This window comes from Pituophis catenifer, unplaced genomic scaffold (assembly GCF_029215685.1).
Source record: "Pituophis catenifer annectens isolate HBS135680 unplaced genomic scaffold, rPitCat1.0.hap2 SCAF_1, whole genome shotgun sequence".
Taxonomy (NCBI): domain Eukaryota; kingdom Metazoa; phylum Chordata; class Lepidosauria; order Squamata; family Colubridae; genus Pituophis; species Pituophis catenifer.
The window spans coordinates 97,496,836-97,568,924 of record NW_027256881.1 but is presented as its reverse complement, the minus strand read 5'-3'; the positions used below and the strand labels follow the sequence as shown (position 1 = coordinate 97,568,924).

At 42.5% G+C, this 72,089-nt stretch overlaps 2 protein-coding genes across 6 annotated transcripts; both read right to left on the bottom strand.

The window, feature by feature from the left end:
* Positions 1 to 10,542: 10,542 nt before the first annotated feature.
* Positions 10,543 to 27,307, bottom strand: LOC139308862 (amine sulfotransferase-like). Its single transcript, XM_070932790.1, has 7 exons — positions 27,302 to 27,307; positions 26,894 to 27,043; positions 23,559 to 23,767; positions 20,143 to 20,269; positions 17,406 to 17,500; positions 16,551 to 16,728; positions 10,543 to 11,246 (listed from the first exon to the last, which is right to left on the bottom strand). The coding sequence occupies exons 2-7, from the start codon at positions 27,033 to 27,035 to the stop codon at positions 11,086 to 11,088; spliced, it is 912 nt and encodes a 303-aa protein (XP_070788891.1). The 5' UTR covers positions 27,036 to 27,043; positions 27,302 to 27,307; the 3' UTR covers positions 10,543 to 11,085.
* A 5,926-nt stretch (positions 27,308 to 33,233) lies between these two features.
* Positions 33,234 to 70,635, bottom strand: LOC139308859 (amine sulfotransferase-like). 5 transcript variants are annotated; one of them, XM_070932788.1, is made up of 8 exons: positions 70,619 to 70,635; positions 70,209 to 70,358; positions 57,899 to 58,104; positions 56,314 to 56,440; positions 54,874 to 54,968; positions 54,035 to 54,215; positions 52,805 to 52,940; positions 47,016 to 49,698 (listed from the first exon to the last, which is right to left on the bottom strand). In XM_070932788.1, the coding sequence occupies exons 2-8, from the start codon at positions 70,348 to 70,350 to the stop codon at positions 49,515 to 49,517; spliced, it is 1,071 nt and encodes a 356-aa protein (XP_070788889.1). In that variant the 5' UTR covers positions 70,351 to 70,358; positions 70,619 to 70,635; the 3' UTR covers positions 47,016 to 49,514. The 5 variants fall into 5 exon arrangements, with proteins under 5 accessions (XP_070788890.1, XP_070788889.1, XP_070788887.1 ...); XM_070932786.1 differs by lacking the exon at positions 70,619 to 70,635 and adding an exon at positions 70,598 to 70,603; XM_070932787.1 differs by lacking the exon at positions 70,619 to 70,635 and adding an exon at positions 70,501 to 70,516.
* Between the last annotated feature and the right edge of the window lie 1,454 nt (positions 70,636 to 72,089).

The following is a 72,089-nucleotide window of genomic DNA, read 5'->3' as shown; positions in this document are numbered from 1 at the left end:
GAGGCTCCTCCACTTCGCTCTCTCCACTTGAAGGAGCCTCTGGAGGTTCTGAAGGCCCTAGCTGAGTCTCTGCCTCTGGCACTATATCCTCTTCAGCCTCCTTGCTGTCCGACGTGAGCGCCAGCTGTGCTGGCTGCTGGCACGACCCCACACCAGCCTCCTCGTCATCGGGATCAGCCACGATCCACAGAGGCTGCTGGTGGGCCACAACACTTAGCCACTGAGCCACCGTGTCCCTTTGTATTGGGATACATGAACTTATATTAACCATGACGTAGCTGTACTTTAAAGTCATGTTGCTCTCAAAATAAGTTGGATTACGCTCATCTCATACTATCTCATACTATCTCTATGAGGTAGGGTAGGATATATTCCAATGCCTAGTAGTAGGGTATAAAATACAGGCAGAAACAGCAAATACTGAACAGCACAACCAAGTAGCTGGCACTGTGTACAGAAACTTCTTCCTAGAATATGTCTTAGAAGTGATGGCTAATCTTTGGGTCATCATGTGCTGATGCAATGCATGCACAACGCCCCCCACATGGCCCACTCCCCATGAATGCGTGTGCAACATATCATACTTCTCCACCCTCCCATGCATGCTGCAACCTCCTGCACCCCATTTTGAGCCTAGTAGCCCATCCTGCAGTCTCCTGGGACCAAAAATGGGCCACGGGGGGTGGCTTCCATCCTCCCCGCTCTCTGCCCTATGTATGGGTGCACAAGCCCGCACCCCCTCGGCACATGCGCATGCATCCTGTCCACACGCATGCATGGCAGAGACACGAAAATCAGCTGGCCAGTGGGAGGTGCGCGCATAGGCAGAGTGGAGCAGAACTGGGACGAGGGCTCGTTTGCCCGCAGGGAGGGTTCACGTGCCCAGAGAGAGGGCTGTGCATGCCACCTGTGGCACCTGTGCCATAGGTTCACCATCACGGGACTAGACTGACCTATGTATGGAATTATGGGGTCCTACAAAAGCTACCTCATCTGAACAATTTCAGCCCCCCCTTTTTAAGAAGCATATTGGGAACTGACAAGAACATGTCAACAACCCCTGTGGTCAAACAGAACCAGGTATCTACTTCGTACAGAGTCAATCAATAATTAAGCGTAATTATGTCAACTGCCATATCTTGAGAAGCTCTGAATAGGTGATGCCCCAGCCATCAAAGGTATTGCTTGTGTTCTGTTTGATTATTAATTCTATGCACTCTGAGGCTTTGACATTAACATCTCTATTTGAAAGAACTGCACGTGGAGTCCCGAATGTCAAGCTTCCCTACTTCCTCCTGGGCTTTAAGGTACACAGCGTAAAGAGAAGGGCTAAGTTTATGGAGCAGGACCTTCAGCTAAGAACATGTTATATCAAACAGAACCAGGCAACAGGTAATGTAATTATTGGAATCAGTTCTTTTTATTTACCATTTATGTATTTTATTATTGTATTTTCTTTTACACATCTTATTTTGTAATTAAATCACACACTTTTACCTTTATTTTATTTTTTATTTGATATTTCTGTTGAGACTAATCAATTACATTAAGATTACCTTAATTAATTACATTAACAAACACATTAAGATCGAAATACCCAGAATCAAGAATGGAAAAGGGTTAACTTTCGAGTGTAGTTGATGGGGGAGCTAGAAGTAACCTCTTATCTGCGGAAAGAAACATCAAGTCTAATGTTTTGCATTAGACTTAATTCTTGTAAAGTTTCAGCAACCTAAGTGGACTTCCATCTTTATAATCAGAGGTCCCAGAAAGATCTTCATGACCCCAGGACACAGCAACTGTCATAAATGTGAATCAGTGGTCAAGTATCCAAATAGAAATCATGTGACCATGGGGATGCTGCAATGGTCGTAAGTATGAAAAATGGTCCTAACTCACTTTTTTTCAGTGCCGTTGTAACTTTCATTGGTCACTAAGCGAACAGTTGTTTAGTCGAAGACCATCTGTATTGCATTAAAAGTAAAGCACACATATGTGCTAGTCGTTCCCAACTCTAGGGGGCAGTGCTCAGCTCCATTTCAAAGCTGAAGAGCCAGCGCTGTCTGAAGACGTCTCCATGGTCATGTGGCTGGCATGACTAAACGCCAAAGGCGCACGGAATGCTGTTACCTTCCCACCAAAGGTGGTCCCTATTTTTCTACTTGCATTTTTTATGTGCTTTTGAACTGCTAGGTTGGCAGAAGCTGGGACAAGTAATGGGAGCTCACCCCATTACGCGGCACTAGGGATTCAAACAGCTGAACTGTCGACCTTTCGATTGACAAGCTCAGCGTCTTAGCCACAGAGCCACCGTGTCCCTTTGTATTGCGTTACATGAATTTATATTAATCATGACTTAGCTGTTCTTTAAAGTCATGTTGCTCTCAAGATAAGTTGGATTACTATCACATCCCATACTATCTCATACTATCTCTATGAGGTAGGGTAGGATATATTCCAATGCCTAGTAGCAGGGTATAAGATACAGACAGGAACAGCAAATACTGAATGGCACAACCAAGTAGCTGGCACTGTGTATGGAAAATTCTGCATAGAATATGGGCTAGACTGACCTACATATGGAATTATGGGGTCTTACAAAAGCTACCTCCTCTGAATAATTTCAGGCCCCCTTTTTAAGAAGCATATTGGGAACTGACAAGAACATGCCAACTCCTATGGTCGAACAGAAACAGGTATCTACTTCGTACAGAGCCAATCAATAATTAAGTGTAATTATGTAATCTGCCATATCATGAGAGGCTCTGTATAGGTCCGTGATGATGGCACATGTAGCCATATCGGTGGGCACGTGAGCTCAGCTAGCCAGCTGATTTTCGGGCCTTCTGGGCCCACCACAAGTAGGGAAACAGGCTGCTTCCTGCCTCCGGAGGGCCTCGGGTGGGGGGGAGGCCCATTTTTCTCTCTCCCCAGCTCCAGAGCCTTTTTAGGAGTCTGGGGAGGGTGAAAAAGGCCTTCCCCACCACCCCCAGAGCCCCTCCGGAGGCTACAAATGGCCTGTTTGCCAACTTCCGGTAGGACCAGAAGGCCCGTCGTTTACTCTCTCCAGGCTCCAGAGTCTTTCTAGAAGTTTGGGGAGGGTGAAAAAACCCTTCCCCACCGACCCCGAAGCCAAAAAAGGCCCGTTGGTCAACTTCCAGTCCCACCAGAAGTTGGCAAACGGGCCATTTTCCGCCTCCGGATGGCCTCCGGTGGGGGGTTGGGACAGCTATTTTCACCCTCCCCAGACTCCTAGAAAGGCTCTGGAGCCTGAGGAGAGAAAAAATGGGGCCTAGGGCCATTGCGTGCCAGGAGTGGGGGAGTGGGGAGGGGTCGTGCACACATGCACGGGGCGGGGCGCATAGAATTATGGGTGTTGGCACGCGGACGCACGACACCCCCCGCGCTCCCCCCTCTCCTGGCACGCGATGGCAAAAAGATTAGCCATTATTGCCCCAGCCATCAATAATATTGCTTGTGTTCTGTTTGATTATTAATTCTATGCACTCTGAGGCTTTGACATTAACATCTCTATTTGAAAGAACTGCACCTGGAGTCCCGAATGTCAGGCTGCCCTACTTCCTCCTGGGCTTTAAGGTACACAGCGTAAAGAGAAGTGCTAAGTTGATAGAGCAGGACCTTCAGCTAAGAACATGTTATATCAAACAGAACCGGGCAACAGGTAATGTAATTATCGGAATCAGTTCTTTTTCTTTACCATTTATGTATTTTATTATTGTATTTTCTTTTACACATCTTATTTTGTAATTAAATCACACACTTTTACCTTTATTTTATTTTTTATTTGATATTGCTGTTGAGACTAATCAATTACATTAAGATTACCTTAATTAATTACATTAACAAACACATTAAGATCGAAATACCCAGAATCAAGAATGGAAAAGGGTTAACTTTCGAGTGTAGTTGATGGGGGAGCTAGAAGTAACCTCTTATCTGCGGAAAGAAACATCAAGTCTAATGTTTTGCATTAGACTTAATTCTTGTAAAGTTTCAGCAACCTAAGTGGACTTCCATCTTTATAATCAGAGGTCCCAGAAAGATCTTCATGACCCCAGGACACAGCAACTGTCATAAATGTGAATCAGTGGTCAAGTATCCAAATAGAAATCATGTGACCATGGGGATGCTGCAATGGTCGTAAGTATGAAAAATGGTCCTAACTCACTTTTTTTCAGTGCCGTTGTAACTTTCATTGGTCACTAAGCGAACAGTTGTTTAGTCGAAGACCATCTGTATTGCATTAAAAGTAAAGCACACATATGTGCTAGTCGTTCCCAACTCTAGGGGGCAGTGCTCAGCTCCATTTCAAAGCTGAAGAGCCAGCGCTGTCTGAAGACGTCTCCATGGTCATGTGGCTGGCATGACTAAACGCCAAAGGCGCACGGAATGCTGTTACCTTCCCACCAAAGGTGGTCCCTATTTTTCTACTTGCATTTTTTATGTGCTTTTGAACTGCTAGGTTGGCAGAAGCTGGGACAAGTAATGGGAGCTCACCCCATTACGCGGCACTAGGGATTCAAACAGCTGAACTGTCGACCTTTCGATTGACAAGCTCAGCGTCTTAGCCACAGAGCCACCGTGTCCCTTTGTATTGCGTTACATGAATTTATATTAATCATGACTTAGCTGTTCTTTAAAGTCATGTTGCTCTCAAGATAAGTTGGATTACTATCACATCCCATACTATCTCATACTATCTCTATGAGGTAGGGTAGGATATATTCCAATGCCTAGTAGCAGGGTATAAGATACAGACAGGAACAGCAAATACTGAATGGCACAACCAAGTAGCTGGCACTGTGTATGGAAAATTCTGCATAGAATATGGGCTAGACTGACCTACATATGGAATTATGGGGTCTTACAAAAGCTACCTCCTCTGAATAATTTCAGGCCCCCTTTTTAAGAAGCATATTGGGAACTGACAAGAACATGCCAACTCCTATGGTCGAACAGAAACAGGTATCTACTTCGTACAGAGCCAATCAATAATTAAGTGTAATTATGTAATCTGCCATATCATGAGAGGCTCTGTATAGGTCCGTGATGATGGCACATGTAGCCATATCGGTGGGCACGTGAGCTCAGCTAGCCAGCTGATTTTCGGGCCTTCTGGGCCCACCACAAGTAGGGAAACAGGCTGCTTCCTGCCTCCGGAGGGCCTCGGGTGGGGGGGAGGCCCATTTTTCTCTCTCCCCAGCTCCAGAGCCTTTTTAGGAGTCTGGGGAGGGTGAAAAAGGCCTTCCCCACCACCCCCAGAGCCCCTCCGGAGGCTACAAATGGCCTGTTTGCCAACTTCCGGTAGGACCAGAAGGCCCGTCGTTTACTCTCTCCAGGCTCCAGAGTCTTTCTAGAAGTTTGGGGAGGGTGAAAAAACCCTTCCCCACCGACCCCGAAGCCAAAAAAGGCCCGTTGGTCAACTTCCAGTCCCACCAGAAGTTGGCAAACGGGCCATTTTCCGCCTCCGGATGGCCTCCGGTGGGGGGTTGGGACAGCTATTTTCACCCTCCCCAGACTCCTAGAAAGGCTCTGGAGCCTGAGGAGAGAAAAAATGGGGCCTAGGGCCATTGCGTGCCAGGAGTGGGGGAGTGGGGAGGGGTCGTGCACACATGCACGGGGCGGGGCGCATAGAATTATGGGTGTTGGCACGCGGACGCACGACACCCCCCGCGCTCCCCCCTCTCCTGGCACGCGATGGCAAAAAGATTAGCCATTATTGCCCCAGCCATCAATAATATTGCTTGTGTTCTGTTTGATTATTAATTCTATGCACTCTGAGGCTTTGACATTAACATCTCTATTTGAAAGAACTGCACCTGGAGTCCTGAATGTCAGGCTGCCCTACTTCCTCCTGGGCTTTAAGGTACACAGCGTAAAGAGAAGTGCTAAGTTGATAGAGCAGGACCTTCAGCTAAGAACATGTTATATCAAACAGAACCGGGCAACAGGTAATGTAATTATCGGAATCAGTTCTTTTTCTTTACCATTTATGTATTTTATTATTGTATTTTCTTTTACACATCTTATTTTGTAATTAAATCACACACTTTTACCTTTATTTTATTTTTTATTTGATATTGCTGTTGAGACTAATCAATTACATTAAGATTACCTTAATTAATTACATTAACAAACACATTAAGATCGAAATACCCAGAATCAAGAATGGAAAAGGGTTAACTTTAGAGTGTAGTTGATGGGGGAGCTAGAAGTAACCTCTTATCTGTGGAAAGAAACATCAAGTCTAATGTTTTGCATTAGACTTAATTCTTGTAAAGTTTCAGCAACCAAAGTGGACCTCCATCTTTATAATCAGAGGTCCCAAAAAGATCTTCATGACCCCAGGACACAGCAACTGTCATAAATGTGAATCAGTGGTCAAGCATCCAAATAGTAATCATGTGACCATGAGGATGCTGCAATGGTTGTAAGTATGAAAAATGGTCATAACTCACTTTTTTCAGTGCCGTTGTAACTTTCAATGGTCTCTAAGCGAACAGTTGTTTAGTCGAAGACCACCTGTATTGCATTAAAAGGTAAAGGTAAAGGTTCCCCTCGAACATATGTGCTAGTCATTCCCAATTCTAGGGGGCAGTGCTCAGCTCCATTTCAAAGCTGAAGAGCCAGCACTGTCTGAAGACGTCTCCATGGTCATGTGGCTGGCATGACTAAACGCCAAAGGCACACGGAATGCTGTTACCTTCCCACCAAAGGTGGTCCCTATTTTTTTACTTGCATTTTTTATGTGCTTTTGAACTGCTAGGTTGGCAGAAGCTGGGACAAGTAATGGGAGCTCACCCCATTACACGGCACTAGGGATTCAAACTGCTGAACAGTCGACCTTTTGATCGACAAGCTCAGCGTCTTAGCCACTGAGCCACCATGTCCCTTTGTATTGCGTTACATGAACTTATATTAATCATGACCTAGCTGTACTTTAAAGTTATGTTGCTCTCAAGCAATCCAAGTTGGATTACTATCACATCTCATCAGTGGTGGGATTCTTCCAGTTCTAGGCGGTTTGGCCGAATCCTTTGTTAAATTGCTGGCTCGCCCCGCCCCTTGCCCTGCCCCTCCGCACCCCTATTTATTGCCAATAAATAGGGGTGGGCTAGCCAGCAATTTAACAAACGGTTCAGTGATTTTTTGTAATTTTATTGGCTTGCGGAGTTTCAGCATAGGCTAATTAACCCATTGATTAGATCGGCCTCCCGACTCTCAGCTGATTTGCTCTCAGCTGTTTTGCTCAGGGGTCTGCTGCTTGCTTGCCAAGAGTGCTGGAACAGATTTTTTTCCCCTAGCTATGCTGAAAAACGAAACTGAACGTAAAGCAGGCTGTTGGCTTTGCTGTTTCTGCAATGTTGGAAAATTAGGCAGGCAGATTTCTTTTCTTTTTTCTCACCAAAAAAGGTAGGTGCAAACAATGGGAAATTTAGGGAAAAAGAGAGTTCAAGATTTTAAAACACAAAAGAAAAAAGCTCTATTTAACTAGGGAATTGTAATAATTGAGATACTATTAATTGTATATTGTGTTGAAAGCAGAAATGGTTAAGTTGTGGTTTGGAGGAATATAAGGGGAAAATTACTTGGTTTATTATTATTGGTAAATATAATTAATTGATTTGTAAGAAATTGGATTGCATGGAAATAATTGGAATATTCATGTTCATATTGATTAATATACAAAAAGATGGTTATATAACTAATTGATTTATATTAAAATGTTGAATTTATATTAAACAACTCTAATATTACATAATTAACCAATGTGAGGACGGATATAAAAATAGATGACAATGGGAAGGGGTATAATATAGAATAGAAGGGAAAAATTGAATTTGATTAAGATTAGAGATGAGGATGAAGGGTAATATTGGTTTTTTAAAAAAATAGATGAGGAATAAATATGGCAAAAAGGAAATATAGAAATTGTAAATTTAATTGAAATGACTAAACACTGTTTAAATTTGTGAACCGGCCAAATACTCTGTTCAAAGAAAATAAATTGTATGTTTATATGTGTGTTTCTAATTATTGCTATTTATTCATATTTGTTCTCTTTTATTCTTTAAAGTTTAACAATTCATTCTTTATCTTAATATCTTTCTATTTGTTTGGGGTTGGCTTTCTTCCCTTTCATCTTTTTTATTGTACAGCAATCTTTCTCCTCAAACCTACCACCTCTCTCTTTTCTTTCCTTCTTACTTTCTCCCCCCTCAGCTTCTTCTCTTCCCTACTTCCTCTTCCTTTCTCCTTCTCCTCCTCTCTTCCTCCCTCTCTTACCCTCGCTCGTACTCTAATTTTCCTTCCCTTCCTTCCTCTCTTCTCTTCCTTCCCTCTCTCTCCTTCTTTCTTCCATCTCTCTTCTCCTTCCTTCATCCCTCTCTATTGTTGTGTCCTTTTGTGCATATGGATTACTCAGAGGGCTGAAAAAGTTATTTTTGACTGGTCCTGACACTTTTGACCACTCCTCGAACTTATGACTGTCCTCACATTTTACGTTTTTCACCCTATCTTGTCACCATGGTGAAGAGAAGAGTTGTGAAATGAGTGACACGGTTGTTAAGAATTTTACAATGGGCATAAATGATGATCAATCATAAGGGTGAGGACCAGTCAAAAGTGCGAAGACCTGTCAGAAATCACTTTTTTCAGCCCTCTGGGTAGTCCTTTTGTTCATATGGACTACTCAGAGGGCTGAAAAAGTTATTTTTGACTGGTCCTCGCACTTTTGACCAGTCCTCGAACTTACGACTGTCCCCACATTTTACGTTTTGCGCCCTATCTTGTCACCGTGGTGAAGACAAGTAGTGGTGAAATGACTGACACAGTTGTTAAGAATGCCGCAACGGGCATAAATGTGAGGAAGGTCATAAGTGCGAGGACCGGTCAAAAATGTGAGGACCAGTCAGAAATGACTTTTTTCAGCCCTCTGAACAGTCCCTATGTGCATAAGGACTAGTCAGAAGGCTGAAAAAGTTATTTTTGGCCAGTCCTCGCAATTTTGACCAGTCCTTGAACTTACGACTGTCCTCACATTTTATGTTTTACACCCTATCTTGTCGCTGTGGTGAAGAGAAGTAGTGGTGAAATGACTGATATGGTGGTTAAGAATGCTGCAACGGACATAAATGTGAGGATGGTCATAAGTGCGAGGACCAGTCAGAAATGACTTTTTTTCAGCCCTCTGAGTAGACCCTATGCACATAGCCATGCCCAACCGGTCACATGACCAGCTAGCCACACCCACCCAGTCACATGACTACTGAGCCACACCCCCAACTAAGCCACGCCCACAAAACCGGTTGTTAAAAAAATTGAATCCCACCACTGCATCTCATACGATCTCATACTATCTCTATGAGGTAGGGTAGGATATATTCCAATGCCTACTAGCAGGGTATTAGATTCAGGCAGGAACAGCAAATACTGAATGGAACAACCAAGTAGCTGGCACTGTGTACAGAAAATTCTGCCTAGAATATGGGCTAGACTGACCTACATATGGAATTATGGGGTCTTACAAAAGCTACCTCCTCTGAACAATTTCAGGCCCCCTTTTTAAGAAGCATATTGGGAACTGACAAGAACATGCCAACCCCTGTGCTCAAACAGAAATAGGTATCTACTTCGTACAGTAGATACCTATTCAATAATACAGTAGATACCGTTCAATAATTAAGCATAATTATGTCATCTGCCATATCATAAGAGGCTCTGTATAGGTCCGTGATGATGGCACATGTAGCCATATCGGTGGGCACGTGAGCTCAGCTGGCCAGCTGATTTTCGGGCCTTCTGGGCCCACCACAAGTAGGGAAACAGGCTATTTCCTGCATCCGGAGGGCCTCGGGTGGAGAGGAGGCCCATTTTTCTCTCTCCCCAGCCTCCAGAGCCTTTCTAGGAGTCTGGGGAGGGTGAAAAAGGCCTCCGGTGGGGGGTTGGGACGGCCATTTTCACCCTCCCCAGACTCCTAGAAAGGCTCTGGAGCCTGGGGAGAGAAAAAAATGGGGCCATAGGGCCATTGCGTGCCAGGAGTGGGGGGAGCGGGGAGGGATCATGCACACATGCATGGGGTGGGGCATATAAAATTATGGGTGTTGGCACGCAGACGCACGACACCCCCCGCGCTCCCCCCTCTCCTGGCACGCGATGGCAAAAAGATTAGCCATTATTGCCCCAGCCATCAATAATATTGCTTGTGTTCTGTTTGATTATTAATTCTATGCACTCTGAGGCTTTGACATTAACATCTCTATTTGAAAGAACTGCACATGGAGTCCTGAATGTCAGGCTGCCCTACTTCCTCCTGGGCTTTAAGGTACACAGCGTAAAGAGAAGGGCTAAGTTTATGGAGCAGGACCTTCAGCTAAGAACATGTTATATCAAACAGAACCGGGCAACAGGTAATGTAATTATCGGAATCAGTTCTTTTTATTTACCATTTATGTATTTTATTATTGTATTTTCTTTTACACATCTTATTTTGTAATTAAATCACACACTTTTACCTTTATTTTATTTTTTATTTGATATTGCTGTGGAGACTAATCAATTAATCAATTACATTAAGAGTACATTAATTAATTACATTAACAAATACATTAAGATCGAAATACCCAGAATCAACCAGGGACAAGCCAAATGGGAGGCAATAGATACAGATAGGCATCAGCAATAAGGACAGCAAATTTTATACCAATATAGTTCCACTACTAACTAAAGGCAATAGAGAAAGGGCCTTAGCCATATGAGGAAATCTCATGCTGGGACTTAGCAAATTGTATATTTAAAAAAGTGTATATAGGAACTAGCTGGACAATGTCAAAACTTTAGTGCATCTGGCCTCATTTGTGGAATCAAAATACAAAAGATAGTAAGAATTTCAGAGAGATGTACTGTTAACAGTTTTCTGCAGTTTCTATTATATTTAATAATAGCTTAGAATTTAATGTTGCTTTGTTCTATGATCTCTGCAAAGTTGAGAATTAAATATTACAAAGTTACATAAAGACTCTTCTTGGAAGGTCATCTCTGATTCAAACCATTTGAAGGCATGTATCACATATTATTTTCCTCCACTGAGTTGGAAATAGGCTCAGGATCCTCCTGCATATCCCAGCAGAATCTGAAGGGCAGCTTTTCTATCCTCTCCTTAAAGACACGGTCAAATCTTTCACTCTGGGCAACAGTCATGTGGTTCTTCCAGTCCCCAACAATGCCTGGAAAGCAGTGGTTAAAAAAATGTCAACAGTATTTATGTTCAATTAAACTAGAGGCTATTTGTGTCATCCTATCACCAAAATGATGGGTGTCCATGTAGGAATGCAAGTATGTTTGTGTGTATCTGTATGTACAGACACACACACACACACACACACACACACACACACACACACACACACAGTATACGTATATCTATATCTTTAGAGTTTCAGGAGGGGCTATAGGGATGAAGGTCAAATGTCTTCCAGATATGTTTCTAGGCTCCAATTACCATGCCTGCCAGGGGTGGGTTCTATTTACCTTTACTACTGGTTCGCAACGGGATTGTTGCCGGGATAGTTTGCAAAACCTGGAACATTACACATTCCTCTGATATCAGAGGAACGTTTAGCTACCTTCCTGTCCATCAAACCGTATATACAAATCTGTATTTCTAATTTTTGGGCAAGAAGCTGATCCCCTTACCATTTTAACTAGAGCTGGACTACAGAGTGAAGGCTTGATAGAAGGGTAAAGATCTCTCGAACTAGAAGGGCTCAAGTGATTTCTCTGGCATAAGGATCTTGTTCTGGGAAGTCAGGGAACCAATGGTCTGCCAGTGAAGTTCTAAATGATCTGGAGTTCACCCTGCTGGAACCGGCCCCATGATTAATTTAAATGATTGATAGGGGGTTTTTTAGCATTGGCCATGTCCCTGCAGGCTTAAAGGAGGCAGCTCTAAGACTGGAGGACAGTGCCCAGGGTAGAGAGCAAAGAAGATGTGTCTCCAACAGGCTAAAGTGGCCAGTATAAGCTAGAACAGTGATGGCGAACTGTATGGCGTTGCGTGCCAAAAGTCCGAGCGCGTGAACCCTCGCACACTCTCGCATGCCAGCACCCATAATGCAGTGGGCGCCCCCATTTGCGCATGCGTACATGACCTCCACCATGCTCCTAATGCACATGCGACTCACTGCACATGCGCACATGCAACCCCCACTGCGCATGTGTGCGCCCGCTATGCATGCGCCCCCACTTTTTCCAAGAGGGCCGGTGCGCCTCTTACCAGAGGACAACCAGCTACCCTGGCGAGACAGCTGTTCCCAAGCTGGTGGCAGCGCTCTCGGCCCTGTCTGCCAACTTGCCAGTGCCCTATTCACCCATCCTAGCAGAGGCCTTTTCCCCACGCTGCTCCCCCAGTCAGAAGGGGGTGCGGGGAAACACGCAAGGCCGCGGTTGCTGCCAGCTGGGCCCGCCCACCTTCTCCGGTTGGCAGGTGGCTGAGGCTTGCAATGAATGGCACAAGCAGGACTGCAGCTCCCCCCCCCGGGCTGTAAATGTGCCTTGCAGGAGCATAGGCTCAGGAGAGTCAAACCCTCCTGCCTGCCTTACGACGGGCCTTTCCAAGGTAGGGGGCTTTCCAATCTTGGCAACTTTGAGAACTCTGGGAGTTCTCAAAGTCCACAAATCTTAAGGTTGCCAAAGTTGGAGAGCCCTGTTCCAAAGGGCGCCTGCAATCCGCAACTGAAGGAGCTGGCTGGCTGAGCCGGCCGTCCAGTCCCCCCCACCCCATTCAGCTCCCTTCCCCCCAGCCGCCCCCTCCCACCATCGGACTCGTTGCCTGCAATCGCCGCAGGTGGGAATCATCCGCACTGCTGGCGGATCCCAGGTTTCCTCCACGCTGTGCTCCGAGGGACCCAGCAAGGGAGCGCCAGGACCCCAGCTGCGCTGCACTCTCCCCCAAGGCGGCCCCAGCTGGACCACTGCCTGGCCCGGCGAGCAGAGACCGAAGGGGTGGCGTCTCCGGCCGGCCCGGCATGTGCTCTCTGCTTGGAGGACCCACTGCTGTCTGTGGAGAAGGAGGAGAAGGCCGCGTGGATCTGGAATGTGCATTTCCAGGGAGGAAAGCATTTTCAGGCAGCAGCGGGGAGGAGCCCAAGCAAGGGTTCAGGGTCGCAGAAGAACAAGCAGCCAAAGCCTGTCTCCACTGGCGCACCTGCCTCTCCCCCCCACCCCCCGTTCTTCTTGCCGGCCCTGAGCACCCAAGAGAAATGCCGGATGGCTATTTTGAAAGGGGCGGGAGTGGTTTATACAAGCTGCAGGATAAGTGCATTGCATTTCAGGTGGCGGCTGGTCCCAGCCCGTGCTGCCGCCTGAAAATTCTGTATCAGATCAATTGTTTAGTTTATTACCTTCTCCAGATTTTTTCATTCAATCTCCAGCTGCTGAAACCTCCCCAAAGGTCCCTCCGAGCAGCCCTCACAAACTCCCCCGTGCTCCCTCTGCCCCATGCCAGAGAGGCCAGGAGCCGCCATTGCCCAGGGCCCGAGCTTCCCAACCAGCAGGCGCAGCTGGGAACCGGAGCTCCACTTTCCCCAAAAGGCTGGCAAGCTTTGAGTCTAGCTTTGGGGCCGCCGCTTCACACTGGGTTGCCTCTCCCCACATGTTGCTGTGGGTTCCCCACAGAGAGGGCTGACTCCCTCAGTTGGAGGCCAAGAGCACAGTGCCAGTTTGCAGCCGCTCCTCCCAGGGCAGCTTGGCTCAACACTGTTCCTAAAGACAGCAGTGGGTCCTCCAAGCAGAGAGCAGGTGCCGGGCCGGCCGGAGACGCTGTCCCTTTGCTCTCTGCTTGCTGGGCTGGGCAGCGGTCCAACTGGGGCCACTTCAGGGGAGAATGCAGCGTGGCCGGGATCCTGGCGCTCCCTTGCTGGGTCCCTTGGAGCACAGCGAGGAGAAAACCCGGGATCCGCCAGCAGCGCAGATGATTCCCACCTGCAGCGATTGCAAGCGCCGAGCCCAATGGTGGGAGGGGGCAGCTGGAGGAAGGGAGCTGAATGAAGTGGGGGGGATGGGACGGCCGGCACAGCCACAACTCCAGCTCCTTCAGTCACGGGTTGCAGGCGCCCTTTGGAACAGGGGTCTCCAACCTTAAGATTTGTGTACCAGGCTGCTGGTCCACCGGTGGTCTGGACCGCCTGGGACCGCGTAAGTAGCTCACGCGGGCAGGGAGGGAGGGAATCCCTGGCTTACCTTGGTCTGCTCCCTTAGGAAGTGACTGCCGGGATTCCCTTTCTGCGTCTTTTGGCACGCACGCCAATTGCTGGTCTTTGTGTGCGCAGGCGCCAGAAACCAGACCAGCTGGCTGGTGCGCATGCGCACTCTGGAAACAGGAAGATCATTTTCCTGGAGTGCGCATGTGCAATTGGCGGCTGCTCGTCCAATTTCCGGCATGCCCATGCACATGAAAACCAGATGACCGGCGTACCGGAACCTGGAAGAACAACAGGCAATGGCTTCGCGTGCCCGGAGAAATGGCTCTGCGTGCCGTTTCCGGCACGCGTGCCATAGGTTCGCCAACACGGAGCTAGAACAATCTCATTCCTAAAGGATCATTAGACTGTGCAAGCAACAGACTAGACATTTTAATAGTCAGATAATATCCCTGGCAAAAAAAACTCTGTCAGGATAAAAAGAAGTCCACCAATTTAACACTGGTGCTGCTAAGAAAGCCTTATGGCTGCCTCAGACTAGTGCGACATCCTGAAGAGACAGCAGAAAGAGAAGTTGTTAGAAAATGTACATACCACTCTACAAAAAGTGACTTTTAGTTGAAGGTGGCAATCCTGGCATATTCATAAGCCTACCCCTAGAGCAGTGGTTCTCAACCTTCCTAATGCCGCGACCCTTTAATGCAGTTCCTCATGTTGTGGTGACCCCCAACCGTAAAATTATTTTTGTTGCTACTTCATAACTGTAATTTTGCTACTGTTTTGAATCGTAATGTAAATATCTGATATGCAGGATGTATTTTCATTGTTACAAATTGAACATAATTAAAGCATAGTGATTAATCACAAAAACAATATGTAATAAATGAGGAAGGTCAGCATGCATTGGTAGGACTGAGTTGCTCATAATTTTTCTTCTTACCTTATTTATATTGTCCCCATCCAGCCGAGAGACTCTGCTTTCCTTGGCAAAGCGCTTCATTATTGCAGGGCAGGGGACACGGGTGGGCACGGGGGATCCATGCAGCTTCTATCCCACCCTTCCTCAGCCTCAGTCATGCCGCGAGGCTCCAACTCAAGGAGAAGAAGACAGAGGAAGATGGGGGTGGGGGAAGTCATGGATCCCTCAGCGTCGCTGCTCTTGGAGCAGCCAGGAGAAAGAGAAGCTGCCAGGGGGAGGTGAGCCACCCCAGGAGGACCGGAGGAGAGCGCAGCTTCTCACTCATGGAGATCTACCGGTGGGGAAGTGGGCATGGTAAGAGGTGCGCTGGACAGGAAGCCGTCATGCTCCCTGGCAGGAGAGGGTTGCACAAACCTTTGCTGGAGTGAATGTGCAACCCTCTCCAGCCAAGAACATGACCGCTTCCTGGCTCGTGCATTTCTTACTGCTTTCCGCGACCACTTCCCTGCTGGTGAATCTCCATGAGTGAGGAGCTGCGATCTCCTCCAGTCCTCCTGGGGCAGCTCGCCTCCCCACTGGTGGCTTATCCTTCTCCTGCCTGCTCCAGGAGCAGCCTGTCTGTTACCTGGCAAGAACGGCCTGCCACCACAGCATGTCCCACCCTCTTTGCCCCGGCAGTTGCTCCTGGGGCTTTGGGAGAAGCGGCAGCATGAGAACCGCTCTTGCTGGGGGCAAGGGGGTGGCGGCGGCAGGAGCAGCAGGCCAGGGCTTCCTCCCTCCCTCCCTCCCTCCCTCCCTCCGGAGGCCTGGGGCTATGACAGAAGTCTCCTCGGGTGGAGAGACAAGGAAGCCCCGGACCGCCCATACTTGCCACTACTGCCGCTCGCCCTTGGCGGCAGCAGTTCTCGCACAGCCGCTTCCCTGACATGGCAGGAGCAACTGGCAGGGGTGAGGGGATGGTGGCAGGCTGCGGCAGCAGACAGTTTGAGCAGGCTAAGAGGCAACGTTCTTCCTCCTGCCAGTCTTGAACTCAGCTCCAGGCAGTGTCCAGCCAACCATACCTGGCCTCTCCCTGCAGCAGCCCACGTGGATCCCAGGCAGCGCAACTTCAGTGACTTTTCTCATGGTGGCAGTGATGAGGCAGGCAGCTGGGTGCACGGGAGTGACTGGCGGCAGCGCTCCTGGCTGGCAAAGGGTGGAGTCCCGGGGCTGCATGCAGGCAATGACAGCATTGCCAGTGCACAAGTGCACTAAGACGTTAAAGCCAGCTGATCTGAGACAGATAGAGGAGCGGTGTCTCGGATCCTAAGACCATCGAAAATTTTCCAATGATCTTAGGCGACCCCTGTAAAGGGGTCTCGACCCACAGGTTGAGAACCGCTGCCCAAGAGTATACATTTCTATGGAATTACCTTTACGAAGAAAGACCCCTTTGCTAGAATCTATTAAGGTATTCAGGGATGCATAGTTTGTTCTAGAATCCGCTTTCATGCTATCAAATGTAGCTTTATCCACCACATCATCCACCTCCTTTTCAGTTAGTTCTCTTCCTAGGAAGTGGCATATTTTCAGTACAGAACTTCTCAGATCCTGCAATTTGATACAGCTTTATATTAGTTCATCCATAACAATGGAGAAAAGAAGGAAAATGTTGCTGATAAATCATTTGTAGTTTTATTTTTTTAAAATGAACCGTATTCATTAAACACAGAAATCAATCCTTAGAACTGCTGCTATGGGTTTCCAAGAGACAAGTTGTTGAGAAACTTTTTTGGATCTTAATATTTTGATGATTCAGACTCTTACATCCTTAGCAATCTTGGCTGCAACAGAAGCTGTTCAGTTCTCCAACCAAGCTAAATAAATGCTTTGGTCTCTCTTGAAAATGCACTTGAGTTGAGTCAACCTTCTTTGAGCCAAAAGAGGAGAACATTATTTATTTTATTTTATTTTACTTTATTTTATTGATTAAATTCATATCCTGCCCATGTCACCAAGTGCTCACAAAAATGCCTTTTATTAATCTTTTTGATACCAAGATGACCATATTCTAGTTTCATGGATTCTTCTCCTTCCTGTTGAAAAGGGGGCTCTTATGCTTCTTCAGAGACCTCACTAGTCCTCCAGGAGTTCACCAAAATAACCAAGGTTCAGTGGTCACCTCTACTACTCCTTGTTGGAATAAATTATTCTCCACATTCCTCCCTTTCTAAAGCCTCCTGTGCTTGATGGTTGTTCATATTGCATTACACATTTACACATCTTACCTTTTTCATTTCTTCATAAGAAAGGAAGAGAATATTGAAATCACCCTTATGAGTGTACCAGCCTTCTACATGGTCTAGCCATAAACTACTGGGCACTGATAGGAGAGAAATGAATTTGGCATAAATATGAGTGCAATCTTCAAAGTCACTTGGTTTAATTGTTTAGCTGGGCACTGCAATGTTCCTGCTAACAATCCATCTCAGGGATACATTCTGAATGCTTGAATTTTTTCCATTTATCCTTATGACCGGATGGGCCTACGGCTCAAAGCTCAACTGAGTGGCCACCTTAATAATGCTGAATGCGGAGAGGAGAGAGAAGGAATGGGAGCCGTAACTAATGTGGTTGCATACTCTCACTTGTTAAGAGGAAAGTTTTGTCAAGATGCTGCTATATTGTTTTGTTTCTTTTGCTTTTCTTTATTTGGATTTTTGGGCAATCTGAATTAATGTTTTATACATTTGTAAATATCAGACTTACTCCCATTAGCTCTCTTCTGTGTCCAACCCTTAAATGCTCCCCATGTGATTTCATGCATTGCAGTCTCTTGACTAATATAACAATGATAATAATAACAATAACAATGGCAACAATAATACTACCCCCTGATTTTAAATCCAACAAATTATTCCCCTTCATTTTTCTCTATATTAAATGGATCCTTGTATTTCTTCTCACTCTTCCTTAATAAGCAGCCTTGTCTTGCCATTCCCATCCACTTTTGCATCATGAGTTATTTAAGGAATCCTGCATTCTTCTCCACTCATCCATCCCATTATAAACGGTTTGCATATAGTTTATGGAAATAATTGAATATCTAGGTATATGGCTGTCACCAAGAACATCCTCCATAAAAGAAAATAATTACGATAAACTAATAACACAGTTAAAAAAAGACTTGGATAATTGGAAAGGTTTGCAAATTTCATTTATGGGAAGAATCTCCACTATCAAAATGAATGTATTACCAAAACTGTTGTATTTATTTTAGGTGGCTCCAATTAATTTAGGGAAAAATTTCTTTGTGGGCTTAAACAAGATTATTTCCAAATTCATTTGGCAGGGAAAACGACCATGAATAAAATTAAAACTACTCCAAGATTCCAAGGAAAGAGGAGGAACAGCACTCCCGGATTGGGAACTTTACCACCAAGCAGCAGGACTAGTATGGATTAAAGAATGGATGGAACTGAGTAATAACAGAATACTATCCATTGAAGGTCACAATCTGCAAGCGGGCTGGCATTCCTTTTTATGGGATGAAAAATATAAGTCCCACACCTATTTTAAAAGGCATACACTTAGACATGTGTTATTATTAATTTGGTTAAAAACTAAAAAACAACAATACACAAAAATCCCGTTATGGTTCGCACCCTCAGAAGCCTTAAAACACCCAAATTTATCAGAATCCAAAAATATAATGAGATACAAAGAATTAATTGATCACCAAGGAAAGTTAAAATCCAAACAGCAACTGGAAGCAGAGTTAAATAAGGAAATTGATTGGTGGACCTTTTCACAGATATAATCCGAACACAAGGAATATATTAAAAAAGTATCAAATAAGTAGGAGAAACAGGAATTAGATACCATCATATTAGACTCTGGAGAGAAATTAATCAGTAAAATTTACAAACTTCTGTTAAGGTATAAGATGGAGGAGGAAATAGTCAAACACACAATGATTAAATGGATGCAGAATTTCAAATACTCAATAGAATTGGATAAATTCTGGCAAATGAATACAAAAGCAACTCTGGCGGTGGCATACAAGGAAAACCAGCTAAAGATGTTTTATAGGTGGCACATGTCACCAACAAGATTAGCTAAAATAAACCCAAAAAACAGTTCGGCGTGTTGGAAATGCAAGAATCCACAAGGCACTTTCTATCACCTATGGTGGACGTGTCCAGCGGCAAAGAAATTCTGGTCCATCATCAAGAAATGGTTAGAACAAATTACTAAATTACAAATAGATAAGAAACCTGAAACTTTTTTATTAGGAATCTTTACAAAGTCTTACCCCAAAGAAATAAAATATCTGCTAATACATATCTTAACGGCGGCAAGGATAATATATGCTAGTAATTGGAAATCGGAAAAAATTCAGGAGAAGATATAATAGATAAGATAACACAATGTGCAGAAATGGATAGGTTGACAAAAGAATTAAAGGAAAAAGAAGACACTGAATTTTATAAAGTTTGGAATAAATGGTATCATTGGCATAGGGTAGCTATGGAAGAAATATAATTAGAAACCAGATAGAATAAAAGCATAGTTGTGCATGTAACCACCTCCTGATGGGGGTTAAAATATTTAGAGAGAAACTCAGAAAGTGAAGGTAATATACAGAACAAAAAAAAAAAAGACTTAGAGAGCAGAAGAGAGGAGAGGGTAAAGAGGTAAAAAGGAATCAGTGAGTTAAGATTTATGGGAATATGTATAATTGTGTAATTGGATACATCACTACGAAACAGACGCTTCAAATGATTGTATATATATAATTGTTTTATTGTATAATGTACTTTTTTAGTTGTGCTTTGTTATATATGTTTTGTGCGTGTTTTATTTATTTGTTAATAAAGTTTATAAATTTTTTAAAAAAGAAAAAAACCATTCTTATCTTATTTTAAGGAGGGGAGGTGGATTGTTTGCCACTTGCAGGAAGTGGATTGAATTCATATCTCTTGTCCAAAGGAAAAACTAACTTGATTGTGATTAAGTTCATACCTTTGCCAGCCAAAAACTTCTCCAAGTAAGCATCAAACTCTTCTGATGTTTCCAACATGGTTAGAATTTTGTAAAAATGATAGCTAGAAACCAAGACATCCTTTGGATTTCTAAACACATAAATAATCTGTAGGAAGAAGAAAGTATCTAGTCAAAAATGATCTCAGAGACTCCAGTTAGAGTGAATATAGCAGGAAAAAAGTGGGCTTGGTTGAAAAACCTTGAGGCTTGATGGACCTTAGGGGACTTTCTGGAGGGCAGAACTCCATTTGTACTTTATTTCACAATACGTTAACTTCCCATGGATAAAAATATATCTACAATCTCTCTCTCTCCTCCCTCCCTCCCTCTCTACCTCTCTCTCTCTCTCCCTCCCTCCCTCCTTCATCTATATCTATCTATCTATCTATCTATCTATCTATCTATCTATCTATCTATCTATCTATCTATCTATCTATCTATAATTTTAATTATTTATTAATTAAATAAAATACATAAAAGCCCTGTGGTGAAATTCAATTTTTTTTTACCACTGGTTCTGTGGGCGTGGCTTGGTGAGTGTGGCATGGCTTGGTGGGCGTGGCTTGGTGGGCAAGGCATGGGAAGGATACTGCAAAATCCCCATTCCCTCCCCACCCTTCAGGTAAGGTTATTGCAAAATCTCCATTCCCACCCCACTCTGGGGCCAGCCAGAATCAAACAGATAGCCAATGTTGTTTCCAAAGCAGAAGTGCAATGTATGCAGTTCTTGGAGAACACACAAATGCCTACCTTCCTACATTTGTACCTACTGAAGTTTCTGAATACTTTCAGGGATGTTGTAAAAAACAGTTCCGCATTAAAGCTATTACAGACCTCCGGATGCACAGAAAGCATTTGATAATCATTAAATGGAATTCATTTTAAATCAACTAAAGTATATGGAATTTGGGGGAAAATTTATAAGGATGTGCAGAGCAATTTACTCTGAACAAGAAGCAAAAGTGGTAATTAATGGGGAAACAACAAAGAACTTTCAAATCCAGAAAAGTATGAGACAGGGCTGTCCACTATCACCCCTACTGTTTATTTTATCATTAGAAGCATTGAATAGAGTAATTTGAGAAGTTATCCAAATTAAAGGTTTGAAGATCAGAAATGAAATTTTAAAATTGCAAGCGTTCACAGACATCACAAGAAACCTGCCTTGGATCCAGCTATTTTGAATAACTTTCGTCCTGCTCCAACCTTCACTTTATTGCGAAGGTTATTGAGAGTGTGGTGGCATATCAGCTCCCATTGGCCCTGGGTGAAACACGATATCTGGACCTGTGCCAGTCGGGTTTCAGGCCCAGGTACAGCATGGAGACAGCATTGGTCGCACTGGTGGATGATCTCTGGAGGGCTCAGGACAAGGGATATTCCTCTGTCCTGGTCCTATTAGATCTCTCAGTGGCTTTTGATACCATCGACCATGGTATCCTACTGCGACGCCTTGAGGGGTTGGAAGTGGGAGGCATTGTTCTACGGTGGTTCTCCTCCTACCTCTCCGGGTGTTCCCAAGCGGTTTTGGCTGTGGGACAGAGGTCTGCCCCGAGGCCCCTCACTTGTGGGAAGCCCTACATGGCTTAGGCCAGGGGTATTGGGCGGACCATCTGCGGCCAGCGAGAGCTCCCCATCGCCGGGTGCATTTCCACAGGGAGGGCCTCCTTGGGGTGCCATCGGCCAGACAATGTCGGCTGGTGACCCCTAGGGAGCAGGCCTTCTCTGTGGGTGCACCTACTCTGTGGAATCAGCTCCCCCTGGGGCTCCAAGTGGCCCCTGACTTTCGCTCTTTCTGCCTTGACCTTAAAACATGGCTATTTCGCCTGGCTGGCTTGGACTGAAGGGGATTTAGAGGGGATTTTAATGGTTTTTATAGTTTTATTGGGTATTACTTTTTTAAAAAAATTGAACTTTGTGTGTTTTTGATTATTGTGAGCCGCCCTGAGTCCTTTCGGAGATAGGGTGGCATATAAGTCCAAATAATAAATAACTACAATAAATAAATAAATCTTGTCTTTATTATTGAAGAGCCAATGCATTTGGGTGTATGGCTAATGGAAGTATTGGAGGAATATGGGGGTAGCCGGCTTAAAGATAAATAAGAACAAAACGAAAATGTTAGTAAAAAACATGATGGAGGAGCAAAAAAAAAGATATAGAGGGAAAAATTGATATTCAGATAGTTAAAAAAATTAGATATCTAGGGATTCAATTGACATCAAGATGCGTGCTTCTTAAAGAGGAAAATTACGATAGACTAATTGAGCAAATTAAAATTGATTTAGGAAGATGGGGAAGATTACAGCTCTCCTTTATGGGGAGGGCTGCTACAATTAAGATGAACATGCTACCCAAAATTTTATATTTATTTCAATGTATACCAATCCGGCTCAAAAAAGATTTCTTTACAAATTTGAATAGAATCATAGCAAAATTTATATGGCAGGGCAAAAAGCTAAGAATTAAATTAAAATTATAACAAGATGCAAAAGAAAGAGGAGGATTTAGTCTTCCAAATTGGGAAAAATATCGGCAAGCTGCAGCCCTGGTTTAGGTAAGTGATTGGCTACACCTCAAAAATAGAAGACTGTTGACACTAGAAGGACATGAACTTCAAATAGGTTGGCACACTATGATCTGGGAAGAGAAGTATAAGGTTCACCAGTACTTCCAAAGGCATTATATTAGGAGGGCACTATTAGATATTTGGATTAAGACCAAGAGAAGTAACTATATAAACATCCCCAATTGGATATCGACAGTAGAAATGCTCACACATTCTAATCTTCTCAAAACGGGACAGGCTATTACATATAAAGAATTAATAAACATGAAAGGGGAATTAAAATCAAGGAAGAAGTTAAGGGAAGAAGGAATTGAATTAGAATGGTGGATATACCTACAAATAAACTCCAAATTTACAAAGGATAAAAAAGAGTGGGATATAAAATTAGAATCAAAGCTATTACAGTCCTGCATCCAGGAGGGCATGAGAGACTGAGAGTAGCAATTTTAAAAAGGATTTTATGGTGAAAGGGTAGGATTCCTCAACTTGACATCCTCCAGATATGTTAAGATAGAAACTGACTATGCCGCACAAAAAGTTCCAATCCATTTGGAAGTGTCATTTTGGAAAAAGTAACATGAAAGATTAAATATCTCTGTATGGATCTTCAGTTCAGTTCTATTTCGGCCAAGCGTGAGATTCTGGGGTCCCTGTTTTATTTGAGTTATTTTTACTCAGCCTGCAAATCACCAAACATAATGGAACAATGTAACATCTCTTCATTTGCATTTATTTCTCAATAAAACATTCAGATGCAGAGGTTAAAAAAAAAAAGAAGACAGACAGCTCCCCATTCCACCCCACAAGTTACCAAAATATGTCCTACCTTTGCTCTTTTATTTTGTAATCCTTTGGGTGCCAAATAGTAAGGCAGATGGGAACAAATGACACGAGGTGATGGGCGACTAGGTAAATCTACATAGTAAACATTATACTCTAGCCATGGTGCCCTGTCAATCAGGGTAATATTTTCAGTTCCATCTCGATGACCTTCATAAAGAATCAAGCTCACAATGTTCTGAGTCCACACTGTGCCTTTAAACAAGAAATAATTAAATTAATTCATCCAGGGCCGTCATTATTTGGAGAATGTTCAACACATAAAAAACAAGAAAAAATCAAGCAATCAGTCTACTTATCGGAGAAGATGGCAAAGAAGAAATGGGGAGTAGAGAGAAAGCAGAACTGCTTAATTCATACTTCACATCTATCTTCATACAAAAAAAGGAAAACACTACTGAAGGAACTGGCAGACATAATTTTAGAACCATTGAAACATATCTTTCAAAGTTCTTGGATCAGCGGCGAAATACCTGAAGACTGGAAAAGAGCTGGTGTGGCCCCTATCTTCCAAACAGGAAAAAAAGAAAAACTGATTCAGGAAATTTGAGACCAATCAGCCTGACATCAATACTTGGGAAGATCTTGGAAAAGATAATCAAGCAACAAATCTGTGAACAACCTAGAAGCAAACAGGGTTATAACCAGAAGCCAACATGGCTTCATTGAAAACAGATCATGCCAAATAAATCTTATTTCATTCTTCAACGAAGTGACCAAATTAGTATATGAGCGAAATGCTATGAACATAGTGTACTTAGATTTCAATAAAGCATTTTAGAAACTCGATCACAACCTACTTCTTGGCAAGCTAATAAAATGTGGGATAGATAGCCCTACAACTAGGTGGGTTTATAACTGACTGACAAACTGTACTCAACATGTAGTCTTCAACGGAACTACATCCACATGGAGGGAAGTACTCTTCAATATCTTCATAAATGATATAGATGATTTTCCAAAGAACAAAGGACATCATAGAGAAAGGATTTAAGGAGATTATGGAAACAATGGAAAATACTATACAAGAAGAGGTGGGTTTCAGCAGGTTCTGACCATTTCTGGAGTACTGGTAGTGGAAATTTTGAGTAGTTCGGAGAACCGGTAGTAAAAATTCTGACTGGCCCCACCCTCATCTATTCTCTGCCTCCTGAGTCCCAGCTGATCTGGAAGAAATGGGGACTTTGCAGTAACCTTTCCCTGGATTGGAAAGGGAATGGAGATTTTACAGTATCCTTCCCGTGCCACGCCCACCAAGCCACGCCCACCAAGCTGTGCCATGCCCACCACACCCATAGAACCAGTAGTAAAAAATTTTGAAACCCACCACTGTATACAAGGAATGATGAATAAAGATGAAGACGCCCAGAAAAGGGAGGAACTAGCAAAAGAAATGGAGGAAAAGATTGAACCGAAGAACCAGTGAACAAAACTGGAAGACAAGGCAGAGATAATAATAAAAATAACAGTGATTGGTGAATTAAATCAAGGGGGAAATATTTTAAGAGAGTTGAAAAGTGAATTGGAGAAGGGAAGATAGGGGCCTGGGCAGATATTTTGGAAGCTAGGCAATGGAAGAGGGTAAAGATTGGAGAAATACTTAGACTGAATATCCAAGAAATAGATGCAAACAGTGATCAAGATCCAAGAGAGGAATATGGGAGGCAAGTCAAAAAAAGCATAGCAAAGTATTGAAGCGGACAAGAGACGATGGATAGAAAGGAAAGAATTTCTCTTTTTTGTTGTTGTTCTGATTTGCTTTTCTTCTTTCTCTCCCTTCTTTTTTAGAATGGTGGCATGATTAGAAGTTAGGTAGGATAGAAAGAAAATGTCATTTAATAAAAGGGAGACAAGTTAGAATAGAGATAGAAATAAGAGAAAGGGGGAATATTAGTGTATACATTTTTACATAATAAAATAAAAGCAATAACAAGGGGGAAGCTTAGAAATTGAATAGCGGTATTAATATGTATGATTAAATAATATGAGTGGCGTTAGAGCAATATATTAAAACATGGAATAACTAAATAATGATAGACTATAATTTAATATAAATGTGTATTATTATTAGAAATATATATTTTGGTTGAATGTAAAAACTATGATCAATTTTACCAGTTCCATTTGTATTAGAATGCATGACACCCAGGTGCCACACTGTTCATGCATTGATATGTATATGTAAAATAAAATATAAAGCTCAAAAGAAAACAAAAAAAAAAGATCCAAAAAGATCTTGACAGATTTAAATACCGGACCTTATCTAACAAAACGAAATTAAACAGAGGTAAAAGTAAGATATTTCACTTAGGCAAGAAAAACCAACCACATAACTACAGACTAGGTGAAACATGGCTTAATCCCAGTAACTATGAGAGGGATCTTGGAGTCCTAGAGGAAAATAATTTAAATATGAGTCAACAATATGTGGCAACAGCAAAATACCAATGCGATCCTAGGCTGCATTAACAGAGGGATAGAATCAAGATCAAGTGAAGTTGTAGTACCACTTTACAAAGCCTTAATAGAACCACACTTGGAATATTGCATCCAGTTCTGGTCACCGCAATATAAAAAAGATTGAGAGTTGAGTTGAGACTCTGGAAAGAGTATAGAAAAGAACGGCACACATGGTTAGGGAGCTGTAGGCTAGAACATACCAAGAACAGCTACAGGAATTGGGTATGTCTAGTCTAATGAAAAGGAGGACTAGGGTTGACATGATACCACTGTTCCAATATTTGAGGGACTTCTACAAAGATGAGGGGGTCAAACCACTTTTCAAAGCACCCAAAGGCAAGACAAGAAACAATGGATGGAAACTAATCAAGAAGAGAAGCAACCTAGAACTAAGGGGAAAGTTCCTGACAGTGAGAGCAATCAACCAATGGAATAGTTGCCTTCAGAAATTGTGGAGGCTTTTAAGAAGTAACTAGAGACAGCCATTTCTCTCAAATGGTATAGGGTCTCCTGCTTAAGCAGGGGGTGGTCTAGAAGATCTCTGAGGTCCCTTCGAACTCTATTATTCTGTGTTCTAACTTAGTCAACCTTCCTATAGTAAACATTTCAGAGATGCATAAAGGCAACTGCTTGTTATAAACTATTTGATGGAAATATGAGAGAAAGTCAGCTTTCTAAAGTAAAATTAAAATGGTCAAAATACAGTTTTATAGCTTTATTTTACCTGCATTTCATCTTCTATGCCAAGTGTTAAAATCTGTTTATAGCTTGATGCAGTTGCAGCAACCAAAATACTGAAAAACTGAATAAAACCACTGGATACAAAACCAACTCTTCCTTGGAAGACATCTTTGAATTTACCTGATTTAGGATATGTGATTATAAATGTATCATCATCTCGGATTTCAAAACTTTCCAGTGAATCTATTTTTTCAGGTGAGGACAGCACTGGTAGAAAATAACATCCTTTGTGTAGATATGGGTCCTTCCCTGATGGCTCCATTGCCTCACCTGTTGATATAATAGAGAAATTGAAAATAGTTCCTGTATTCAATGTTGAATTAATTCAATTCTTTCAAAATCCTGATTCTTGGCAACATGAAGAAAAACACATTCAATTATTTTATCTAATTATTTAGTTAATTAGTGTCATGAGCTCAATTTTCACCCACGAAACTTTCCATTGCAAAGAGTAAATTTGCTACTCTTCTTGCCATCTAAGAGTTTTACGTAGAAGACAAAGTTTGAATCACAGTACTTAGAACATACTAGTTGCAATTCTTTTCTTACCTTACTTTGAGTACAACGTACTCTTATACATCTGGCAGTCACTCACGTCATGCCTAAAAGCCAACTTTATTTACAGTACTTTTTCAATGTTTTTCTATTCCTGTTCTTCAAATGTTTAAGGAAAACTGGTCTTTAGTCAAACATTGTATCAGCACTGAATCTCCATTTTAAAAAAAGAGCTAAAGAACATGGTAGAACATGATTAAGTAATAACCTAAGTAACAAGAATGGCAGAGATGGAGGAAACCTTCGCTATTTTACTAAGAAAAGCATTACTTGAAAACCATGATAGAAGACGCATTGTAAGCCGCCCTGAGTCTCCGGAGAAGGGCGGCATATAAATCAAATTAAAAAAGAAAAAAACAAACGGAGGTCTATATCCGTGATGGCACGTGTGCCTGAGGTTCCCGGCACGCGAGCTGTCATCCAACTCACCTGCAGCGGCACATGCGCACGTGCCCCAGCTGGTGTTTCAGCCTCCGGTGCGCATGCGTGCAATTCAGGGAACCCAGCTGGTCTTCGGGGCGTTCCTATGCATGCGTGCACATTTTCATATTCACACAAGAGTACTGGCACACAGTGCCTTCATGCATACATGGTGTTTGTGCATGTGCATTGCACACGTGAAAACCGTGCACATGTGCAGATGTTGTGATTGTGCATGTAGCGCATGGGGGAGCTGCATGAAACTTGCGCGCATGGTTAGATGGTGTGACTGCACGCTCAGTGCCTGGTGATGGAACTGCACAATGGGAGGAGCCACATGTTAGCACAGATAGCACATGCACATGCAAAGCGCATGAAGCACATATCTGCTTGGTACACGGTGAATAAAAGGTTCGCCACCACTGGTCTACGTCTAAGAGGCCCATCTGGGGATGACCATGGGATATAGAAAATTTCCGGGAATTGGATGTGAGCTTCATTTAGTGGTTGGATAGCCCCTCCTGCAAGCTCTCACAAGAGGGGCTGTTGTCGTTTCTCTAGTTCTGCAAATTTCCCTGGAGCTGTGGCTGGGTTGTCTTTCTCCTTTTTTCGGTGCTTTGGAAGGGCATTCCTTGACCATATGCCCAGATTCTCCACAGTAAAAGCAGAGAGCCAAATTTCTGGATCGCTACCTATCTTCCATGGTTGGGAATTACATAGGCTCTTCTCTTCCCTGATTGATGCAAGGGGGCCAAGAATTAGGGATGGAAGCGAAGGCAGCTTGGGATGATTGGATTGATTGCAATCCAGTCATTTAGACCATGCCTGAATTGTGCTATTGTGCTATTCGTGATGGCTGATTCCAACCTACATTTTCTGCAACCAATCTGAATTCTTCAATCTAGATCTTTACTCTCCAACTGCCTTGTTGAAGTTCTTCACGACTTCAGCAGCTGGATGGGCACTTCCTATGACTGAATGTAACAACCAAAGCACATATCACTATTTACAATAGCAATGCAGCTAGACTTCAATTAGTGTGGATAATGAATCCAATGGAGTGGTTGCATTACTTGAATTTGCACTCTTTGAAATTATGAGTATATGTAAAATATGGCAGCAGGTTCTGCCTATGTGGAAATAAACAAGGAAACGTTTGAAACATAAGCTTTTACACGTTTATTAACAAAATATTAGAGTACAGGAGAAGTGGAATGTACTGCACTTATAATGCAATGTTATTGTTAACAATAAGTTAACTTTAGAATGCAAAAAAAAAAACAAAAAAATTGTAGTATAGAGGTATCAGGCATTCTGATATCTCATCCTAATTTAGAGCTGCTATGACCGCATCTGTGCTGCAGAATCACATCAAATTTTTGCTGTAATAATAGTCCTCTAATAATGGTCCTTTGTGTGTGTGTGTGTGTGTGTTCTTGTAGTGTTTTTATTTGAAGGAATCTTTTGTCCATTGTGCACACAGGAAGATAAGCAACTGAAGAATGAAGCAGCAGCCTCTAAAACCTCATAGCAAGACAGTAATATCAACTGCACATGCCTTCAATTCAATTCTAGCTTTCAATTATCTGAGTTTTGGGTTGCATTAAATGCAAACTGGTACCATTGTGCCATTCACACCAAATCAAATACAGGTAGTCCTCAACTTACGATCACAATTGGGCCCAAAATTTATGTAGCTAAGTAAGGAATTTGTTAAGTGAATCGCTGCTGTTGCTAAATTAGTGACACGGTTGTTAAGTGAATCTGATCTCCCCATTGACTTTGCTTGCCAGAAGGTTGCAAAAGGAGATCACATGACCCCAGGACACTGCAACCGTCATAAATGTGAGTCAGCGGTCAAGCATCCAAGTGTAAACCATGTGACCATGGGGATGCTGCAATGGTCATAAGTATGAAAAATGGTCATCAGTCACTTTTTTTCAGTGCCGTTGTAACTTTGAACCATCACTAAGCGAACTGTTGTAAGTTGAAGACCACCTGTATTGGGTTACATGAACTTATATTAATCATAACATAGCTGTACTTTAAAGTCATGTTGCTCTCAAAATAAGTTGGATTACTATCACATCTCATACTATCTCATACTATCTCTATGAGGTAGGGTAGGATATATTCCAATGCCTAGTAGTAGGGTATAAAATACAGGCAGGAACAGCAAATACTGAATGGCACAATCAAGTAGCTGGCACTGTGTATGGAAAATTCTGCATAGAATATGTGTTAGACTAGTGATGGCTAACCTTTGGATCATCACGTGCTGATGCAATGCGTGCACAACGCCCCCCACATGGCCTACTCCCATGCATGCGTGTGCAACATATCATACTTCTCCACCCTCCCATGCATGCGTGCAACCTCCCACACACCATTTTGAGCCTAGTAGCCCATCCTGCAGTCTCCTGGGACCAAAAACGGGCCACGGGGGGCGCCTTCCATCCTCTCTGCTCTCTGCCCTGTGTATGTGTGCACAAGCCCGCACCCCCTCGGCACATGCACATGCATCCTGCCCACACGCATGCATGGCAGAGACCTGAAAATCAGCTGGCCAGTGGGAGGTGCGCGCATAGGCAGAGTGGAGCAGAGCTGGGGAGAGGGCTCGTTTGCCCGCAGAGAGGGCTCACATGCCCAGAGAGAGGGCTGTGCATGCCACCTGTGGCACCTGTTCCATAGGTTCACCATCACAGGGCTAGACTGACCTATGTATGGAATTATGGGGTCCTACAAAAGCTACCTCATCTGAACAATTTCAGCCCCCCCTTTTTAAGAAGCATATTGGGAACTGACAAGAACATGTCAACAACCCCTGTGGTCAAACAGAACCAGGTATCTACTTCGTACAGAGCCAATCAATAATTAAGCGTAATTATGTCAACTGCCATATCTTGAGAAGCTCTGAATAGGTGATGCCCCAGCCATCAAAGGTATTGCTTGTGTTCTGTTTGATTATTAATTCTGTGCAGCTCTTAGGCTTTGACATTAAGATCTCTGCTTGAAAGAACTGCACCTGGAGTCCCGAATGTCAAGTTTCCCTACTTCCTCCTGGGCTTTAAGGTACACAGTGTAAAGAGAACTGCTAAATTTATAGACCAGGATGTTCAGCCAAAAACATGTTATATCAAACAGAACCGGGCAACAGGTAATGTAATTATCGGAATTGATTTTTTTTACTTACCACTTATGTATTTCATTATTGTATTTTCTTTTACACAACTTATTTTGTAATTAAATCACACACTTTTACCTTTATTTTATTTTTTATTTGATATTTCTGTTGAGACTAATCAATTAATCAATTACATTAAGATTACCTTAATTAATTACATTAACAAACACATTAAGATCGAAATACCCAGAATCAAGAATGGAAAAGGGTTAACTTTAGAGTGTAGTTGATGGGGGAGCTAGAAGTAACCTCTTATCTGCGGAAAGAAACATCAAGTCTAATGTTTTGCATTAGACTTAATTCTTGTAAAGTTTCAGCAACCAAAGTGGACCTCCATCTTTATAATCAGAGGTCCCAGAAAGATCTTCATGACCCCAGGACACAGCAACTGTCATAAATGTGAATCAGTGGTCAAACATCCAAATAGAAATCATGTGACCATGGGGATGCTGCAATGGTCGTAAATATGAAAAATGGTCATAACTCACTTTTTTTCAGTGCCGTTGCAACCTTGAACGGTCACTAAGCGAACTGTTGTAAATTGAAGACCACCTGTATTGCGTTAAAAGGTAAAGTTAAAGGTTCCCCTCGCACATATGTGCTAGTCGTTCCCGACTCTAGGGGGCAGTGCTCAGCTCCGTTTCAAAACTGAAGAGCCAGCGCTGTCCAAAGACATCTCCAAGGTCATGCAGTCAGCATGACTAAACGCCAAAGGCACATGGAACGCTGTAACCTTCCCACCAAAGGCGGTCCCTATTTTTCTACTTCCTTTTTTATGTGCTTTTGAACTGCTAGTTGGCAGAAGCTGGGACAAGTAATGGGAGCTCACCCCATTACGCGGCACTAGGGATTCAAATAGCTGAACTGCCGACATTTTGATCGACAAGCTCAGCATCTTAGCCACAGAGCCACTGTGTCCCTTTGTATTGCGTTACATGAACTTATATTAATCATGACCTAGCTGTTCTTTAAAATCATGTTGCTCTCAAGATAAATTGGATTACTATCACATCCCATACTATCTCATGCGATCTCTATGAGGTAGGGAAGGATGTATTCCAACGCCTAGTAGCAGGGTATAAGATACAGGCAGGAACAGCAAATACTGAATGGCACAACCAAGTAGCTGGCACTGTGTATAGAAAATTCTGCCTAGAATATGAGCTAGACTGACCTACATATGGAATTATGGGGTCTTACAAAAACTCATCTGATAATTTCAGGACCCCTTTTTAAGAAGCATATAGGGAACTGACAAGAACATGCCAACCCCCGTGGTCAAACAGAAACAGGTATCTACTTCGTACTGAGCCAATCAATAATTAAGCGTAATTATGTCATCTGCCATATCATGAGAGGCTCTGTATAGGTCTGTGATGGTGGCACGCGTAGCCATATCGGTGGGCACGTGAGCTCAGCTGGCCAGCTGATTTTTGGGCCTACTGGGCCCACCACAAGTAGGGAAACAGGCTGCTTCCTGCCTCCGGAGGGCCTCGGGTGGGAGGGAGGCCCCTTTTTCTCTCTCCCCAGCTTCCAGAGCCTTTCTAGGAATCTGCATTGGGTGAAAAAGACCTTTCCCACCCCCGCAGAGGCCCTCCAAAATCAGCCTTCCCGACCGACTCGAGGCCAAAAACGGCCCGTTTGTCAACTTCCGATCCCACCAGAAGTTGGCAAATGGGTCATTTTCCACCTCTGGAGGGCCTCCGGTGGGGAGTTGGGATGGCTGTTTTCACCCTCCCCTGACTCCTAGAAAGGCTCTGGAGCCTGGGGAGAGAAAAAAATGGGGCCAGAGGGCAACTGAGTGCCAGGAGTGGGGGGAACGGGGGGATTGTGCACACATGCATGGGGTGGGGCACATATAATTATGGGTGTTGGCACGCACACGCATGACACCACCCCTCACTCCCCCTGCTCCTGGCACACGATGGCAATAAGTTTAGCCATTACTGCCCCTGCCACCAAAAGTATTGCTTGTGTTCTCTTTGATTATTAATTCTATGCACTCTGAGGCTTTGATTTAAGATCCCTATTTGAAAGAACTGCACATGGAGTCCTGAATGTCAGGCTTCCCTACTTCCTCCTGAGCTTTAAGGTACACAGAGTAAAGAGAAGTGCTAAGTTTATAGACCAGGACGTTCAGCTAAGAACATGTTATATCAAACAGAACCAGGCAACAGGTAATGTAATTATTGGAATCGGTTCTTTTTATTTACCACTTATGTATTTCATTGTTGTATTTTCTTTTACACATCTTATTTTGTAATTAAATCACACACTTTTACCTTTATTTTATTTTATTTTTTATTTGATATTGCTGTTGAGACTAACCAATTAATCAATTACATTAAGAGTACATTAATTAATTACATTAACAAATACATTAAGATCGAAATACCCAGAATCAACCAGGAACAAGCCAAATGGGAAGTAATAGATACAGATAGGCATCAGCAATAAGGACAGCAAATTTTATACCAATATAGTTCCACTACTAACTAAAGGCAATAGAGAAAGGGCCTTGGCCATATGAGGAAATCTCATGCTGGGACTTGGCAAATTGTATATTTAAAAAAGTGTAGGAACTAGCTGGACGATGTCAAAACTTTAGTGCATCTGGCCTCATTTGTGGAATCAAAATACAAAAGATAGTAAGAATTTCAGAGAGATGTACTGTTAACAGTTTTCTGCAGTTTCTATTATATTTAATAATAGCTTAGAATTTAATGTTGCTTTGTTCTATGATCTCTGCAAAGTTGAGAATTAAACATTAAACATTACAAAGTTACATAAAGACCCTTCTTGGAAGGTCATTTCTGATTCAAATCATTTGAAGGCACGTATCACACATTATTTTCCTCCCCTGAGCTGGAAATAGGCTCGGGATCCTCCTGCATATCCCAGCAGAACCTGAAGGGCAGCTTTTCCATCCTCTCCTTAAAGACACGGTCAAATCTTTCACTCTGGGCAACAGTCATGTGGTTCTTCCAGTCTTCAACAATGCCTGGAAAGCAGTGGTTAAAAAAATGTCAACAGTATTTCTGTTCAATTAAACTAGAGGCTATTTACTGGCCATGGGTCATTACCTCTCCTTGATGTCAGATGTATTTGGCGAACGAACTCCATGCTCTGCGAGATTCCCCCCTCTCGCAGTTTTGGCCCTCTTCGTTATCGAGGGCCTATCTTGGTGACGGGTTTTGGAACCCCGAGAGATGGCATGCAGCAAAGAAGAGACTGAGGGATTTTTAAGTGGGTTTTAATTAAAATTTTAAGGGGTTTGGGGGGGGACCAGGGTGGGTTTGGGGGGTAATCCACCAGGGTCAAGACCAGGCCCTGCGATGGGTTGCAGCATTAGGGACACAGGGTCAGAGGTTAGGGAGGGGGCTGGAGCTCAATTTAGGGAGGGCTGTCCTATTAATACTGTGAGTGGGAGGGGCAGATATGGCGGAAGCAGGGGGCCACATCATGTTCAGAGAGTACGCACTCATTATCTTCGAGCGATTGGGCACTCCAGTCTCCAATGCTCTTCTCGTTCCCCAGGTTGCTCAGATCCTCAGGGCCAGAGACTCTGGTTGATGTTGTGCAATGCCAGGTCCGTGGTAAATAAAGCTCCCCTCATTTACAATCTTATTCAGGAGGGGGGTGCGGACCTGGTGGGTATTACAGAGATCTGGCTGGGTCCAGAGGGGGGGGTGCCCCTTGTTGAAATGTGCCCGTCAGGTTTCCAGGCATTCCATTAACCGAGGGCTCAGGGTAGGGGCGGTGGGGGTGGGGGTTATTATTAATGAAAGCCTATGTCCGAGGGAGGCCACTGTTCCTCAGATAGCCGGATGTGAGTCCCTCCTTGTGAAGTGAGGTCAGGGGGTGCACGTGGGCCTGCTGATTGCATACCCGGCTCCCTGCTACGCAATAGCGGCCCTATCCGAGCTGCCTGATGTGATAGCCGGGGTGGCGGTTGATACCCCCAGGCTTATGGTTATGGGGGATTTCAACCTGCCATCGGTCGGTGAAACATCTATGGCGGCTCAGGAGTTCATGGCTTCCATGACTGCCTTGGACCTGACCCAGTTAGTTCATGGCCCCACACACATGGGGGGCACACACTCTGGATCTGATTTTTGTCTCTGGTCAGTGGCAGAATGATCTAGAAATAGGGTACTTAGTCACCAAGCCCTTGTCATGGTCTGATCATTCACTCCTCCAACTGGACTTTCAAACCGCTAACCCTCGCCACAGGGAGATGGAACCGGTTAGATGGTTCCGTCCCAGGCACCTGATGGACCCGGATAGGTTCCTGATGGAGCTTGGGCCATTCCCAGAGGCTCTGGCTAACGGCTCGACTGAAGAATTAGTGGCAGCCTGAGAGAGAGCAGCCGCTGGGGCTTTGGATCGCGTCGTGCCTTTGCGGCCTCTGACCCGGTGTCATTCTCAATTGGCTCCTTGGTTCTCTGAGGAGCTGAGAGAAATGAAGCACCGGAAAAGACGCCTGGAGAGCTGTTGGCGGGCCAGCCGTTCCGAATCTGACCGAACACTGGTAAGATCCTATATTAAGAACTATCTAGTGGTGATAAAAGCGGCAAAATGTAATTATTTCTCCGCTCTTATTGTGTCATCAGATAATCGCTCGGCTGCCCTGTTTAGGGTGACCCACTCCCTCCTCCATCTGGGAGCATGGAAAGACCCCTTGCAGGGCAGGGCTGAGGATTTTGTGCAATATTTGCATGACAAAATCACTCAAATTCGGGAGGGTCTGGACTCCGACTGGGTAGATCCAAATGGGGTGATGGAAGTGGGTCTTGAGAATGTTAGCTGGGAGGAGTTTGACCTTGTGACTCCCGAGTACGTGGACAGGGTTCTGGGTAGGTTGAACGCGGCCATATGTTTATTGGACCTGTGCCCCTCCTGGTTGGTGCTGGCTTCCCGGGAGGTGACATGAGGCTGGCTCCAGGGGATTGTTAACGCTTCTTTGAGTGAGGGTTTCTTTTCTGCCGCCTTGAAAGAGGCGTGATGAAGCCCCTCCTCAAGAAGCCTTCTCTGGACCCGGCTGTTTTATCAAACTATCGTCCAGTCTCCAACCTTCTCTTCGTGGCGAAGGTTGTTGAGACTGTGGTGGCGCGACAGCTTCCCCAGTACCTGGATGAAGCTGACTATCTAGATCCGTTCCAGTCGGGCTTCAGGCCTGGGTATAGCACTGAAACGGCATTGGTCGCATTGGTAGATGATCTCTGGAGGGCTCGGGACAGGCGTTGTTCCTCTGTCCTGGTCCTATTAGACCTCTCAGCGGCTTTTGATACCATCGACCATGGTATCATGCTGCGTCGGTTGGAGGGGTTAGGGGTGGAGGGCACCGTGTTACAGTGGTTCTCCTCCTTCCTTTCTGACCGTACGCAGTCTCTGTTGACAGGGGGCAGAGGTTGACCCCAAGGTGCCTAGTATGTGGGGTGCCGCAGGGGTCGGTCCTCTCGCCCCTCTTGTTCAACATTTATGTGAAGCCGCTAGGTGAGATCATCCGTGGCTTCAGGGTGGATTTCCATCAGTACCCTGATGACACTCAGCTGTACATTTCCACCCTGGGCCACCCCAATGATGCCCTTGAAGTGATGACCCAGGGCCTGGAGGCCGTGCGGATCTGGATGGGGAGAAACAAGCTCAGGCTCAACCCCTCCAAGACCGAGTGGCTGTGGCTTCCAGCGTCCCGTCATAGTCAGTTGGTTCTATCACTGGCTATAGGTAGTGAGACCTTGGCCCCCTCAGAGAAGGTTCGCAACTTGGGTGTCCTCCTGGATTCACAGCTGTCTTTAGAAGACCACCTGATGGCTGTGGCCAGGGAGGCTTTTTATCAGGTTCGCCTAATCCACCAGTTGCGTCCCTTTCTGGACCGGGATGCCTTGCGCACGGTCACTCATGCTCTCATCACTTCCTGTCTGGACTACTGTAACACTCTCTACATGGGGCTCCCCTTGAAGAGCACCCGGAGACTCCAGCTGGTCCAGAATGCGGCCGCACGGGTGATTATGGGGGCAACTCAATGCTCCCATGTAACACCATTCCTGTGCGAGCTGCACTGGCTCCCAGTGGTCTGATTCTGGGTGCGATTCAAGGTGTTGGTTGCCACCTTTAAAGCGCTCCATGGCATGGGACCTGGATATTTACGACACTGCCTTCTGCGTCCGATAGCCTCCCACCGACCAGTACACTCCCACAGAGGGGGTCTCCTCAGGGTACCGTCAGTTAGACAGTGTCCACTGGCGACCCCAAGGGGGAGAGCGTTCTTTGTGGGGGCACCTGCCCTCTGGAATGAGCTGCCCCTGGAGATTTGTCAGATTTCCGACCTCTGTACCTTCCACTGCCCCCTTAAAACGCTATTATTCCATCAAGCAGGGCTAGCCTAAAATATTATTTTAATGGGTTACTGTATTTCAGTTGATCGGCCAAACTATTTAATAATTTTAAATTGTTTTTAACTTTTGTATTGTTGGTTTTATCTTGGCTGTACACCACCCTTTGGGAGAAGGGCGGTATAAAAATGTAATAAAACTGAAACTGAAACTGAAACTATTTGTGTCATCCTATCACCAAAATGAATGGGTGTCCATGTAGGAATGCAAGTATGTTTGTATGTATGTGTATGTACAGACACAGACACAGACACACACAGAGAGACAGTATACGTATATCTATATCTTTAGAGTTTCAGGAGGGGCTGTAGGGATGAAGGTCAAATGTCTTCCAGATGTGGTTTCTAGTCTCCAATTACCATGCCTGCCAGGGGTGGGTTCTATTTACCTTTACTACCGGTTCGCAACGGGATTGTTGCCGGGACAGTTTGCAAAACCTGGAACATTACATATTCCTCTGATATCAGAGGAACGGTTAGCTACCTCCCTGTCCATCAAACAGTATATACAAATCTGTATTTCTAATTTTTGGGCAAGAAACTGATTCTGTACCATTTTAACTAGAGCAGGACTACAGAGTGAAGGCTTGATAGAAGGGTAAAGATCTCTCGAACTAGAAGGGCTCAAGTGATTTCTCTGACTAGTGCGACATCATGAAGAGACAGCAGAAAGAGAAGTTGTTAGAAAATGTACATACCACTCTACAAAAAGTGACTTTTAGTTGAAGGTGACAATCCTGGCATATTCATAAGCATACCCCTAGAGCAGTGGTTCTCAACCTTCCTAATGCCGCGACCCTTTAATACAGTTCTTCGTGTTGTGGTGACCCCCAACCATAAAATTATTTTCGTTGCTACTTCATAACTGTAATTTTGCTACTGTTATGAATCGTAATGTAAAATATCTGATATGCAGGATGTATTTTCATTGTTACAAATTTAACATAATTAAAGCATAGTGATTAATCACAAAAACAATATGTAATAAATGAGGAAGGTCAGCATGCATTGGTAGGACTGAGTTGCTCATAATGTTTCTTCTTACCTTATTTATATTGTCCCCCATTATTATCTGAAAGAACCTATTATTCAGCATGTTATTAGTCAATAGAGATTTTTGCAGGGGATAATATGGCACAGTTTGTACAACAACACATCCTTCTTGTGTCATCTACGAACACAGCTCTGGTTTTGAGGCCTTGCAAAGAATATAAATCCTTCCATTCCCCACTATCTCTAGTCGGAGCTTCTTGGTGGATGAGAAGCCAAAACGTCTTCAAAGAAAAAACAAGAAACTCCAGTTGCCTCTTGGGGAAAAAAGCAACTTTGGGACATGACTTAGCAGCTGCTAGAAAAGGGAGGTAACATATTTTCCGAAGCAGAAGTAAAACACGCATATAAGGCTGAGTGTGCCAAGAGAGGCCCAAGCCTCCGGGGGAAGGGATTGAAGCCCCAGTCTGCTGCTCCTTCCGTTGTATGGAAAGACCAATATACTGCTTGAATTATCCATTCCCTCCCTTCCCTCAATCCAGTTACGTGGCTTCCCAACTTCCTCATCCTCTGCTTTCTCGCTGTTTTCTCCAAGCAGCCAAGAGAGAATGGGCTTGCCCGGCTATCACAGTCGCCGATGCCTGCAATGCCAGACCTCGCCTCCCACCCAGCCGAGAGACTCTGCTTTCCTTGGCAAAGCACTTCATTATTGCAGGGCAATAACCAACTCAAGTAGGAGAAAACAGAGGAAGAGGGAGGCGAGGGAAGTCCAAACTACCTTGAGCAAGCATCAGTGCTATTACGCAGGGCTCCGAGTGGTTGGAGAAGAGGCAGAAACAGCAGCCAGGGCTGCGCTGGTAAGCAGGTAAGCAACACTGCTTTGGAGAGAGAGGGCAGGGGCAGGCTGTGGGAGCAGCCTGTCTCTTAGCTGGCAAGAATGGCCCCGCCTTCTCTCTCCAAAGTTCTTCGCTGCAGAGGCAGCATTGATTACCTGCTGAAAGTGCTGCCCTGGCTGCTGTTTCTGCCGCTTCTTCAATCACTCAGAGCCCTGCGTAATAGTGCTGCAGCTTGCTCAAGGTAGCTGCATTTGGACTCCCCCCTGCTTCCTCCGTCTTCTCCTCCTTGAGTTTGAGCTTCGCGGCGTGGCCAAGGCTGAGGAGGGGTGGGATAGTAGCTGCACGGATCCCCCGGTGCTGCAGATGTCCCCTGCACTGCAATGATGAATCGCTTTGCCAAGGAAAGTAGAGTCTCAGGCTGCTCTCAATCCCGTTTCATGGCTTCCCAACTTCCTCATCCTCTGCTTTCTCGCTGTTTTCTCCAAGCAGCCAAGAGAGAATGGGCTTGCCCAGCTGTCACAGTCTCCGATGCCTGCAATGCCAGACCTCGCCTCCCACCCAGCCGAGAGACTCTGCTTTCCTTGGCAAAGTGCTTCATTATTGCAGGGCAGGGGACACGGGTGGGCACAGGGGATCCATGCAGCTTCTATCCCACCCTTCCTCAGCCTCGGTCATGCCGTGAGGCTCCAACTCAAGGAGGAGAAGACAGAGGAAGATGGGGGTGGGGGAAGTCACGGATCCCTCAGCGTCGCTGCTCTTGGAGCAGCCAGGAGAAGGAGAAGCTGCCAGCAGGGAGGCGAGCCACCCCAGGAGGATCGGAGGAGAGCGCAGCTTCTCACTCATGGAGATCTACCGGTGGGGAAGTGGGCATGGTAAGAGGTGCGCTGGACAGGAAGCCGTCATGCTTCCTGGCTGGAGAGGATTGCACAAACCTTTGCTGGAGTGAATGTGCAAACCTCTCCAGCCAAGAAGCATGACAGCTTCCTGACTCGTGCATTTCTTAACGCTTTCCACGAACACTTCCCCACTGGTGAATCTCCATGAGTGAGGAGCTGCGATCTCCTCCAGTCCTCCTGAGGCAGTTCGCCTCCCCGCTGGTGGCTTCTCCTTCTCCTGCCTGTTCCAGGAGCGGCCTGTCTGTTACCCGGCGAGAATGGCCTGCCACCACAGCCTGCCCCTCCTTCTTTTCCCCAGCAGTTGCTCCTGGTGCTGCCAGAGAAGCGGCACCATGAGAACCACTCTTGCTGGAGGCAAGGGGGTGGCAGCGGCAAGAGCAGCAAGCGGGGGCTTCCCTCCCTCCCTCCCTCCGGAGGCCTGGGGCTATGCCAGAAGTCTCCTCAGGTGGAGAGACAAGGAAGCCCATACTTGCCACCACTGCCCCCTCGCCCTTGGCGGCAGCGATTCTTGCACAGCCGCTTCCCTGACAGTGGCAGGAGCAGCTGGCAGGGGTGAGGGGATGGTGGCAAGCTGCGGCAGCAGACAGTTCGAGCAGGCTAAGAGGCAATGTTCCTCCTCCTGCCAGCCTCGAACTCTGCTCCGAGTAGTGTCTAGCCAGCCATACCTGGCCTCTCCCTGCGGCAGCCCACGTGGATCCCAGGCAGCGCAACTTCAGTGACTTTTCTCATGGTGGCAATGATGAGGCAGGTAGGCAGCTGGGTGCATGGGAGTGACTGGTGGCAGCGCTCCTGGCTGGCAAAGGGCGGAGTCCCGGGGCTGCATGCGGGCAATGATGGCATGGCCGGTGCACACGCGCACTAAGATGTTAAGGCCAGCTGAACTGAGACAGATAGAGGAGCGGTGTCTCGGTTCCTAACACCATAGAAAATATGTGTTTTCCGATGGTCTTAGGTGACCCCTGTAAAGGGGTCATGACCCACAGGTTGAGAACCGCTGCCCTAGAGTATAAATTTCTATGGATTTACCTTTACGAAGAAAGTCCCCTTTGCTAGAATCTATTAAGTTATGATTCATGGATGCTTAGTTTGTTCTAGAATCTGCTTTCATGCTATCAAATGTAGCTTTATCCACTACATCATCCACCTCCTTTTCAGTTAGTTCTTTTCCTAGGAAGTGGCATATTTTCAGTACAGAACTTCTCAGATCCTGCAATTTGATACAGTTTTATATTAGTTCATCCATAACAATGGAGAAAAGAAGAAAAACGTTGCTGATAAATCATTTGTAGTTTTATTTTTTTAAAATGAACCATATTCATTAAACACAGAAATCCATCCTTAGAACTGCTGCTAAGGGTTTCCAAGAGACAAGTTGTTGAAAAACTTTTTTGGATCTTAATATTTTGATGATAGATAGATAGATAGATAGATAGATAGATAGATAGATAGATGATAGATAGATAGATAGATAGATAGATAGATAGATAGATAGATAGATAGATAGATAGATAGCACTACAACTAGGTGGGTTTATAACTGACTGACAAACTGTACTCAACATTATTTAATCTGTTTTTAATAGTTTTTTAACTTTTGTATGTCTTTGTATTTTATTTTGGCTGTTCACCGCCCTGAGTCCTTCGGGAGTAGGGCGGTATACAAATATGATAAAATAAAAATAATAATAAATAAATAACATGTAGTCTTCAACAGAACTACATCCACATTAGGGGTGGGTTCTAAATTTTTTTACTACCGGTTCTGTGGATGTGGCTTATTTTGTGGGTGTGGCTTGGAGTTCATGTGACTAGGTGGGCGTGGCTAGCTGGTCAGAGTCATTTCTGGAAGGTCCTTGCACTTACAACCAAGTCCTCGCACTTATGACCAGTCCTCGCACATGAACTTATATTAACCATGACGTAGCTGTACTTTAAAGTCATGTTGCTCTCAAGATAAATTGGATTACTATCTCATCTCATACTATCTCATACTATCTCTATGAGGTAGGGTAGGATATATTGCAACGCCTAGTAGCAGGGTAAAAGATACAGGCAGGAACAGCAAATACTGAACAGCACAATCAAGTAGCTTTTGTCTTTGATGGGACGGATAGCAGCAATTAAGACACATGTTTTGCCTAAATGGCTATTTTTATTTCAATCAGCTCCGGTGAGGCTAGATAAAAGGTTTTTTAAAAGTCTGGATCGAGTCATGCTGAAATTTATTTGGCAGGGGAGGAGGCCTAGGGTGAAGCTCAAAATGTTACAAGAGCATAGAGAGAGGGGGTCTCCCCTGCTGGGAACTATATTATCGAGCTTCACTGCTAGCCTGGATGAAGGATTGGGTGTAATTGAAGAGTAGGTCTTTATTAGATTTAGAAGGACACGACCTACAACACGGCTGGCATGCACTGCTATGGAGAGAGAAAGTTCAACAGTATAAGTATTTCAAGAGACATTATCTAAGGTGAATATTGCTGGAAACCTGGGACATAATTAGAGGAAAATTTTATACCAAGATCCCAACCTGGTTCTCAGCAATAGAAGCGATGACATACCCAACAACTCTTAAACAGGATAATATTTTTAGATATAAAGATCTTGTGGATGCCCAAAGGATATTAAGGTCTAGGGGAGTTTTGGTTGATAAAGGAATTAGGCTAGATTGGTGGACCTATGCTACAGTTCAATCTCGTTACAGGAGAGATAGAGATAATTATGGGATATATGTGATGGAACAGAGTTTTGATAAAATATTATTTGGTTAATACATAACCAAAATGCATGTACAATTGCTTGAGCGAATGATAGGAGAGGAGGTTGTAAAAGACACTATGATTGCCTGGGGGAGGAATTTTGGGTACTCGATCCCCCTAGAAAAATGGCAACAAATGTGGGAGGGGGGAATATTAAAATGACTATGGCAACATCTTTCAAGGAAAATGCATATAAAATGTTGTATAGGTGGCACCTCCCACCAGCAAGAATTGCTAAAATGTTTCCGGGTGCATCAGAGTTATGTTGGAAATGTGGGAAAACCAGAGGTATGTATTTCCATCCATGGTGGATTTGTATAATGGCAAAGAAGTATTGGAGAAGAATTAAGAATTGGATTAAGGAAATTACTAATGTGGACCTCCAATGGAAACCTGAGATATAATTACTAAGTATTTGCCCAGAGGGGCTGAGCAAGAAAAAATGGTATCTCACTCTACATACTTTAGTCGCAGCTAGAATAGGGTTCGCCCAATAGTGGAAAGGAAAAGAGATACCAGCTAGTGCCCAAATTATAAACAAAGTATTAGAGTGCGTGAGGCGGATAGAATGACGTATGTGTTGAAAGAAAAAGAGAATTCTGAATTTTTTCAAAGTTGGGACAGTTGGTATCAGTGGTTGAATAAAAGGATTGAGATGAAGTGAGGGCCTATGTTAATATGAAGAGAGATATACTTATTTAGATTGAAAGATAATTGTATGAAAATCATATTTGGGGATTATTTACCTTATTCTGTGTTGTGGACATAATTATTTACCAATGAGGGCAGGAACAATATCTGCCGGGATAGACGTGTTTTTTTATGTTTAGTGTTATGAATGGGGGAGGGAGGGAGGGGAATATATGGTTTTTGTTTGTATGTATAAACAATGTTTTTGTCTTGTGTTGATTATAATTTGAAAAAATTAATAAAATTTATTTTTTTAAAAAAAAAGTAGCTGGCACTGTGTACAGACACCTCTGCCTAGAATATGTGTTAGACTAGTGATGGCTAACCTTTGGGTCATCACGTGCTGATGTAATGCATGCACAATGCCCCACACACTGCACACTCCCCGTGCATGCGCGTGCAACAGCCCATACTCCCCCACACTCCCATGCACGTGGACAACCTCCCGCACCCCATTTTGAGCCTAGCAGGCCTTCCTGCAGCCTCCTGGGACCAAAAACGGGCCATAGGGGGCACCCTCCATCCCCCCGCTCTCCCCCCTGTGTATGTGTGCATAAGCCCGCACCCCCTGGCACATGTGCATGCATCCCGCCCACACACATGTGTGGCAGAGACCCGAAAATCAGCTGGCCAGTGGGAGGTGCGCGCATATGCAGAGTGGAGCAGAGCTGGGGCGAGGGCTCGTTTGCCCGCAGAGAGGGTTCACGTGCCCAGAGAGAGGGCTGTGCATGCCACCTGTGGCATGCGTGCCATAGGTTCGCCATCACGGGACTAGACTGACCTATGTATGGAATTATGGGGTCCTACAAAAGCTACCTCATCTGAACAATTTCAGCCCCCCACTTTTTAAGAAGCATATTGGGAACTGACAAGAACATGTCAACAACCCCTGTGGTCAAACAGAACCAGGTATCTACTTCGTACAGAGCCAATCAATAATTAAGTGTAATTATGTCAACTGCCATATCTTGAGAAGCTCTGAATAGGTGATGCCCCAGCCATCAAAGGTATTGCTTGTGTTCTGTTTGATTATTAATTCTGTGCAGCTCTTAGGCTTTGACATTAAGATCTCTACTTGAAAGAACTGCACGTGGAGTCCCGAATGTCAAGCTTCCCTACTTCCTCCTGGGCTTTAAGGTACACAGCGTGAAGAGAAGGGCTAACTTTATAGACCAGGACGTTCAGCCAAAAACATGTTATATCAAACAGAACCGGGCAACAGGTAATGTAATTATAGGAATCGATTCTTTTTATTTACCACTTATATATTTCATTATTGTATTTTCTTTTATACATCTTATTTTTGTAATTAAATCACACACTTTTACCTTTATTTTATTTTTTATTTGATATTTCTGTTGAGACTAATCAATTAATCAATTACATTAAGATTACGTTAATTAATTACATTAACAAACACATTAAGATCGAAATACCCAGAATCAAGAATGGAAAAGGGTTAACTTTAGAGTGTAGTTGATGGGGGAGCTAGAAGTAACCTCTTTTCTGTGGAAAGAAACATCAAGTCTAATGTTTTGCATTAGACTTAATCCTTGCAAAGTTTCAGCAACCAAAGTGGACCTCCATCTTTATAATCAGAGGTCCCAGAAAGATCATTTATATAATAAGTCGGTGTAAAAGGTGAAGTCTCTTAAAAACACCCAGGGAATTCCAGAATGGATGGACATGAATGGATCTGACATGATTGTCCAAGTTATAATATAAGATGTAAGAAGCATCAAGATCATGAGAAGTGATAAAAACTGCTTTATATTGTACTTGGGAGGCCACATTTGGAATATTGCATGCAGTATTGATCACCACAGTTTAAAAAATATGCTGAGATCCTATCATGGGCAGACATGATAAAGGGTCTGGAGGCTAAACTGTATGATGAACAGTTTAGGGAGCTAGGCACGTCTAGCCTATCGAAGAGAAGGATTAGGAGAGACCTGATAAATGTTTTTCCATACTTGAGAGGCTGTCACAGAGAAGAGGGGACTCACTTATCTCCAGAGAGTAGGACAAGAAGTAATGGGTAGAAAGTTCATTAATGAGCGATCCAATTTAGAAATAAGGAGAAACTATCCTCTGAAATAAGGAGAAATAGTCCACTGATTAATGGACTGTTAGAACAATTAATCAGTGGAATTGCTTGTCTCCTGGAGTTGTAGGTGTTTTTCCCTCATTGGAAGTTTTCAAAAATAGACTGAATGAACATTTGACCAAGATTATATAAGGTCTTTTGCCTCATGCAGGGAATTGGACTAAACTTCCTTTAAGGCCCCTTTCAACCCTATGATAGCATATTCTATTTTCTAAGGGAAATCAACATCTGCTTTAGACTGGGGCAGGAACAGCTCTCCCCTTTCCTCCATCATTATGCATTTTGTCTTTTACTTCTGTAGGCAGAAATAGCGGCGCATGATGGTCAGCTGATGCTGTAGTCCTGTACTTCCTTAGGTGAGGGGTTTTGAAAGAGAAAAGTGTGGGAGCCTGACTCTTTCAAAACCCCTGAACTTTATTCCTTCATTATACTTGTGGGTGAGCAGAGTTTTGAAAGACTGCCAGATCCTGCTCCAAAGATGTCTGAAAAAAAACAAACCCTGGGGAGTTGGCAAATAGATTGTAGTAAATCAGGAAAGCCTGATTTACCCCACTCATTGCATCGGCAAGCCCACAAACAGCTGTTCAGCAAAGCAGGTATGTTCACACAAATATTCTATCTCACTTTGTTGCTCAGGGTAGACAATGAAAGAGTTAGGGTTAACCTGAAAATTCAACACTTCCGCAAGATCCATTCTACATCACTGTCTTGACCTGCTCATGATATTCTGTGTTAGATCGGATGATGGAAGAGAAAGACACAGCTCTTTCAATAACAACATGGGGCTACCCTTGAAAAGTGTTCGGAGACTACAGTTGGTCCAGAATGCAGCCGCACGAGCTATCGTGGGTGCACCTAGATACACCCACATTACACCAATTCTCCACAATCTGCACTGGCTACCTATTGGTCTCCGGGCACAATTCAAGGTGTTGGTTATTACCTTTAAAGCCCTACATGGCTCAGGGCCAGGTTATCTTCAAGACCGCCTTCTACCACATAGCTCCCAGCGACTGGTAAAATCCCACAGAGTTGGCCTCCTTCAGGTCCCATCAGCTAAACAATGCCGGCTGGCGGGCCCATGGGGGAGGGCTTTCTCTGTGGCTGCCCCAGCTCTCTGGAACCAGTTACCTCCTGAGGTCCGGACCACCCCCACCCTATTCGCCTTCTGAAAAGCGGTGGAGACCTGGCTTTTCCGGCAGGCCTGGGGCCGTTGATCTTGCTGTTGCGATCTTGTGAGATCCGGCCATGAATGGGTTTTAATATTTTAATTTTTAAATGTTTATAATGTTTTTTTTTTATTAAAAAGTTTTAACAAGTATTACAACAATTTTTCCCATCCCTCCTCCCCCCCTTCCCTCCTCCACCCACCCCCCATCCCCCCTCTTCTTCCAACCCCCCTCCCCCCACCCACCCCGCCCGGACTTCCCAGAGCAAAAACAGGGTATAGCATAACAAACATAAGCTGTAGTCTCCAAACTACCTCTTGCTCTTTAACTCCCCTTTCAACTAACAAAACATAATTCAAGAAGAAAATATTAGTTTCATTCATAAGCTATTTGAAACTTTTTAGTCTGATATTTGTTTTGAATATAGTCAATCCATCTTCTCCATTCCGATATATATCTTTCATTTGAATGGTCCTTCAAATACACTGAAATTTTGGCCATCTCTGCTAAATTCACTACTTTTAGTGTCCATTCTTCAATAGTAGGCAAGTCTTCCTTCTTCCAATACTGCGCCACCAAGAGTCTGGCTGCCGTTATTAAATTTAAAATCAACTTAGTCTCTATAACAGTACAATCTGTAATTATACCTAACAAAAAGAACTGTGGAGTAAATTTTATCTTCTTTTTGATAATATTTTGGATAATCCACCATATTTTTATCCAAAATGCCTTAATTTTTTTACATGTCCACCATATATGATAATACATGGCATCATCACATTCGCATCTCCAACACTTAGGTTGCACACTTGGATACATACAGGCTAGCTTTTTAGGATCTAGATGCCATCTATAAAACATTTTATAAAAATTTTCTCTTAGGTTTTGGGCTTGCGTAAACTTTACATTTCTAACCCATATTTTTTCCCACGTTTCCATCATTATTGGCTCTTCAATATTTTGTGTCCACTTTATCATACAGTCCGTAACTAACTACATTTCTGAATCTATTTCTACCAGTGCATTATACAACCTTTTTATATGCATTTGACTTTGATCTCTAATCTATTTTACCAAATTCTCCTCATTCTGCAAAATCCCAATTTTCTGATCTTCTCTCCATCTAGCTTGCAACTGTATATATTGAAACCATGTTTGAATTATCCTTTCTTCTCGTAGTTGATTCAAAGATTTTAATTGTAGTATACCTCCTTCCTTATTTTTTTTATTAAAGAGTTTTACAAAACAAAACAAAAAACATTTTTACAAAAAAAAAATTCCCCTCTCCCTTTACCCTCTTCCCTGCCCAGACAAAATTATTAATACCCTTCTGCCATATCTTCAAATTCTCATCTTTCTTAAGTATTGGTATCATTTGAAAAAGAAACAAAAACTTAGGCAAAACATTCATTTTCACTGCTGCTATTCTTCCTAACAAGGATAATTGTAATTTTTTCCAGTTTTCCATCTCTCACTGTATTTTTTGCCACAACGGATCATAATTATGCTGAAATAATTTCACGTTTGATGTCATAATATAGACCCCTAAATACTTAACTTTTTTAACAATTTCAAATCCTGTTAGTCTTTCTAATTCATCTTTATGATTTATAGTCATATTTTTAGTTATTATCTTTGTTTTCCCTGCATTTATTTTAAATCCAGATACTTGTCCATATTGATTAATTATGTCCATTAAACCTACAACCGACTGTAATGGTTGGGTTAAAGTAACAACCAAGTCATCTGTGAATGCTCATAATCTGTAGTCATACTGCCTAATTTTAATTCCATTTATTTTATCAGACCCACGTATCTTACTTAACAGAAATTCCAAGGTCAAGATAAACAATAATGGAGACAAAGGACATCCTTGTCTTGTTCCTTTTCTATGTTAAAAGTATCTGTTAAACTACCATTAATTATTATTTGCGCTGTTTGTTTCTGATATATTGCATTAATAGATTGTGTAAAATATTATCCAAACTGCATCTTTTCTATTATTTTCAATAAGAATTGCCAGTTCAATCGATCAAATGCTTTCTCCGCATCAAGAAATATCAGCACTGCAGGGATTTGGTTCTTCTTCCCCAAATACTCCAATAAGTTAACAACTTGCCTTACATTACTCTTCATTTGTCTGCCATTTATAAAACCAGTTTGATTATTATGAATCATTTGTTGCATGAATGTCATTAACCTATTTGCTAGTATTTTAGCAAAAATCTTGTAATCTATATTTAAAAGTGATATAGACGTATACTTTTTTGGCTGAGTGTGGTCTTGCTCCTCCTTTGGAATCAGAGAAATAAAAGCTGTCCTCCAGGATGGGGGTACATCTCCTCCAGATTGTATATTAGTAAATAATTCTTTGAGTGGTCCCACCATTTCTGACTGCAAGTGTTTATAATAAGCAGCTGTCAAACCATCCGTCCCAGGAGCTTTACCCACTTTCAACTGCTTAATTGCAAACATAATCTCCTTGGAAGTTATTGGTTGATTTAAACCCTCCCTTTGCTCTTTTGTAATTGTAGGAATATTCTCTTTCTGTAAGTATCTATCTATATCTATACTTTGAATTTTATCACTAGTATACAACCTCACATAAAATTCTAAAAATGCTTTTTTAATCATATTTTGCTGATAAACCTCTTTACCTTTATACTGTGTTTATTATTCAAATATATCAAAATACCTCTCATATATGCTTTACTTGCATCCCAAACCATTTCCATAGATGTACCCTTATGCATATTTATAATGAAAAATTCTCTCATAAATTTTTTTACATTCTGTTACATTTTCCTCATATCTAAACAGATTTTCATTTAACCTCCAAGACCTCTTAGATCCCATTACATACTCTAATTCCATCCAAACTGGACTATGATCCGTTAAAACTCTTGGGCAGATCTTCGTCTTCTTCACCCTAGAAAAAAGATCATTAGCAATTAATATAAAATCAATCCCAGAGAAGGATTGATGTCTATCAGAAAAAAAGGTAAAGTCTTTTTCTTCGGGGTTCCTCTCTCACCAGATATCTCTCAACTCCATATCAAAAAACGATTTTGGCAATCTGGAACGTGTTGAGATATTCTGCAAGAGCCCCTTCTTGTCTTTTTTAGTGTCCAAAACTCCATTCCAATCGCCCAGTAAAATACATGATTTATAATCCCATTGTAATAACTTGGAATGTAAAATCTTATAAAATTTTTCCTGTTGTCAGTTCGGTGCATAGACTCCAATTAAAAGTATTTTTTCTCCTTTTATTAAAAGTTCAATTGCTATAAATCTTCCTGATCATCTGCTTCAATTAATTTGGCAATAAAATCTTTTTTTAGGTATATAACTATACCATTCTTCTTCTCGGTAGCAGATGCAACAAAATGTATACCTAACCTTGCATTTATTAAATATTTTTGATCTTTACTTCTTAATTCTTCCTGAGTAATCAAAGCTCCCTTTTGGGTCTGAGCCAACAATTCTTCCTTCTCCCCCTTTCTTGCCCCCTCTGCTTCCGTCTTCCTTCTAGCTTCTGGGGGCTGTGGCCATCCAGCCTTTAGTACATTGGTGTAAAAATCTCTTGCCTTCCACACTGAGTTAAGATGATATCTTTCTCCTGAATAGTTCACCACTAGTCCAGCTGGAACTTCCCATCTGTACTGTATCTGATGGTTTCTCAGTTCTTCCACCAGAAAGGCATAATCCCTTCTGGCTCTCAACATTTTGGGGGGGATTTCTTTCAGTATTAAAACCTCCTGCCCCTGCACTTCAAGTTTATTTTTAAAAGTGATTTGTAGGATTTCATTGCGTATTCTCCTTGTTGTAAAATAGACTACAATGTCTCTTGGTAAATGTTTCTGTCTGGCAACCCATGAATTGACATGATAAATTTTGTCAATTTGCCATTCAAGATTTGCTTTTTGATCTCCCATTATCTGTGCAAATGCTTCTGAAAAGATCTCTCTCAAATTCTCTTGCTTATTTTCTTTGAAGCCTCTTATTCTCAAAGCAAATTCCATATCTCTATATTGTATCATTATCACATCAGCCTCTGCTCTTTCCATCTTATCCTGGACCTCCACCATTTTATTTTCCAAGTTCTCATTAGACTGCTTAATTTCTTCCACTTTTTCATCTACTGCTTCAATATGGCCTGCCAGACCTTGAACTGCCATGATAATATCTTCTCTAATTTCTTGATTTCGCTTTTGAATAATCTCTTTAATTTGAACTATCTCCTCAGCAATATCTCCAATTTTATCCTCAAACACCGAAGCAATTTTTTTTTCCGTAACAGAGGCTTGTGTTTTAAGGGCTCCCTGCAACATTTCAAGTGTTAATATTGTTGGTTCCATTGGAACAGAGACCGATTGCAATTTAGACATTTGAGCTGGTGAGCTCTCAGCACTTTTAGGTACAATAGTCTTTATTTGTTTTGAAGCCATTTTTAGTTCCAGTTTGAATTTATACAGCAGCCAGAACAATAAATCCACCAAATCCAAAAATTCCCAGTCTTTAAATAATATAATAATATAATAAAAATATAATAATATAATATATAATATAATAATATAATAAAAAATATTAAATAATATTTTTTTAAAAAAAAGATCACTGCTGTAGTCTTTTTAGCCTTTAATCTTCTTTTTTTTTAAAAAAGCAGAAATCTCTAATTTTGAACAGGGGCTGCCAGCGCTAAACAAAGCTTTCCTTTTTAACTTTTGCTTTCACGCCCCATTAAAGTTCAATCACCATCTTGGTTTCACTTTCTCCCCTTAATGAGTCAGAAGGAAGTAATACACATTTGGAGTTAAAGTTCAGTACTTGCAAGTCTGATCTCTCCTGAATTTGCTCAGCCTGCTTCTGAATGATGTTTATTCCAAGCATTGTTTGCAGGGGTGGTTGCAGCGTCTTCTTCTGCTTAAAGCAGAAACGTCCCAGATCTGGAGCTCTGTCAGGCTTCCAGGGAGCTCTTACCCTTCGAGCCCCAGAATTGTTCCTGGGGCTCCTTGGAGAGCTCTACCTACCCCTGTCTGCTCTCTTCCTCCCCTTTTCCTGGGGAGAAAGTTTCCAAGCCGCTAGACAGCTGATTTGCGCTGTTCTAGCGGCTTTACGAGATTGCGGGGCTGGCACTCGCAAAAGGAGCGTCTTCGGTGCCTGCGGTGCCACCAGAAGTCCGGGTTTTTTTTAATGCATTGTAAGCTGCCCTGAGTCTCCGGAGAAAGGTGGCATATAAATTGAAATAATAATAATAATAATAATAATAATAACAACAACAACAACAACAACAACAACAACAACAACAACAACAACAACAACAGCTCTTTATTAGTAGACCAGTACAACCCAACAACCTGCTTGTCTGGCAGCATCCCTTTTATAGAGAGCTGTCAGAAGGCTTAACCAATGAGGTTTAAGTATTTTCCCGCCATTTTGGAGGACCTGAGTGAAGCCTATAGCTCACTCCTTATTTGGTACATAACATTCTGAAAGGAGAAGGGCAGCAAAACCAGAGAGTTTGACCTGTAATTTTGCTTAAGCACTTTAGAAATAAGGACATCACTAACCAGGGACAAGCCAAATGGAAGGTAATAGATACATTATAGGCATCAACAATAAGGACAGCAAATTTTATACCAATATAGTTTCACTACTAACTAAAGGCAATAGAGAAAGGGCCTTAGCCATATGAGGAAATCTCATGCTGGAACTTGACAAATTGTATATATAAAAAAAGTTTTTATAGGAACTAGCTGGACAATGTCAAAACTTTAATGCATCTGGCCTCATTTGGGGAATCAAAATACAAATGATAGTAAGAATTTCAAAGAGATGTACTGTTAACTGTTTTCTGCAGTTTCTATTACATTTAATAATAGCATAGAATTTAATGTTGCTTTGTTCTATGATCTCTGCAAAGTTGAGAATTAAACATTAAACATTACAAAGTCACATAAAGACCCTTCTTGGGAGGTCATCTCTGATTCAAACCATTTGAAGGCATGTATCACACATTATTTTCCTCCACTGACCTAGAAATAGGGTCAGGATCCTCCTGCATATCCCAGCAGAACCTGAAGGGCAGCTTTTCCATCCTCTCCTTAAAGACACGGTCAAATCTTTCACTCTGGGCAACAGTCATGTGGTTCTTCCAGTCCCCAACAATGCCTGGAAAGCAGTGGTTAAAAAAATGTCAAGAGTATTTCTATTCAATTAAACTAGAAGCTATTTGTGTCATCCTATCACCAAAATGAATGGGTGTCCATGTACAAACACACACACACACACACACACACACACACACACACACACACACACACACACAGTATACGTATATCTATATCTTTAGAGTTTCAGGAGGGGCTGTAGGGATGAAGGTCAAATGTCTTCCAGATGTGGTTTCTTGTCTCCAATTACCATGCCTGCCAGGGGTGGGTTCTACTTACCCTTACTACCGGTTCGCAACGGGATTGTTGCCAGGATAGTTTGCAAAACCTGGAACATTACACATTCCTCTGATATCAGAGGAACGTTTAGCTACCTCCCTGTCCATCAAACCGTATATACAAATCTGTATTTCTAATTTTTGGGCAAGAAGCTGATCCCCTTACCATTTTAACTAGAGCTGGACTACAGAGTGAAGGCTTGATAGAAGGGTAAAGATCTCTCGAACTAGAAGGGCTCAAGTGATTTCTCTGGCATAAGGATCTTGTTCTGGGAAGTCAGGGAACCAATGGTCTGCCAGTGAAGTTCTAAATGATCTGGAGTTCACCCTGCTGGAACCGGCCCCATGATTAATTGAAATGATTGATAGGTTTGGGTTTTTTTTAGCATTGGCTATGTCCCTGCAGGCTTAAAGGAGGCAGCTCTAAGACTGGAAGACAGTGCCCAGGGTAGAGAGCAAAGAAGATGTGTCTCCAACAGGCTAAAGTGGCCAGTATAAGATAGAACAATCTCATTCCTAAAGGATCATTAGACTGTGCAAGCAACAGACTAGACTATTAATTTTAATAGTCAGATAATATCCATGGCAAAAAAACCTCTGTCAGGATAAAAAGGAGTCCACCAATTTAACACTGGTGCAGCTAAGAAAGCCTTATGGCTGCCTCAGACTAGTGCAACATCCTGAAGAGACAGCAGAAAGAGAAGTTGTTAGAAAATGTACATACCACTCTACAAAAAGTGACTTTTAGTTGAAGGTGGCAATCCTGGCATATTCATAAACCTACCCCTAGACAGAGTATACATTTCTATGGACTTACCTTTACGAAGAAGGACCCCTTTGCTACGATCTAGAAAGGTAATATTCAGGGATGCATAGTTTGTTCTAGAATCCGCTTTCATGTTATCAAATGTAGCTTTATCCACCACATCATCCACCTCCTTTTCAGTTAGTTCTTTTCCTAAGAAGTGGCATATTTTCAGTACAGAACTTCTCAGATCCTGCAATTTGATACAGCTTTATATTAGTTCATCCATAACAATGGAGAAAAGAAGGAAAATGTTGCTGATAAATCATTTGTAGTTTTATTTTTTTTAAATGAACCGTATTCATTAAACACAGAAATCCATCCTTAGAACTGCTACTAAGGGTTTCCAAGAGACAAGTTGTTGAGAAACATTTTGGGTTCTCAATATATTAATGATTCAGACTCTTATATTCTTAGCAATCTTGACGGCAAAAGAAGCTGTTCGGTTCTCCAACCAAGCTAAATAAATGCTTTGGTCTCTTGAAAATGCACTTGAGTTGAGTCAACCTTCTTTGAGCCAAAAGAGGAGAACATTATTTATTTTATTTTACTTTATTTTATTGATTAAATTCATATCCTGCTCATGTCACCAACTGCTCACAAAAATGATTTTATTAATCTTTTTGATACCAAGATGACCATATTCTAGTTTCTCCTTCCTGTTGAAAAGGGGGCTCTTATGCTTCTTCAGAGACCTCACCATTCCTCCAGGAGTTCACCAAAATAACCAAGGTTCAGTGGTCACCTCTACTACTCCTTGCTGGAATAAGTTATTCTACACATTCCTCCCTTTCTAAAGCCTCCTATGCTTGATGGTTGTTCATATTGCATTACACATTTACACATCTTACCTTTTTCATTTCTTCATAAGAAAGGAAGAGAATATTGAAATCACCCTTATGAGTGTACCAGCCTTCTACATGGTCAAGCCATAAACTACTGGGCACTGATAGGAGAGAAATGAATTTGGCATAAATATGAGTGCAATCTTCAAAGTCACTTGGTTTAATTGTTTAGCTGGGCACTGCAATGTTCCAGCTAACAATCCATCTCAGGGATACATTCTGAATGCTTGGATTTTTTCCATTTATCCTTATGACCTGATGGGCCTACGGATCAAAGCTGAACTGGGGGCCATCTTAATAACACTGAATGCAGAGAGGAGAGAGAAGGAATGGGAGCTGTAACTAATGTGATTACATACTCTCACTTGTTAAGGGGAAAGTTTTGTCAAGATGCTGTTATATTGTGTTGTTTCTTTTGCTTTTCTTTATTTGGATTTTTGGGCAGCCTGAATTAATGTTTTATACATTTGCAAATATCAGACTTACTTCCATTAGCTCTCTTCTGTGTCCAACCCTTAAATGTTCCCCATGTGATTTCATGTTAGAGAGTGTTTATTTTTTTAGTTTTCTGATGTTTTTTTTTAAAAAAAATAAGGATAAATCTCTACTTTTTCAAATTATATTGATTTGTATTAATTTTAGATTCTGTCCATTATTCCCAACATAACCCAGTGACTCAGTGGGTTAATAATGGTCTCTGCGCCAGCGGTTCAAGCATTGTATGGTGGGGTGAGCCCCCATCATTTGCCTCAGCTTCTGCCCACCTGGCAGTTTGAAAGAATGTTCTACGATACCTAGATAAATAGGTACCACTTCGGTGGGGAGATGAGTTGGCTCTGAACCTTCCAGGTTGTGATGCCCACTTCCAAGGCATGTCCGGTGAAGAGAGGGGGTCCTTGGATGCTGCTGCAAGAAGATCTACTCATCTTTCTTTCTGTTGTAAAGCCAGCTCGCCCTTCTGTGGTGCACTTTGGGAGCATCTCCCACAACAGAGCTGGTAAATTGGCAGCCAAACTACTATTCTGTAATAGCATTGCAGTCTCCTGACTAATATAACAATGATAATAATAACAATAACAATGGCAACAATAATAATACTAACCCCTGATTTTAAATCCAACAAATTATTCCCCTCCATTTTTCTCTATATTAAATGGATCCTTGTATTTCTTCTCACTCTTCCTTAACAAGCTGCTTTCTCTTGCCTCTCCCATCCACTTTTGCATCATGAGTTATTTAAGGAATCCTGCATTCTTCTCCACTCATCCATCCCATTATAAACTGTTTGCATATAGTTTATGGAAATAATTGAATGAGGATTGAAAATAACTATTCTTATCTTATTTTAAGGAGGGGAGGTGGATTGTTTGCCACTTGCAGGAAGTGGATTGAATTCATATCTCTTGTCCAAAAGAAAAACTAACTTGATTGTGATTAAGTTCTTACCTTTGCCAGCCAAAAACTTCTCCAAGTAAGCATCAAACTCTTCTGTTGTTTCCATCATGGTTAGAATTTTGTAAAAATGATAGCTAGAAACCAAGACATCCTTTGGATTTCTAAACACATAAATAATCTGTAGGAAGAAGAAAGTATCTAGTCAAAAATGAACCTCAGAGACTCCAGTTAGAGTGAATACAGCAGGAAAAAAGTGGGATTGGTTGAAAAACCTTGAGGCTTGATGGACCTTAGGGGACTTTCTGGAGGGCAGAACTCCATTTGTACTTTATTTCACAATATGTTAACTTCCCATGGATAAAAATATATCTACAATCTCTCTCTCTCCTCCCTCCCTCTCCCTCTCCACCTCTCCCCCTCCACCTCTCCCCTCTCTCATCTATCTATCTATATCTATCTGTCTGTGTGTCTGTCTGTCTGTCTGTCTGTCTGTCTGTCTGTCTGTCTGTCTATCCCAGTTGTCTAGCTGTACATCTTACATGGTGACTTTGGGTGACTTTTAATTATTTATTAATTAAATAAAATACATAAAAACCATTAAGAACCTCAATTTAAATTTAAATTTAAAAAGAAGACAAAAAACAAACAAACCCAGAATGGCAGCAAAGCATACAGAGAGTACATCAATTAACTCTCATACAATCACCTTTGAAGCTACTCTTTATCATATAACCTCGAAGCTCATTAGCAAAACCATTTGGAGGATCTTCCAGAAGGCCAGCAAGGTTGGAACCAGCCTCACTTTAGAGGGAATAGGGCAGGGGCTATGGCAAAAAAGGGTCTGCCTAGGTCATCCCTAAAACTCCCCAGCTGACAGGTTCCTAACATGCCTTTCCTACTGGACTTGATGGAATGGGTAGATGTAAGTGAGGACAGAAGTCCTTCAAATGACCTGTTTCCAATTCCTGAAGGGCTTTAAAGTTCATACCTAGGAAATTTAAACCAGAACAAGAATCAAAGAGATAGCCAATGTAGTTTCCAAAGCAGAAGTGCAATGAATGCAGTTCTTGGAGAACACACAAATGCCTACCTTGCTACATTTTGCACCCACTGAAGTTTCTGAATACTTTAAGGGCTGTTGTAAAAAACAGCTCTGCATTAAAGCTATTACAGTCCTCCATCCAGGAGGGCATGAGAGACTGAGAGTAGCAATTGTAAAAAGGATTTTTTTTTTTTTGCTTTAATTTATATGCCGCCCTTCTCCGAAGACTCAGAGCGGCTTACAATGCGTAAGCCATACAATTTTATGGCTAAAGGTAGGATTCCTCAACTTGGCATCCTCTAGATATGTTAAAATAAAAACTTACTATGCTGCACAAAAAGTTCCAATCCATCTGGAAGTGTCATTTTGGAAAAAGTAACATGAAGGATTAAATATCTGTATGGATCTTCAGTTTGGTTCTATTTCAGCCAAGCATTTTACTCAGCCTGCAAATCACCAAACACATTGGAACATGCAAACTTCATTGCATTTATTTCTCAATAAAACATTCAGATGCAGAGGTAAAAAAAAAAAAAGAAGAAGAAGTTAGACAGCTCCCCACTCCACCCCACAAGTTACCAAAATATGTCCTACCTTTGCTCTTTTATTTTGTAATCCTTTGGGTGCCAAATAGTAATGCAGATGGGAACAAATGACACGAGGTGATGGGCGACTAGGTAAATCTTCATTAATATTATACTCTAGCCATGGTGCCCTCTTAAACAGGGTAATATTTTCAGTTCCATCTCGATGACCTTCATAAAGAATCAAGCTCACAATGTTCTGAGTCCACACTGTGCCTGTAAATAAGAAATAATTAAATTAAGTCATCCAGGGCCATCATTATTTGGAGAATGTTCAACACATAAAAAACAAGAAAAAAATCAAGCAATCGGTCTACTAATTGGAGAAGATGGCAAAGAAGAAATGGGAAGTAAAGAGAAAGTGTGACGTCTGATTTGGCATCGCGGCAAGACAGTGGGGGAATTAGCGGGCTCCAATGAGCCCTGCGAAAACCCTAGCTGACGAATCACCACCAATGGGTCTTTGGACCAGAACCGTCCTGCAGGAATGGGGAAGAAAGAGAGGCACCTCGGATGACCAAGAGGAACAGGCAAGTTCCTTGAAGGTCAGAGGGAACTATCTGTCACTCGGCAATGGGGGGCGGCAGCCATGGCGGCTGCCACAAAGCTGGGACAACCGGTTCAAGTATTGAGCAGGAGGCAAGCGGAACAGAATGGAGTTTTTCGAAGCCGGGTGAGTGACAGCCAACCCAGGCTTGTAATAACATCAAGGGAAACATCTTTTAACTACAAGACTCCTAGCAATAAAATAGCGGCTAAGGAGCAAAGAAGATTTTGAAATGTAACTTTAAAGAGACAAAAACCAGACAGAAAATTGACTTTTGAATAAAACTAATTGGAAACCTTAAACATTGAGATTCAAAGGATTGGAAAGAGTTTAAATTTGGACTGGACTTTAAAAAAAAGATTTGATACTTTTAAAACTAAAAAGAAAAAGACAAACCAAGTAAGATTGTTATGTAACTGAAACAAAATGGATACTTGTTAAACAATTGGAAATTGTGGATTGCAGAGAGATACCTTCTGGACTAAAAATGAACATTGCAACTTGGTTTTTGTTTTGGAAAATCATGAACTTTACAGATAACAACCGTGAGAATTTGTGGAGGATGATTTCTTTGCTGCAGGCAGCTTGACTTTGGGGAAAAAAAGAAAGAAAAGGGGAACCACAATGGAACTCTTATAATTGGGATGACATCAACTTAAAAAGAATAAAGTGGCACAGGAATTAGAGAAGGAATAAATTGATGTATTTGACTTGGAATAGAAATAAGAAAAATAATTAAAATGCTACATGGAGAATAAAATTTGAGGACATTGAAGCTAAAATGAAGTATACGCAAGCAGACAAGAACATGAAGAAACAAGACATAATGGCTGGAAATAAAGAAGAGACAATGTGATTAAATATGAATAAGTAATGTACAGGTGGATAGTAATAATAAAAAGGAGGTTTTTAGAGACTATATTGTGAAAAAAACAATAGTTATAAAGATGATCACACTGGGATTAACAATGAAAGAATTGGGGAACATGCAGTAAAATAGAAAAGTCCAGGACTTTGATTTATAAAATAACTATATTGAGATTAATAATGGTTAACAGAAATATGAGAAGAATAAGTTACAGATACTTAAAATTGAAATATGGATGGAAGCTATAATATATGAGAAATAGACTATGTTAAAAGAAAATATATCAATGGACATAATGAATAAATTTTTGTTAAGATGCTACATGGTATTACTTGAGAATAATTGATGACTATAAAAACTGGGATATTGTTTAAATACCTATAATAATTGCAATAATTTGAATATTTTCAATAACTTTAATATTTTAATATTTTTAATATTTTTGATAATATCCTTAAACTAGTTTTTATATAAATGGTATGGTTAAAGAGATAGAATTGTGGGAAATAATTGGAAAACTGTATTGTAGTTTTATTTGAATTAAGAACTATGTTTCATTGTTGAATTGCTATATTTTTGGGATTAGAGATAGGATCTAAATTTGGTGAAGTAATAAGGAAATAAAGATGTATTGAGCATTATACGAAGTAATAATAAATGTGGGGAAGTTTTAGAAAGGAAAATAAGATTTTGAAATATAAACATATTTGACCTGTATTGTTAATAGTGAGGATTTAGGCTAAGAATTGTGAAATGTATTATGAGGTATTAATTGAATTGAGATTTAAAATGAATTAATAGAAGGGTAATTGTTTTGATTAAATAAATAAGAGTAAACTCTTTACAAGATGGTAATAGGGGAGATAGGTGATTTAAGATTAAATATTGTTAATAGTGAAGATTTAGGGTAAGAATTGTGTAATGTATTATGAGGTATTAACTGAATTAAGATTTAAGGGGGGTTAATAGAAGGGTAATTGTTTTGATTAAGTAAATTTGATTTAATTCTTTTAAGATGGTACTAGTTGAGATAGGTAATTTAAGATTAAGAAATAAGTGTTATGGCAAAATAGAATATACAAAATTTTGTTAAAGATGGAAAAAAATTGTATAAATTGATGACCGGATCAGGCTCTGTTCCGAAAAGATGTAATTTGTGTGTTGGAAAAAAATAAAAATAAAAAAACTTTTTGCAAAAAAAAGAGAGAGAGAGAGAGAGAAAGCAGAACTGCTTAATTCATACTTCACATCTATCTTCATACAAAAAAAGGAAAATCCATAGAGGAGGTGGTGTTGCTATCTTCTACAAAAAGTCCCTACATCTAAAAAATATTCAAGTTACACGCGAACTTGCTCTTCCTGAGACCATCGTCTGCGACCTGTCCTTAAATACCACACTTCGATTCTTACTTTGTTACAGAGCCCCAGATTACGACATCAAACATGCGAACAAGTTAACTTCACTACTAACCTGGGCAGCCTCCTGCCCACACCCAATAATTTTTCTTAGTGACCTTAATTTACCACTTATTAATTGGACCCTAAATGAATGTACAACTGAACCTATTCAGAACCTATACTGTAACTAATCTGGGACTTGATCAACTAGTAACTAACAACACTAGACTCAACAACTGCCTTGATCTCATCTTCTGCAACAGTTTAAATTCTATTTATGGACTACAAATAAAAGAACTATTCTCCAATAGCGACCACAGCATGATTGACTTTTGTCTCAACTTACGTCCTCTCAAAAATCATAATGATGGGATTCCCAGTTATAACTTGAAAAAAGCCAATTATGATCTCATAGACAATGAACTCTCGTATCTTGATTGGCAAAATCTATTCTCTGGCTGTAATACTGCTGACGACCATTACAACATTTTCTTGCACGAACTCAAAAGAATCATTAAACTTTACGTACCACTAATACCTCACAAAACCAGAAAAAATAAACTACCAATAACAATAAGGAAATTACAATCCAGTGAGTGATCTTGAGATAGGGGATATAGTTACCAAGCTCTTGTCATGGTCAGATCACTCTCTCCTTCGTCTCGACCTTCAAACTGCTGCACCCCGCCACAGGGAGGTGGAGCCGGTGAGATGGTTCCACCCCAGGCGCCTGATGGAACCTGACAGGTTCCAGATGGAGCTTGGGCCATTTCCTGAGGCTCTGGCACACGCCTCGACTGGAGACCTAGTGGCCGCCTGGGATAGGGCGGCCACTGGAGCTCTGGATCGGGTTGTGCCTTTGTGGCCTCTGACCCGGCGCTGATCTCATTTGGCTCCTTGATTCACTGAGGAGCTGAGGGAGTTGAAGTGCCGGAAAAGATGCCTAGAGAGTAGATGGAGGGCCAGTCTTTCAGAATCTGACCGGACACTGGTAAGATCTCATATTAGGAATTACCTAGTGGCGATAAAAGCAGCGAAATGTAGCTATTTTGCTGCTCTTATTGCATCATCAGAGAACCACCCGGCCGCCCTGTTTAGGGTGACCCACTCCCTGCTCCACCAGGAAGTGCAGGAGGACCCCTTGGAGGGTAGAGCCGAGGATTTTGTTTAGTATCTGTATGACAAAATCACTCAGATCTGGGAAGATTTGGACTCCGACTGGATAGTCTCAGGGGGAGGGACTGGGGCAAGTCTTGAGAATGTTATCTGGGATGAGTTTGATCCTGTGACCCCTGAGGACGTGGACAGGATTCTGGGTAGGCTGAACGCGACCACTTGTTTATTGGACCCGTGTCCCTCCTGTTTAGTGCTGGCTTCCCGGGAGGTGACGCGAGGCTGGCTCCAGGGGGTTATAAATGCTTCGTTGGGTGAGGGTGACTTCCCCGCCACCTTGAAAGAGGCGGTGGTGCGGCCTCTCCTCAAGAAGCCTTCCCTGGACCCAGCAGTGTTGGCTAACTATCGTCCGATCTCCAACCTTTGTTTTGTGGCGAAGGTTGTTGAGAGTGTGGTTGCGCAGCAGCTCCCCCAGTACCTGGATGAAACGACGTATCTGGATCCGTTCCAGTCAGGCTTCAGGCCTGGGTACAGCACGGAAACGGCATTGGTCACGTTGGTCGATGATCTCTGGAGGGCTCGGGGCAGGGGTTGCTCCTCTGTCCTGGTCCTATTAGATCTCTCAGCGGCTTTTGATACCATCAACCATGGTATCATGCTGCACCGGTTGGAAGAGTTAGGGGTGGGGGGGGCACTATACTATGGTGGTTCTCCTCCTTTCTCTCTGACCGGTTGCAGTCAGTGTTGGCAGGGGGGCAGAGGTCGACCCCGAGGCCCCTCATATGTGGGTTGCCACAAGGGTCGGTCCTCTCGCCCCTTTTGTTCAACATTTATGTAAAGCCACTGGGTGAGATCATCCGTGGTTTCCACCAGTAAGCTGATGACACCCAGCTGTACATCTCCACCCCGGACCACCCCAACGATGCCCTTGAAGTGATGTCCCGGTGTCTGGAGGCCGTGCGGATCTGGATAGGGAGGAACAGACTCAGGCTCAACCCATCCAAGACCGAGTGGCTGTGGTTTCCGACGTCCCGATATAGTCAGTTGACGCCATTGCTGACTATTGGGGGCGAATCGCTGGCCCCCACGGAGAGGGCTTGCAACTTGGGCGTCCTCCTGGATTCACGGCTGTCTTTAGAAGAGCACTTGACGGCCGTGACCAGGAGGATTTTTCATCAGGTTCACCTGATTCGCCAGTTGCGTCCCTTTCTGGATCAGGACTTCCTACATACAGTCACTCATGCCCCCGCCTGGACTATTGTAACACTCTCTACATGGGGCTCCCCTTGAGGAACACCTGGAGGCTCCAACTGGTGCAGAGTGTGGCCGCGCAGGTGGTTATGGGAGCAACATGGCGCTCCCGTGTGACACCTCTCCTGCACGAGCTGCACTGGCTCCCGGTGGTCTTCCGGATGCGCTTCAAGGTTTTGGTCACCACCTTTAGAGCACTCCATGGCTTAGGACCTGGTTATTTACAGGACCGCCTACTACCACAAACAGCCTCCCACCGGCCGGTACGCTCTCATAGAGAGGGGCTCCTCCGGGTGCCGTCAGCCAAGCAGTGTCGACTGGTGGCCCCCAGGGGGAGGGCCTTCTCTGTGGGGGCACCCACTATCTGGAACAAGCTCCCCCCAGAGATACGGAGGATCCCGGATCTGCGCACTTTCCACCGTGCTCTTAAGACCCTCCTATTCCAGCAAGCCGGCCTGGCCTAATTTTCTCCCCTTTCTTTTAAATTTTTAAATTGAAATTTTAATTTGTTTTAAATTATTGGGATTTTTAATTGTCTTGGGCTAAATTATTTAATTTGGTTTTAATTATGTTTCTAACTTTTGTATTTATGTATTTTATTTTGTGCCTGTTCACTGCCCTGAGTCCTTCGGGAGTAGGGCGGTATATAAATTTAATAAAACAAACAAAACAAAACAAACAAAACAAAAAAATCTCTTTGGCGAATAAACAAAACAAACTACGTAGCTAACTTCAAAAGCCGCTACAAAATCTTATGCCAACAAATAAAGATTGAATGCACCAATTATCACATCAAGCAAGAAGAAAACCTTATAAACACAAAATCCACCCATGCCTTCTATAATTTTGTAAACAAGAAACTTAAAGACTCGATATACATTCCACCCCTAAAAGGACCAAACAATGAAGATTGTATTGATGAAACCATTAAAGTCAATCTCTTTAAGACGTTCTTCAGCTCAGTCTTTGTAAACAGCAACAACACATACCCAATTTTTTCCAGTCATACTACAGACAGTTACAATGATTATGGTGATCTTATACATATTGATTTTACAGAAGACAATGTTGAAAAGGCACTACACAATCTAAAACCATCTCTATCTATTTGACCTGATGGACTATGTGCATACTTCTTAAAAAAGCTTTCCACTGCAATTGCAGAACCTCTAAGCATAATTTTTGAAAAATCTTTCAGTATCAGCACCTTGCCCTACCAATGGTCACAGCCAGGGTCATCCCTATCTTCAAAAAGGGAGACCTTAGCCTAGTTGAAAATTACAGACCAATCTCTTTATGTTGCGTCACCTGCAAAGTCATGGAATCAATCATTAACCAATCTATTACCCTACACCTAGAGACAAACAACCTACTTTCTAACAAACAATTCGGTTTCAGAAAAAAATTATCCTGTAATCTACAACTACTACATTGCAAAAACATATGGATTACACATCTCGATCAGGGCAAAACAATAGATGCAGTTTACATAGACTTCTGTAAAGCTTTTAATTCAGTGGTATATGACAAATTACTTCTAAAACTAAAATCCTATGGCATTTCTGGACTCCTACATAAATAGATAGCTGCCTTCCTGTCAAACAGATAATTAGCGGTCAAAATAGAAAGCGCTCTATCAAATCCTGTACATGTTAATAGCGGCAGTATCTTAGGTCCAATACTCTTCATACTTTACATAAATGATCTTGGTGATCATATTAAAAGCAACTGTGTTCTCTTCGCTGATGATGATGTTAAACTATTCAACACCACTGACAATGCAACTACCCTTCAAAAAGACCTTGACTATGTGTCAGATTGGTCTAACAAGTGGCAACTTCAAATATCAAGCAACAAATACTCTGTCTTGCACATTGGCAAAAAAAAATCAAAACATAAAATACAAATTAGATGGACATGACCTTGTAGATGACCATCACTCTGTCAAGGACCTTGGAGTATTCATTTCTAAAGATCCAAGTGCCCGAGCCCACTGTAACAACATTGCCAAAAAGGCATTAACAATTGTTAACCTAATCTTGTGTAGCTTCTTCTCTGGTAATGTTGTACTACTAACTAGAGCATACAAAACATTTAGTAGACCAATTCTCGAATACAGCTCATCTGTCTGGAACCCACACTCCATATCGGACATAAATACAATCGAGAGAGTCCAGAGATATTTTACAAGAAGAGTCCTCCATTCCTCTAACTGCAATAAAATACCTTATGCCACCAGACTTCAAATTTTGGGTTTAGACAACTTGGAACTACTCTGACTTCAGTCTGACCTAAGCATAGTACATAAAATTATCTGCCACAATGTACTTCCTGTCAATGACTACGTCAGTTTCAACCACAGCAATACACGAGCAAATAATAGATACAAACTCAATGTAAATCGTTCCAAACTCAATTGCAGAAAATATGACTCCAGTAAGAGAGTGGTCAATGCCTGGAATGCACTACCTGACTCTGTAGTTTCTTCCCCAAAGCCCCAAAACTTTAACTTTAAACTGTCTACTGTTGACCTCACCCAGTGGTGGGTTGCTCCCGGTTCGCACCGGTTCTTGAGAACCGGTAGTAAAACTCTCTCATCGTTCGGAGAACCAGTAGTAATTCCTGGCTGGCCACGCCCCCAAACCGGTTCCCCGCCTTCCATGTTCATCACCGCCATGTTCTTTGCACATGCACATCCTATTGCCTTGCAAGTCCAATGGAATGTGCATGCGCAAAGAACATGGCGACAACAGCAGATGCTTTTTGGCAGCCTGCGGAGAAAGTCGCTGGCAAAAAAGCCTTTTTGAAGGCTTTCTGGCCAGCCACTTTCCAGCAGTGGCAGCTGGCTGGGGGCTGCCAAAAACTCGGGTTAGCTTGCCTTCCTGTCTCTGGACCAGCTGCCATGGAAGGTAAGCAGCCAAAAAAAGAAGCGGTGGTGGGGGAGGAAGGTAAGCAAGAGGGCCTGGCCACGGGGATCATCGGGAAGGCAGGCAAGCATGTCAGGGCCACTCGGCTAGCTAGCTCCCTTCCCCATGGCCCTACCATGCTTGCCTGCTTTGCAGCCCAGCCAGTGGGTGGGCGGGCAGCCCTTCAGGGAGACGGAGCCGCTGTGCTGGAGGTGAGAGGGGCAGGAGCAGTGGCAGTGCTGGGGGAGGGTGGCTGGATGTCTCTCTCTCTCTCTCTCTCTCTCTCTCTCTCTCTCTCTCACTCACACACACACGCCCTGCCCTGTTGCCTCCACTGCCGCTTCTTTTGCACTGGCTTCTCGCCTCTCTCAAAGTTGATCGTGAAGAGCTGGAAGACGTTTCCTTAGATCTCCCCCAAGTCATTGTGCAACGTCAGAGATCTAAGCAAATGTCTTCCAGCTCTTCACGATCAACTTTAAGAAAGGTGAGAAGCCAATGCAAAAGAAGCAGCAGTGGAGGTGACAAGGCAGGGCATGTGTGTGTGTGTGTGTGTGTGTGTGTGTGTGTTTATCCCTTAGCAAGGACTTGGAGGCAGTCCCGCTGAAGGAAAGAGGAGGCGGTGAAGCCCTGGCTGTGCCCCGGGAGAGGACCGCAGAAGGACAAACACACACACACACACACACACACACAAACCCCTGTTGGCTCCGCTGCCGCTTCTTTTGCATTGGCTTCTTGCCTCTCTTAAAGTTGATTGTGAAGAGCTGGAAGACTTTCCTTAGATCTCTGATGCTCCAACAATGACTTGGGGAGGAAACGGTGCCTGGTTCCACTTCCGGGACAGGAGAGGCGAGGAGCAGCAGCTGCTGCAATGTTGGAGGCTCTTGGAAATGTTGGGGGGGGGGAAGGCAAGTGGGAAATGAATCTCTTCTTGGTCTTGGGGGAGAAGTTTGTCAAAATTCCACCCTTTTTTTTACGTGCATCCACGTTAAGGGGGCTTTGTCCCTCTCTCCCCCTTTAGTCACTTCCGCACTCTTCATCCGACCCGTTACTCAGAGACCGAAGCCCTGATTGGAGGAGTTTGTGGTTTGATGAGGCAATTAAAAGAAAGGCTGTTTTTCTAGACATGAAGCGTCTCCCCCCCCCCTCATTTTCCTGTTTGGGCTGCTAGGCAGGCAGGCTTTTATTTTATCAGCCCAAGGGTCAGGGGAAGGTACACAGGAAATCGCTCTGTCTCTGCAGCATTGGTCATATGACTGAGTGGGCGTGGCCAACTTGATGTCACTCACAGCAAGGTGCCGCCCCATCTTGCCGTGAGTGACTTTGAGTTGGCCACGCCCACTCAGTCACATGACCACCAAGCCACACCCACCAAATAAGCCACACCCATAGAACCAGTAGTAAAAAAAATTGGAACCCACCCCTGACCTCACCCCATTCCTAACAGGTCTGTAAGGGGTGTGCATAAGTGCACCAGCGTGCGTACCGTCCCTGTCCTAATATTCCTTTTTACTTACTCTTTTAATGTATTCAAATTATGTTTATACTTTTACCTGTTATCTTATATATGCTTGACAAATAAACTTATGATTATGATTATGACTATTGAAGGAACTGGCAGACATAATTTCAGAACCATTGAAACATATCTTTCAAAGTTCTTGGATCAGCGGCGAAAAACCTGGCGACTGGAAAAGAGCTGGTGTGGCCCCTATCTTCCAAAAAGGAAAAAAGAAAAACAGATTCAGGAAATTTGAGACCAATCAGCCTGACATCAATACTTGGGAAGATCTTGGAAAAGATAATCAAGTAACAAATCTGTGAACAACCTAGAAGCAAACAGGGTTATAACCAGAAGCCAAAATGGGTTCATTGAAAACAGATCATGCCAAATAAATCTTATTTCATTCTTCAACAAAGTGACCAAATTAGTAGATGAGCTAAATGCTGTGAACATAGTACACTTAGATTTCAGAAAAGCATTTGATAAACTCAATCACAACTTACTTCTTGGCAAGCTAATAAAATGTGGGATAGATAGCACTACCACTAGGTGGGTTTAGAACTGACTGACAAACTGTACTCAACATGTAGTCCTCAACAGAACTACATCCACGTGGAGGGAAGTAACCAGTGGGGTAGCCCAAGGTTCCAGTACTCTTCAATATCTTCATAAATGATATAGATGATTTTCCAAAGCACAAAGGACATCATAGAGAAAGAATTTAAGGAGATTTTGAAAAAAATGGAAAATACTATACAAGGGATGATGAGTGAAGATGAAGGTGCCCAGAAAAGGGAAAAGCTAACAGAAGAAATGGAGGAAAAGATTGAACCAAAGAACCAGCGAACAAAAGAAGACAAGGAGGAGATAATAATAAAAATAACAGTGATTGGTGAATTAAATCAGGGGGGAAATATTTTAAGAGAGTTGAAAAGTGAATTGGAGAAAGGGAGATAGGGGCCTGGGTAGATATTTTGGAAACTAGGCAGTGGAAGAAGGTAGAAATGTGAGAAATACTTAGACTGAATATCCAAGAAGTAGATGCAAACAGTGATCAAGATCCAAGAGAGGAATATGGGAGGCAAGTCAAAAAAAGCATAGCAACCAAAGTATTGAAGCGGACAAGAGACGATGGATAGAAAGGAAAGAATTTCTCTTTTTTGTTGTTGTTCTGATTTGCTTTTCTTCTTTCTCTCCCTTCTTTTTTAGAACCATGGCACGATTAGATGTTAGACAGGATAGAAAGAAAATGTATTTTAATAAAAGGGTGACAAGTTAGAATAGAGATAGAAATAAGAGAAAGGGGGAATATTAGTGTATACATTTTTACATAATAAAATAAAAGCAATAACAAGAGGGAACCTTAGAAAATGAATAGCGGTATTAATATGTATGATTAAATAATATGATGAATGGCGTTAGAGCAATATATTAAAACATGGAATAACTAAATAATGATACACTATAATTTAATATAAATGTGTATTATTATTAGAAATATACATTTTGGTTGAATGTAAAAACTATGATCAATTTTACCAGTTCCATTTGTATTAGAATGCATGACACCCAGGTGCCACACTGTTCATGCATTGATATGTATATGTAAAATAAAATATAAAGCTCGAAAGAAAACAAAAAAAAAAAGATCCAAAAAGATCTTGACAGATTTAAATACCGGGCCTTATCTAACAAAATGAAATTCAACATTGATGAAAGTAAGATATTTCACTTAGGCAAGAAAAACCAACCACATAACTACAGACTAGGTGAAACATGGCTTAATCCCAGTAACTATGAGAGGGATCTTGGAGTCCTAGAGGAAAATAATTTAAATATGAGTCAACAATGTGTGGCAACAGCAAAATACCAATGCGATTCTAGGCTGCATTAACAGAGGGATAGAATCAAGATCAAGTGAAGTTGTAGTACCACTTTACAAAGCCTTAATAAAACCACACTTGGAATACTGCATCCAGTTCTGGTCACCACAATATAAAAAAGATGTTGAGTCTCTGGAAAGAGTATAGAAAAGAACGGCACACATGGTTAGGGAGCTGTAGGCTAGAACATACCAAGAACAGCTACAGGAATTGGGTATGTCTAGTCTAATGAAAAAGAGGACTAGGGGTGACATGATACCACTGTTCCAATATTTGAGGGACTTCTACAAAGATGAGGGGGTCAAACCACTTTCCAAAGCACCCAAAGGCAAGACAAGAAACAATGGATGGAAACTAATCAAGGAGAGAAGCAACCTAGAACTAAGGGGAAAGTTCCTGACAGTGAGAGCAATCAACCAATGGAATAGTTGCCTTCAAAAATTGTGGAGGCTTTTAAGAAGTAACTAGAGGCAGCCATTTCTCTCAAATGGTATAGGGTCTCCTGCTTAAGCAGGGGGTGGTCTAGAAGATCTCTGAGGTCCCTTCGAACTCTATTATTCTGTGTTCTAACTTAGTCAACCTTCCTATAGTAAACATTTCAGAGATGCATAAAGGCAACTGCTTCTTATAAACTATTTGATGGAAATATGAGAGAAAGTCAGCTTTCTAAAGTAAAATTAAAATGATCAAAATATAGTTTTACAGCTTTATTTTACCTGCATTTTATCTTCTATGCCAAGCGTTAAAATCTGTTTATAGCTTGATACAGTTGCAGCAACCAAAGTACTGAAAAACTGAATAAAAGCACTGGATACAAAACCAACTCTTCCTTGGAAGACATCTTTGAATTTACCTGATTTAGGATATGTGATTATAAATGTATCATCATCTCGGATTTCAAAACTTTCCAGTGAATCTATTTTTTCAGGTGAGGACAGCACTGGTAGAAAATAACATCCTTTGTGTAGATATGGGTCCTTCCCTGATGGCTCCATTGCCTCACCTGTTGATATAATAGAGAAATTGAAAATAGTTCCTGTATTGATAGTCAAAATCCTGATTCTTGGCAACATGAAGAAAAACACAGTCAATTATTTTATCTAATTATTTAGTTAATTAGTGTCATGAGCTCAATTTTCACCCACGAAGGTTTCCATTGCAAAGAGTAAATTTGCTACTCTTCTTGCCATCTAAAAGTTCTATGGAGAAGAGAAATTTTGAATCACAGTACTAAGAACATACTAGTTGCAATTCTTTTCTTACCTTACTTTGAGTTCAACAGACTCTTATATAATGTCTGGCAGTCAGTCACGTCATGTCTAAAGGCCAACTTTATTTACAGTACTTTTTGAATGTTTTTCTATTCCTGTTCTTCAAATGTTTAAGGAAAACATTTGGTCTTTAGTCAAACATTGTATCAGCACTGAATCAACATTTTTAAAAAAGAGCTAAAGAACATGGTAGAACATGATTAAGTAATAACCTAAATAACAAGAATGGCAGAGATGGAGGAAACCTTTGCTATTTTACTAAGAAAAGCATTACTTGAAAACCATGATAGATGACAGAGATCTATATCTGTGATGGCACGTGTGCCTGAGGTTGCATGCAGAGCCATCTTTCCCGGCACACGAGCTGTCACCCAATTCACCTGCAGCGGCACATGCGCAAGTGCCCCAGCTGGTGTTTCGGCCTCCGGTGCACATGCGTGCAATTCAGGGGACCTAGCTGGTCTTCGGGGCGCTCCTATGCATGCACGCACATTTGCACATGCGCACGAGAGTACTGGCACACAGTGCCTTCATGCATACATGGTGTTTGTGCATGTGCATTGCACATGTGAAAACCGTGCACGTGTGCAGATGGTGTGATTGGGCATGTAGCACACGGGGGACCTTGCGCGCATGGTCAGATGGTGTGATTGCACACGCAGCATCCAGTGATGGAGCTGCACAAGGGGAGGAGCCACATGTTAGCACAGATAGCACATGCACATGCAAAGCACGTGAAGCACATAGCTGTTCGGCACTTGGTGCCACTACTGGTCTACGTCTAAGAGGCCCATCTGGGGATGACAATGGGATATAGAAAATTTCCTGGGGTTGGATGTGAGCTCCATTTAGTGGTTTGATAGCCCCTCCTGCAAGCTCTCACAAGAGGGGCTGTTGTCATTTCCCTAATTCTGCAACTTTCCCTGGAGCTGTGGCTGGGTTTTCTTTCTCCTTTTTTCGGTGCTTTGGAAGGGCATTCCTTGACCATGTGCCCAGATTCTCCACAATAAAAGCAGAGAGCCAAATTTCTGGATCTCTACCTATCTTCTGTGGTTGGGAATTACATAGGCTCTTCTCTTCTCTGATCAATGCAAGGGAGCCAAGAATTAGGGATGGAAGCAAAGTAACTGGCAGCTTGGGATGATTGGATTGATTGCAATCCAGTCATTTAGACCATGCCTGAATTGAGCTAATTGGGATGGCTGATTCCAACCTAAGTCTTCTGCAACCAATCTGAATTCTTCAATCTAGATCTTTACTCTCCGACTGCCTTGCTGAAATTCTTGAATTCTGTGTGTGGTTGTGTCTTCTTGTGTATGAACTCTGAAGTGTTCTCTGAAGTTTGCAATAAAAACGTTGATAGTGATATATGCTTTGGTTGTTACATTCAGTTATAGGAAGTGCCCATCCAGCTGCTGAAGTTGTGAAGACCGGAGCAGAAAGGACACTATTGATCAATCTAT

What these genes read in the sequence shown, in the direction of transcription:
- LOC139308859 (XM_070932785.1), bottom strand. Translation starts at nt 70,428, where the DNA reads ATGTTGCCAAGAATCAGGATTTTGACTATCAATACAGGAACTATTTTC. An exon ending in GAAGTTTTTGGCTGGCAAAG is followed by an intron (nt 54,969 to 56,313) that starts GTAAGAACTTAA and finishes CTCTCCTATCAG; the next exon opens with TGCCCAGTAGTTTATGGCTT. An exon ending in CTTATGAAGAAATGAAAAAG is followed by an intron (nt 54,216 to 54,873) that starts GTAAGATGTGTA and finishes ATCAAATTGCAG; the next exon opens with GATCTGAGAAGTTCTGTACT.
- LOC139308862 (XM_070932790.1), bottom strand. Translation starts at nt 27,035, where the DNA reads ATGGAGCCATCAGGGAAGGACCCATATCTACACAAAGGATGTTATTTT. An exon ending in TACAAAATAAAAGAGCAAAG is followed by an intron (nt 20,270 to 23,558) that starts GTAGGACATATT and finishes TTCTTCCTACAG; the next exon opens with ATTATTTATGTGTTTAGAAA. An exon ending in CTTATGAAGAAATGAAAAAG is followed by an intron (nt 16,729 to 17,405) that starts GTAAGATGTGTA and finishes ATCAAATTGCAG; the next exon opens with GATCTGAGAAGTTCTGTACT.